The 67,494-nt window shown below is 41.0% G+C and overlaps 1 protein-coding gene and 1 pseudogene across 3 annotated transcripts; one reads left to right on the top strand and one right to left on the bottom strand.

Annotated features, from left to right (window-relative positions):
* Window positions 1–19,589: 19,589 nt before the first annotated feature.
* Window positions 19,590–25,242, bottom strand: LOC137259523 (uncharacterized; annotated as a pseudogene).
* A 9,810-nt stretch (window positions 25,243–35,052) lies between these two features.
* Window positions 35,053–65,835, top strand: LOC137259820 (dymeclin-like). Of its 3 annotated transcripts, XM_067797436.1 has the most exons (17): window positions 35,053–35,122; window positions 38,635–38,720; window positions 39,567–39,714; window positions 40,052–40,198; window positions 41,550–41,677; window positions 43,392–43,500; window positions 44,175–44,300; window positions 44,513–44,646; window positions 45,109–45,297; window positions 46,109–46,290; window positions 46,898–47,023; window positions 57,016–57,129; window positions 58,106–58,200; window positions 58,559–58,667; window positions 59,181–59,363; window positions 59,645–59,758; window positions 60,123–65,835. In XM_067797436.1, exons 3-17 carry the CDS (start codon window positions 39,575–39,577, stop codon window positions 60,276–60,278), a joined length of 2,052 nt encoding a protein of 683 aa, XP_067653537.1. In that variant the 5' UTR covers window positions 35,053–35,122; window positions 38,635–38,720; window positions 39,567–39,574; the 3' UTR covers window positions 60,279–65,835. The 3 variants fall into 3 exon arrangements, with proteins under 3 accessions (XP_067653537.1, XP_067653538.1, XP_067653539.1); XM_067797437.1 differs by lacking the exon at window positions 38,635–38,720 and having other exon boundaries at window positions 35,082–35,122; window positions 60,123–60,354; XM_067797438.1 differs by lacking the exons at window positions 35,053–35,122; window positions 38,635–38,720 and adding an exon at window positions 38,736–38,751 and having other exon boundaries at window positions 60,123–60,354.
* Window positions 65,836–67,494: the final 1,659 nt, after the last annotated feature.

Below are 67,494 nucleotides of genomic sequence, written 5' to 3'. Positions count from 1 at the left end.
TTCAAAACAATGCTTGTTCATTTAAGGCGTTTGACTGTATGATCCGTTCAGGTGCAGGGTCCTGTTGTGCGAGACGATTCTGTAAATGAGACGGATGTTTTGAATGAATAGGGCCAACTATAATTACTCATGGTACAGCAGGCATAAGTAGGTGGTCCATTTAGTATCGTCTTACTCCGAAAGATCGTGTTATGCAAACGGACCTTGGGCCATAAAATAATCTTTTTTCTTGGTTAAACGTTGTACATGTATATGGCAATACGATAATAGTTCTGGTTCTTTGTACAGATGCCAGACTGTTTCTTCCTCCTCTTTAATCGTATTTAAATACATGTAAGTGAAATTACTTACATTTCATTGGTTGATTTAAACATATTTTATTCACAAATGTGAACGGGATTGGGGACAAGTTATCCAACTTAAAATACCCGGTCCCTAATATTTACATACGTACAATTTTACTTGTATACATCTTAGAAAAGAATAGAGAGAAGAGATAGGAAAATGGAAGAGAGAAAGAACGCAATTTATGTAATCACACGAAACGGTTTGATTGCTGAATATAAGTTTGCACACATTTAAAACATATTCATTCTGTTAAGTGGTCATATCAGGACTTCCATATAACATTTCATTGGTTTTATTTGGTATCAAAGTATCCTATTTACAAACAGACTTGATGCAAAATCTCGTATTTTTCACCCAACCCTGACTGTTCTGATTTAAGATATTTAAAAGTTCTTGTTTCACTGCAAAAACGGATGCAGCATTACGGTGGGACACTCTTTGACAGCAATCGTCACAAACACAATTCCTGTTGTATATTGCAAGATGTGCTGGCCAACGTTTGTCACCCAAACTGATAACAATGCATTAAAGGTGCATGCAGAACATGTTCCCAATGCAATGTCGGAAACATGAGTAGAGAGTCATCGGCTATAAAAAGCCCATGTAAATTCATTTTATTTCTGAATTTACGATGTAAACAAAGATATAAATGCCAAACTGAATGCTAGTCACAGAAATAGACGTTTAGAAGCAAGGGAGTCCAGTCTGCCGTTGCAAGACACTTCAACGTCCACCACAGCACCATATCTCAATCATGACATGGATACACCCGCTTCAATTCAACCTAAGCTCCTCCAGGAGGACTGAAGGCCAAGGGTGACAACCACTGTTGCTCAGGACGGACTCATCCAGTTGTTTCACATCAAGTCACCGATTTGATACAATGGACACTCCATGACAGATGTCAGATCTGTTTTTAAATGATTTACGACTGAACCATCATACATCGTCCGAGGAAAGTAAGAATTCAAGCATATCGACGAAAAGTTGGACCTGTCCTGACACTACGCAGACTACCAAGTGGATGGGCACAATGTGTGAAGCTAACTTTCAGGGCGTAGCTACCATTATGAATAACTGTTCGTACGTACATATAGTTGTTGTTAAAACGTTTTGACAAGCCCTCAGTACTATCTAAATGTAAAGCTTTGCAATCTATGACTTGCAACAGATGTCTGGTTCACCCGTCGTGATATTGTTGAAATATTGCTAAAATCGGCGTAAACGTAGTCTCGCTCAATATGATCATAAATTAAAGTTCATAATAAAACAAAATGTGAGTAATTATCGGATCTCAGTGAAAAACGGTTATCTCTGTAGACGAAGAATGGACACTAAACGGAAAGAGGGCATTAAAACGGAATAGGATTTACAATGTCCCTGATTATTCCTGACACAGTTGGGCAATGACAGCCCATTACGTTTTGTCCAACACAGTATTACCTCGGATATTTTGTTGCTGCAAGACTTGCGTCATTTAGGTTTTAGCATTGCAGGGAGGGCTAGGTTGTACAGGGGAAATAATGCGGTTCAGGGACACATTGTACCCATGTGTTGAATCGGACCCGTGACGAGTGGGCGCTAAGAAAGTGCAGCATTTTAACATTTCAAATGTGACACTTCGACATATTTAACATTGAAATCTGCCGTGATGTGACATTATCACCCCTTTGCAAAATAAAAGATAATAATCTTTGAAGCAAAGCTGCAATGAGACAAATGGCCAAATTAGGGCGTAGTCACATGACCATACTTTTGCTTGTTTTTGAAGAGCGACAGCGCAGCAATATGCCTTCTAGGATTCTATACGATAGAGCGTTTAAAAGCAATAAATTTATTTTTTGCTGGAGATTACAACGCTGGTTTTATCGCAAACTTGGCGACTTGCGTGACCCTTTGTGAGACTAAACAACCATATGTGCTGACTGACGTTTTAATCGATAAGGAGTTCAGTGAGTGTGTACAAATATCAAGACTCTAGACTCAGTCCGATACAAATACACTGTAGGCATTAATGTTAGAACTTTGTGGTGGAAGGCTATTGAGAAATACACAACTATCTTGAAAACCGAAAACAAAAATATACTGATGGAGATGGAGGTCTTTAAAGTGAGTGAGTTTAATTTTACGCCGCACACAGGAATATTCCAGCTATATGGCGGCGATCGGTAAACGATCGAGTCTGGACCAGACAATCGAGTCATCAACAGCATGAGCATCGATCTACGTAAATGGGATTCAATGACGTCTAAACCAAGTCAGTTAGACCACCCGATGCCGTTAGTCGCCTCTGACGACAAGCATGGGTTGCTGAAGATAATGCTAACGAGTCGGAGTTCCTTAGATGGATATTATATTGAATTAGTTTGACCAGAAAGGTTCACCGATGGCAATTTACTCAAATCCAAATAAAAACACTGAACTGCATTTAAATGCTATTACAGCTTTGACACGCGATGGTCAGGTGTAGAATAGGCCTTCAGCAACCCATGCTTGCCATAAAAAGTGATTATGCTTGTCGTGCGGGCTCGAGCTCGCTGTCTTGGTTGACACATGTCATCGGTTCCAAACTGCGCAGATCGCAACGTCATCTGGGGACTCTCGATGGTCAACATCATCTGGGGACATTCAATGGTCAACGTCATCTGGGGACTCTCAATGGTCAACGTCATCTGAGGACTCTCAATGGTCAACGTCATTTGGGGACATTCAATGGTCAACGTCATCTGGGGACACTCAATGGTCAACGTCATCTGGGGACTCTCAATGGTCAACGTTACCTTGGGGACACTCAATGGTCAACGTTACCTGGGGACACTCAATGGTCAACGTCATCTGGGGACATTCAATGGTCAACGTCATCTGGAGGCACTCAGTGGTCAACATTATAAACAATAAGTACAGGATACTGCTGTCGTGCCACAGTTTCATAACTATTCCCTTGCAGAACCGGGTGGGCACAATCTTCGTTCGAAGGATTCTGAAGACATCTGTGTCTTATATATACATATAGGATATATATAGCTTTGTTCAATATTGCTCACTTAACCAGTTTACTCATTGTAACTTAAGATAAGTCTGTCAGAATGTATGCTGTATTGGTGATTAACCATGAAATAAACACATTTACAGTTCCAAGGGAATATAAAAAATGTGCCTTCCTCGTGGCCGTGTCACTGAGAAACCAAGTCAGTTTTATGACACTACTATCAAACAAGTTCCTGCTAGATGGACCAGATCTGCACCCTCATGACAGGACAAGATTAAAGACGTGTGATCCGTACGATAACGTGGATGAGAGAATGGTGCACTGTTTGTTTTCATTGCTTTCTATGTTATTCTTTATTTTGTTTATCATGACATTTTGAGTCATGTGGATTGATTGTCCTTTTTCTATTTAAATCCTTGTTCGTTAGGTATTGCACAATATGCCCTCAGTTTAAAGGGTTCGGTGTAATCTATGCCATTGTCCTGGTATTAATGGGTGTTAATCATATGTAAAGGATGTATCATTCTGGTACCGATCATCTGTCAGATGGGCTGCCCGCAATCTTTGCGTCATTAATTGAAGTGTGGATTTCAGGGTAGAGGTGAGGGCATGTGACTCAAAAGGTTGCTATATCAATACTTTGACGTACAAAACAATAATGTTAAGAAATATTGGGTGGGCAGCTGACCCTGCATATTCGGTCTACCTACGGCCCTGGTGCCTTTGAAGACGATGGTCTTCCCTGCAATGTACTGATCATTACAGTGTATATGCCAGTTTCTACCCGCCCACGTCAAAAGGATTCCCCGAGGTGGGGTAGCCTAGAGGTTAAGTGGTCGCCCGTCACACCGAAGACCAGGTTGCGATGTCAAAAATGGTACAATGTGTGAAGCCCATTTCTGTGGTCCGCGCCGTCATATCGCTGGTATATTGCTGAACGCGGCATAAACTAAACTCACACACTCACTAAAATATACCTATACCGACGTCACGATGAATGTCAATTGTCTTTACATAGTAGTGTAATCATCTCAGGCCTGACACACAATGCCTACTGAAGATCACTCATTGTACCTAACATGCCCGTGCCTCTATGGGCATATTTACGTCATTCCTGGGATTTGTGTAATGGAACAATGAAACCAAGGCTCCGTGATTCCGTGAACTGACCCGCTTTTATTATTATCAGCAGTGGTGGCTGAGTATCCTCATATATTAGCAATGAACTTTACTTTTTGCTACTGAATATTTTCATATATTAAGAAAAAATATTATTTTCCAAAATATGTCATTCTCTTTTTTCTTTTTTTTTTTAAAAAATAAAAATCTTCAAAACACCTTTTTGGTTCTGAAATACTTTTGGCTACCCTTCGTAATCAGCAACCGGGGGCATTGATTGCACGATCCAGGGTATGAACTTCCTTCTCAACCACCGTGGTTTGTGTCGGTGTACTTGAACAGGCCACAAACATTTAATGTACAACGTGTTAAATAGACCATGTAACAACAATACATCCTGGTATTTAACGACAACATGTAATATTAAACTACAACATGTTGGTATTAAATACGAAAACTCACCTCGCACGATTGGCTCCATCAAGATCTCTCTGTGAGAAGTGCAAGCAGGGCCAGGTTGACGAGTGATCATGGTCACGTGATAAAGCGGATCGAATCTGTCATTTTATTCACACACCAGAGATACAGATAAGGCGCGTATTTGCGTGTTTTACCCATAAAAATAATATTTACTCAGTTAATTACAACTCTTGAAATACGCAAACGCATAACAATCACTTAACACCCATTAGATCTATAACACCTTGCTTACTTTACTCAATTAACTAAACTGGTTAGGGTATGATTCGTGGCTCCTAAACTCTACAACAGCATTAGCGATGCCTATAGAATACATTTAGTATAGCCGTAGCCACTGCCCGGTGTTTACTGTAGTAGTCACATGACTTTTTTAAGTGTTTAAGGGTGAGAAAATACACTGAGAAGCATTTACATTTACATGTTTAAAAGTGATAATTACCCAATAACGATTAGAAGCTCTGTGCAAAACTCAATTCTGTAAACTAGTGGGAGTATACAAAATGTTAGTTACTCCGAGGCTTGTCGGTGTTTACATTTATCAACGACTGTTGGTAAAACATGTAGTAAAACACATCTTCTCTGTTGATGTACATTTGTTTGAAGTAAGCAATTGTAACTGTTTAAGAACATGAAGCACCGGAGCCGGCAAAGAGAGTGGGGTATACTTTATCATCGACCCCAACGTACCGTTTTCACAGTGTCAGTCACTTGATTGTCTGGTCCAGACTTGATTATTACAGACTGCAAGCAAACCAACCCATAGTGGTAGCAAGTGCTACTCTGCAACAGTGATAGTGTTGTCCTTGTCATCATAAAATTCTATTATATGGTCCCTGTTGTCATGAATGACACAGATTTACAGTGTGGATGTGTAGTCATGTAATTCCAGACAATATTATCAACATCAGCATGTCATAGCTGTGACAAACAGAAGGTGAGTGAGTTTACTTTTTCGCCGGTTTTAGCCATTTTTAGCAATATTACAGCGGGGTGCACCAGAAATGGACTCCACACGTTATGCCCATGTGGGGAATCAAACCCAGGTGTTCGGCGTGACGTGCGACAGCTTGAACCACCATGCTACTCTACCGCCCCTCTAACATATAGAGGTGCCGGACTGAGAGGCCTAGATTACATGGTGCATGAATTCATTACAACGGGAAGAGGTCTGATTGTAGTCAGTGTTGTCTAACAGAGAATTGTCACGCAACCAGGGCAAGTCATGTTTTGTTTAGATTACATTATACATGCATATAGGTTACGTCTGTAGAATAATGAACGGAAATGTGTGATATGTGATATGTATAGGGGGATGTCAGCCATAAAAATTGTGATGTCGCTAATCGTCGACAGAGTAAAACCCGGAGTGTCGACATAGTGAAAACCCGGAGTATCGACATAGTGAAAACCCGGAGGGTCGACATAGTGAAAACCGGGAATATCGACATAGTGAAAACCCGGAGTGTCGACATAGTGAAAACCCGGAGTGTCGACATAGCGTGGTCAACAAACCGTGACGGTGTTAAAGGGAAATAAACCGTATAGGAGAAAAGACGCCTCCGAGGTTTTGGTAGACAATGTAAAACCGGAGAGGGAGGGATTTCCCGACCCCGATGGTTTTACATTGTCTACCAAAACAGGGGAGAAGTGTTTTCTCTAACATATATACCGTCAATGATGGGTAATTACCATGTATAAGATCATTTAATGAAGCCACATAATAATAACTGCAGCGCCCGTAAAATCAATCTAATCACAGTAACTATAAGTAGATAATTTAACCTTACCACCTTCGTCGGCCCGATGGCCGTGCGCTAGAGCCTCTTCCAAAGAATCCGAGATTTACGATTCCAGTGCCGCTAGGGAAAACATTTGTATTGTGAGTTTAATGTTAATCGATATTTTTCATTTGATTTCAAAAACTTATGTATCATTTGAATGTTGATGTTCATATAAAGTTACAAAAAGAAAAAACTGGGAAGCGGTCCAAAATTGAAGGAATTGCATCTCAAATGTAAACAACGCAGTCCACTCGCGAAACAATTGCAGCGATATCGGTAGTTTAGAGGAAATAACATAAACACAACGTCCCTATCGGAAACAATGTCAGTAATACTTGAAACAAGATCGGCCATCTTCGGAGATTTCTCGGCCCAGTTCCGTGATTTGTCGGTCGCTTCCTGAAACTCTCACATCAAAACATGGCGTCACTGGAAGGAGCACCCGTCTCGGTGAGTTTTGTTTTCTAATTATCCACCTTTGACCACCCGTGTTGAATGCGTTGAGGTATGAGTTGTTGTAGGCGCTATAGACTATTTTTTAAGGAAAAGATCATCACTGCAGAAGAGCGTCATAAGCCATGCCCCTGGAGGCTTCCGATGTTCGTACGTAAACAACATCCAGGGACATGACTTATGAAAAGTAAAACCTGGGAAGAGGTCTTTCTGGCGAAAAAAAACACCTGTCCCTCCAAAACAAAAACCTCAAATGCGGTTATTCTGGGAAAACAAGAGATTACCTAGTATACAGTGAGAAACACACTTTAGGTTTATATATGGGTTCATTCAAATCAAGGGACCTGTGGTAAGATGCGATTTGGTGATTGAGGGCAGGCAATACGCTCGCACTCTGAAAAGAGTAAGTGAATTTAGCTTTATGCCTCACTCAGCAATATTCCAGCCATATGACAGCAGTCTGTAAATAATCGAGTCTGGACCACAAACAGGGAACGTCAGAACGGAACATCGTCACTGAGATAAAAGATCAAGGCGAGCTATATCTTAAACGTTTCAGAGACTGTCAAAACATTGAAACCATTAAAATATTTTTTGTTTATTTCTTTTCCTTTCATTCCCCAAGTACAGAAAATCGTTTACCTCAGTTCAAAATAACTACAATATTGATACGCCCACTTCATACCTTTTCAGATGCTTCAGATGTATATATTGTGTGACAGTGTGCATAGTTGCTCATGGAGTGATTGAGTGAGTATTTATCGTCACCTCGGCAAAATTGCGGCCACATTGTGACGAGAACAAGTAGTAATTACATTGTACATCAAGAAAATTAGAAACTAAAACCCTGTTGACGGAAAACAGTAAAACCACTAGTATATCACAGGTATTCATTTAAGACTAGTAACTGAATATAAAACACTTTAACTATAAAGGACAATACAATATAAAAATGGGCTATAGATTGCCAACAACTGAAGGTAGATCACCACACTGGGGACTATGGGGACTTATGTAACTTTTGCTTCCTGCATGGACCCTAACTGGATTTACAGCATCCCCTCAGCCATTGGCTTTTATAGCTGCTCATTGTCATGTGCGTATGCTCGGTGCGAAGACATGAACATGAAAAGATGGTAACAGTGCTTAGAAGCATGTACAAAGACCTATTCAGGCAACGTTGTTCATCGCTATCTTGACAATTCACTCGATATCTTGAAAATTCAACATCCCATCATGGCGATTCAAGAAAATTAGTGCTTAAATGAAATGTTCTTCGTTGATTATACGCCTTTCCAAACTCACTGTACACGAACTGTGGTCGATGACAAGGAACAAATGAGTGAGTGAGTGAGTTTAGTTTTACGTCGCACTTAGCAATATTCCAGCTATATGGCGACGGTCTGTAAATAATCGAGTCTGGACCAGACAATCCAGTGATCAACAACATGAGCATCGATCTGTGCAATTGGGAACCGATGACATGTGTCAACCAAGTCAGCTAGTCTGACCACCCGATCCCGTTAGTCGCCTCTCACGACAAGCATAGTCACCTTTTATGGCAAGCATGGGTTGCTGAAGGCCTATTCTACCCCGGGACCTTCACGGGTGACAAGGAACAAAGCAGAGACAACAACATCTGTAAGTATTTCTAGTTAGGATTACCCAACGTCGGGATTCGATGCCTTCTTGCACAGTATGAATGCATGATTGTATGTGTAAGGATACTGAGAAGGGTTTTGTCCAAATGCTAACTTCACAGGAGAAACGTAAGGAGCCATAACAGGGCCATCCGTTTCCTTAAAGAAATTCGTGAAATTTTAAGACACATATTAAGTTGGAATTTCAAGGAAAATTATCTTGATCGTACATGTTCGAAACTTCAAGATCGAACATGTTCTGTCACTTCATTACACCTGTGACGGTAGGTGGTAGTGGTGACAGAATGGATAAAGTCAAGCTCGTTTGCACATACTTCTCTCTTGGACTGACGAACAATAAAATACTGTTTCTTCGTCCATGCTTACACTAATTGTTATCAGCAAAAGAAACGGTGTCTACCTAAGTGTAAGTTGTTTCGGACATTCTGCAAGTTGTTTTGTATATTTTGTACGAGTGAGATTCTTCTGGTTGGCAACATGGCTACCGTTGAATGCACCACATGTGTCAGGAAAGGGACTATGTTGCAGATAAGTGAGTGAGTAAGTGAGTTTAGTTTTACGCCGCACTCAGCAATATTCCAGCTATATGGCGGCGGTCTGTAAATAATCGAGTCTGGATCAGACAATCCAGTGACCAACAACATGAGCATCGATCTGCACAATGGGGAACCGATGACATGTGTCAACCAAGTCAGCTAGTCTGACCACCCGATCCCGTTAGTCGCCTCTCACGACAAGCATGGTCGGATTTTATGGCAAGCATGGGTTGCTGAAGGCCTATTCTACCCCGGGACCTTCACGGGTCAAATGCTGAAGATGATGTTATTAATGTAGATGGTGAAGACAGTGGTGGTGGTGGCCATGGTGATGATGATACTAATAATTCAAATGACACGTTGAAATTACTTTCATTAAATGTATGTGGTCTTAGAAAACGCTTAGACTACACAGAATTTCAATAAATGGTATCAAACAATGACATTGTAGGATTTCAAGAAACCAAAACTGATACCTTAGATGAAATCGATATCCCAGGTTATAAGCTAGTTCTCCAAAGCAGAAAGACATCATCTAGGAAATCTGGTGGTATTGGGGTCGCTTTTAGACATAAATATGAAAAATATGTGACATTCGTTAGAGAAGAATTTTGTGAATCCATATTATGGATAAAAATATGTAAATCCCTATTTAATGTTCAAGAAGACGTTTATTTAGGCATTGTATATATACCTCCTGAAAATTCAAAATATTTTACAAATGTGACATTTAATGATATCTAATATTCTTTACTTTATTTTTGCTAAATATATTATATACTGATGGGAGATTTCAATGCCAGAACTAAGCAGCTCTGAGTCTATATTTTGTTTAATGAACAAATGTTGAAAGAAATGGACTTGGAAGTAAGTGATATTGACTCTAATCTTGAGCCTAATACATTACTAGAGGACCTCAATCTACCCCTGATCAGAGCAAGTGAAGATAAATCTGGATTAAATAACTCAGGGAATAAACTGATTGAAATATGTAGAAATCTTAGCTTATTAATATGTAATGGTAGAATTGGCCATGACAAAAATATTGGTAGAAGGACATGCATAGATGCTAGTGTTGTAGACTATGTAATATGTTCTGCCTCATGCTTACCTTTAATTAGTGATTTGAATATACTTGACTTCTCACCCTTGTATTCAGATGCTCCAGTAATATTCAGCATATCCAGTAATATCCCGCAGACTCCAACAACAGGTCTCCAAAGAATTCATTTAAAACTTAGACACCATATGGATAAATAACCTGAGCCACATGGCACATGTAGCCAGGCTTGAGGTGACCCAGTACTGGTGGATGACATCACGGACGAGGTCGCGCACGTGCTGATAGAGGCCGCACGAGCAACCTTCGGAGTTCGCAGTCAGAGTGAGTGAGTGAGTGAGTGAGTGTTTTAAGCCGCACTCAGCAATATTCCAGCTATATGGCGGCGGTCTGTAAATAAACGAGTCTGGACCAGGCAATCCAGTGATCAACAACATGAGCATCGATCTGCGTAATTGGGAACCGATGACATGTGTCAACCAAGTCAGCTAGCCTGACCTCCCGATCCCGTTAGTCGCCTCTTACGACAAGCTGAGTCGCCTTTAATGGCAAGCATGGGTTGCTGAAGGCCTATTCTACCCCGAGACTTTCACGGGTCCAGAGAGAAAGAAGGAAGAAAAATGTTAAGAAATCTAAACCGTGATTTAATGTAGAGTGTTACAATGCCAGGAAAAGATTCAACAAAGCCAAACGTCGATTTAAAAAATCAAACTCTGTTTATGACAAACGCGTCTACAGACTTGAACCTAAGAACTATAAAAATGCATGGATAAACATATCAAACTGTACAAAGATGAATTAGTTAAAATGTTGAGAGAAAAACAGAAACATGACCCGAAAGAGTTTTGGAAAAATTTAAATGGTAAGTCTAACCAAGAGGATGACAAGTCCTGTCTAGATGTCAACGTACTTTACGAGCACTTCAAACCACTAAACGAATCAGAAGAACAGGAACAAGGAGATAATGATAACACGGACAATGCTACACAGCTTACTTGTAATGTTTTACGTAGAGTTATCGCGAAAGAAGAAATTATTACTGCAATTAAACAACTTAAAAGATGTAAGGCATCGGGGATAGACTTGATAGAAAATGAATATTTTATAGGTAATGTTGACCTGATTGTCCCATTGTTAGTTGAACTATTTAATTTGATATTTGAAACAGGTGTTTTACCAGACCCATGGTTAACGGGAATAATTAAGCCGATTTATAAGAAAAAAAGCGATAAATCTGATCCTAACTCATATAGATATATACCTAGCTGTTTTGGAAAACTGTTCACCAAATATTAAACACTCGCCTTTCAAATTTCCTGAATACAAATAATATTTTAACACTGGGTTCAGAAAGTTATTCTCCACCGTTGGTAATGCATTATTATGATTTAATGCAAATTCTGAAAGATAGGAAACAAAAACTCTATTGTGCCTTTATAGACTTTACAAAAGCTTTTGATACTGTTTGGCGAGTAGAATTGTGGAAAAAAATGCAGACGATTGGTATGGATGGTAAATTCCTGAATCTTGTTAAATCAATGTATAACAATATCAAATCACTTATACAATGTAATAACGAGGTATCAAACTACTTCTCATGTAACAATGGCGTCAGACAAGGAGAAAATCTGTCACCGCTTTCATTCTCCATTTTCATAAATGATATTGAATCTCACTTACTTCATTCAGACTGTAATGGTGTAAATCTAAATTATATTGAAGACGAAAATTTTGTGATATTTGTAAAGTTGTTAGTTCGTTTATACGCAGATGATACTATAATATTTGACGAATCGCCCCAAGGGAACTTACTATCAACATCTAAAGCCGTTTCCTATTTTTGACGAATATCTCTTCCTCCCAAAACGTATTTCATTGCTACTGTTGAGATTTAGAACATGTAACCATAATTTACCTATCGAGACGGGCCGCTGGTGTAATATTCCACGAGACGATAGAACGGGCCAGCTATGTACTTCTAAACACATTGGGGACGAGTATCGTTATATCTTCCATTGTAAAGCATTAGATACTTTGAGGAAGCAATATCTACCCACCCATCTGATCATTATTCCTAATGAAATAAAGTTTACGAAAATACGTTCGGTCAAAACTTCGCAAGATGTTGTAAATCTATCAAAATATATATTGTAAAACTATCATCTCTTGTCCAAAAAATATGTTAATGTGTTTATATGTTGTTTTCCTGCCATCTTGGATCTGAGCTGATTTTGTATTTTTTTTAGTATATATGTCTAGATTATATGCTCTTGTACCACCAAGGTGGTTTTTGAGAATAAAGAAATTGAAATTGTTAACCTTGTAACTCTCGGTCTAACCGCCACTGACTGTCACACTGCACGCATGCAGCACGTTGCTCAACCTCTCAGTCACTTCTATTGTTCCACGGACAGGCCAAGCTGTTCTCAGCTTATCTTCAATGTGAACACTTCAAACTCACACACTGTCTTGTACTTCTGAACGAAGGACATAGTTTTTGCCATGACAATTTAAGGTAGGAAGATACCTACAGTTTGTCCCTTTGCCAATTGTGTGGGGAAAATCCACCCGTAATCCCCGCATTTTCCTTTACTTATTCTATACCTGACAATATAGGCCTATGTTGTTTTCAGAGAAAAAAACAAAACCAAAAAACAAGAAGTAAAACCAGCCCCAATTATATATATAATTATATGTGTGTGTGTGTGTGTGTGTTATGTGTGTATTTAAAAAGAGAAAGCATTTTCATGAAGTGAAGTAAATCAGAGCAAGTTTATTCTTGTAACAGCAATTGTTCCTATGTGCATATGTTTGTATCTTTCAAAATATTCAAACAGCCCAGTTGTGACATACTTTACACACGCCACACTCACATATGCACACGCATACATACACGCCAGTTACTGTTTAAACTTGATGGTTTGAACACCTCTCCATGTTTGACAGGATGACCGCCTCCTATTGCCATAACTATGTCTGCCGCTAGCATTTCTTCCAACCTCAGGGGTAATTCTGTAAGGAACCGAGAGTGGAAGCGAAAGTGTCAAACATTCTGTGAACAAACTGTCAATTTAATTCAAGTTTGAAAGTCGACACAGCACTGGGTCAGTGAGGTTAGTTCTGTAGGAGATGAGTATACATTGTGTATTCCAATTATTCTCAATCCAAACGCCATGAAAGCATCCATTCCATACTTTACCCTTTGCCACAGTCAGTTCAATAATCGAATCACCGTTAGCATTTATGTACCATTAGACACTATTCACAAACAGTGACAGTATTAAGGCGTCATGTATGAAATTTGACTAAGCCCCAATTGAAAAACAAACTCACTCACTCTTCTACCAGGTGGTATGGAAAGCCTGTCAAATCTGGCAGTACAGGGTCAAAAACTTGCCCTTGTAGGGATCAGGTACTGTTTTAGGCAAACAAAACGTAAGCATTTGCATATAACATATATATGATAAGAGACATAATGTCAAGAATATCATAGCTGTTATATACTTTTCAAACCGTTAACTGTCCCCAAAGAAATTCACTGCACAACAGTTCACATGCAGAAAGAAATTAGTATCCATTTAAAAGATTCCACAGCCTCACTAAATATCACCCAGAGTCTCCATTCTACGTCACTAAGTTCCCAGACTCCACCCCACGTTCCAAGTTCACAGGTGAAAAAGCAATAGGCAGTTGGTGCTTAGATGGTTACTTAGTTAGATGGTTAATTAGACAACTAGTTTGTTTTAACAGTAGCTACAATGGACTCTGTCATTTGTAAATCTTATGGGATTCATTAGCATCATCACTCTGCAATATTTATGTACATATACTTATAGCACTCACTGCTTTTTTCATTGGTTCGTTTGTGGGCTTATGGGTTTGTTGATTTGTATGTTTTGTTTCTTTGCTGGTGTGTCTGGTTGGTTGCTGGTGTGTCTGGTTGGTTGCTGGTGTGTCTGGTTGGTTGCTGGTGTGTCTGGTTGGTTGTTGGTTTGTTCATTTGAAATTACTGTGTTTTTTAGTTCGTTTCTTTATTTCGTCGCTCTCCAATTCACTGAAATTATCCCTCAGTTAGTTAGTTAGTTAGTTAGTTAGTTAGTTAGTTAGTTAGTTAGTTAGTTAGTTAGTTAGTTAGTTAGTTAGAGCGAGCATACACTAGATTTATGGTTTCCCCGTATAAATTGTGATAGTATTCACTAGAATTATCATTTTGCTATATGTAATTGTTATGGCACTGACGAGAATATTTATCTCTCTGCCATATGTAATTCTTATGGCATTCTCAAGAAATATCACTCTCTTATACATATAATTAGAGCATTCACTAGAATTATCTACATATCTTATCGGCCATATATGTGGTTTGTCTGGTTGATTGTTGTTTTGTTGGAGGTTTTTTTTACGTTTTTATTGTTTCTTCATTTGAAATTCTTCTTGGTTTGTTTTTGGAAAAAAGGTAAAGACCGGGGTAGGAGAGCTGGGGCTGTGGTGCTGGCACAGGGGTGACTAGTTTCGTCCAGGTTGGACTCATCAGACGAAGTAGCTAGGGGTGAGTGAGTGTATATATACTACTTTGACCCGGAGGTGGTGGCTGGTGGTTCGGGGTGGGACTAGTGGTGAAGCCGGTGGATACCGGTGGTTGCTTGTGGCTTCCGGTGGAGTTGTTCCGGTGGCTGCCGGCGGTATACCGGTGTGTAATGGGTATGTTGCTAATGATTTCAGGACCGCTGAAGGGCAGTGCTGTAACCATGGGGATGTGTGTCCAGTTGGCAACTTTTACATTAGACTGGTTGTAATGTATTACCGTCAAAACCGACGCCGCCCACCGACCCAACCCCGGCAGCAACCCCGTCGCCGACTCACCGACAGGGGACGTCGCAACAACAACCCCCAGAGGCAGAAATCCAACTCTGACTACCGTCAAGCTCTCGTCGTCCTGCAGAGGACCCTAGACCTGAACAACTCTTCAGGTCTTTCTATTAACATGTCTCGCATTAACATCAATAACAATGCCAATAAAAATTCGGAAAGTTACCAGAATTTTGTGGTAAATCTCTCTGATTACCAATTAAATCACTCACAAGTGAGCATTCTCAACAAGGGCTTAACATTTTGTCCTACACCAGCTAAGTGTAATAAAAGTCAGTCCTTTTATGACTTGGACGCATGAAAATTACGCATATTTTTCATGACACCCCGTCAGATGGTAGATCTCCTTTGACATTAAATTTGGAATCCACCCTACAGTAATGATCACAGTCTTGAAGCATTCTTCAAAGCTGTTACCGGTGATTTCTTAAAACTAGAAAGCACTAAATTCTACCGCTGCAATGTTACAAAGCCTGAATTACTTGCACTCAACAAGCTCAAAAGTAATAACGAAATAGTTATTTAAAAAGCTGATAAGGGCTCGGCTGTAGTTATTCAAAATACGACTGACTAAATTGCAGAAGTGTCCAGAACAAAGTGTCGAAAGAACTCACTAGTATCTTCCTCAAAGAAGAAATTAGTCCAAAATGTCTTACAGGCCTTCTACCTAAAGACTGTTCCGCACGTAAGATTCTATGGAAAATACACAAATACCTAACACCGGGCAAAGTACCGGGACGCCCTGTTATTAGTGGCAACAACACAGGTACTGAAAAAATCATCAGTTTCGTAGACGAACACATCCCCAAATACCCTAGCTACATTAGAGATACCAATCACTTCATTCACAAGTTGTAGTCCAACAACGCCGATAATGACAAGGACATCATATTAGTCACAATGGATGTCACCTTGTTCTATACCAACATCCCCAATAGAGAAGGCATGAGACCAGTCGCTAAGGCGATTAGGAGACACAAACCTAATTGGCTAATACAACCAACTAGTCTCCTCAATCTTCTTAAACTTGTTTTACTTAAAAACAACTTCGTGTTTAACGGCAATCACTATCTACAAGTGGGCGGCACTGCTATGGGGACAAAACTTGCCCCATCATATGCAAACATATGGGTGAGTTAGAAGAACTACCTCTGTCCAACTACCCAGTTAAACCAGACCTGTACGTCTGATTTATTGCCGACATTTTTCTTATCTGGACGCTCGGCATAGACAGACTCGAGAAATTCCTCGAATATCTCAACTGACACCTGCTTAGCGGTTGCGAAATCGGCAACCACAAATATCCGACCCGTGAAATACAATTACCAATGTCGCATTGTAGTACACCTGCTCACTTGCAGCTCCTTCAACAAACAATATGTAGGTGAAACAAAAAGGGCCTTCAGAATCGGACTTTCTGAACACTTTGCAGACATTACCCACAAGAGGGACAAACCCGTCGCTCACCATTTCAATCTCCCCAAACATCAAAAGTGTGATCTACGATACACCATTATCACTCAGCTCAAGGCAAACCCTGACCGGAAGACTACCACTAAATTCCGTCGCTCAACAGAGTTGAAGTGGATCTCTGAGCTCCACACGTTCAGCCCGAAAGGTCTCAATAACAAAATTGTTCGTTGAAATTCATCCCGTTTTTCCATACCTCTTCTGTTTGTTTGATCATTGTTTGGCTTTCGACGACAGCAAGGATTACTGCATTCATTGAAAGGTTCACTCGTGCCGGTACTATCTGGTTGAACGATTCGATTCAAACTTACATGTGGGCTAACATCGAGGATGCCATCGCCAGCCCAGTGGACTTACCAACAGTACCAGGACAGCCATTCAACAGTACCAGGACATGTTGCAATACGCCCTCTCAAAAGTTGACTACATGTTCAGGGTTGGACTTTATATGGCCTTGAGCAACATGCGCCTTAGAGTCAATAAAGTGGTAGGCTATAATAATGAAATTGTCATCGCGACCTCTGATCAGATGTTGCTTTGATCACCTCAATAAAGTGCTCAATAACCAGGAGACAATACTGCCTGGCGGTGATACTGGAATTGGTGTACCACCACCTCCACCCGTAAATGATACCACCAGCATCGATATAATAAAACCCAAAGCCGTCAGAATACTGACAGTGGTAATGCCTTGCTCGCGGAACAAAATTCAGATCCTGTTAGCCACCGTGGTGTCCTGGTGTCTGACTGATCTGGGACCGAAGCTGTTCTCGGAAGGAGGACGCTGCTTCCATTTTCCCTCATCCAGGTCGCTCAATTGATTTTCGATGATGGTTCTCAGAGAGTTTTAATTTCTCGCTGGTGATGTGGTCATCGATAGCATCCGATTTAGCGTATTATCCACGAAAGATATGGTCTGCATGGCCTTGTCCAACCTTTTTAGTTCTCGAACGGTAAATTCAAACCCCCTTAACGATTTGTTCCAGTATGTGTCCAGCAGTTTTTCACAGTTCCACAAATGTTAACACCCATTTTTTCCAGATCTTGTGCGACCTTCGATGGAAGCTTAGGACGTGCGCCACCGTAATCTTGCATGTTCAGTTTAATGCAGATAAAGTCAGTACCATGACGACTGGCTAGCGTAGTCAGGGTCAGTGTTTTCTTTTGTGCGTGCGTTCATGAGATCCATCTCTGGGTGAGCCTTCAGTCATAGCGCAGTCGTTGTTATCAACTTTGAACTCGGAATAGTCTTGGTACATAGGCTCAACATAGTATCAATCGCATTTTGACCCATCGTAGTAATTGTCTATGATGTGCTTTAGGAACTTGTCACTCAAGGGACTGGCAAACGAAGTGTCATCATACTCAACGTCAGCTGACGCACCAGCACCAAAATCGTTCATTTCATACTCATATATAAGTGTAATAATTTTATATGGGCATTATATATATAACAATGTCATATGGGAGAAAACTAAACCCTTTCAGTAGACTAAGGGAGTCTCTAGGCGTCAGGGCCGTATGTCAGTGACTATCACCAACAACCCCTGCAAGATTGACCAGAACCAAGCACTGCTGGTTTGATTTCCAAACATTGAGGAGAATGACGTTATTGTCCCTGACTGGTGTTTAACATCGCATTGACCTCCAGCAACGACAAACAAGAGCTCATGTGAAATGTTGGCCGTGCCATAGTTAGGACAACCACCATCAAAATCAACGGGAATGAAATCTGAGCATCGACGACAGAGACATATACTACTGACACACCATTTTACCAGGCTGCCTTTGGTGATGGACTGGAAAATTAATTAACCTTCAACTGCTACAGCAAAGTCATGCGTACGCCTAACGGCGATGGGGCTAGTTACAAGATTGATAATATTTCAATAGAATTCAACATGGTCAATAGCCCGGAGCTACCCCAACAAATTCGAAACCAGTACTAGGGGAAACTGTCCTCTACGATATGGACATAGACCGATAGTACAGGACAAGAGCGACACCATGTGGAATATTAACCTGAACGTGCTGGCGTGATCTATGAATGGTATATTAATTATCCCCCTGGAGGACAACAAGACGTTCTGTAGGGGGAAAAAAGGTTTTTAACCCAGAGATCACCAAAGCGGAAAAGAGTATCGAGGGCATGCCCAACCAATTGTTCAGCCATGCCATATCAGCAGTGGGGCAAGATGACACAGCTACCAGCAATAAAACAACCACACCTTGTCAAAGACCTGAACCTGTCATCCATGGAGATCTGTGAATACCTGATTGGGCCCGGTTGGATATGCGGTCCATGGATGATGACATGTTGCACGGCAGCGGATGCTGTATCGACAACAGCAGTGAGGGAATAATCATCCAAATAACCAAGAAGGCTCAACCCGCGGGCAACTTAACATAACATTTGTACGTAATCATGGATGCGCAACTTAATATAGATAATGGTTGTTTCGTGCAGGCTATCTACTGAGTTACCATGAGACCCACACTGCGCCATAGTGTGCGGCCATACTGGTTGTGGGAAGACCGTTTTCATGCTGGACCTGCTGGAGGGCTAGGGTGCGACTGGATCTCTCAACACGAGCGCTGTTACGATGAGCCCTTGCCTCGCTGTGTCTGACCTTGATGTTTTGCTTGGCTAGCAACTGCGACATAGCACCCATAAATTCCCAGCCTGGGTCAACTTGCAATACGGCAGGCCAAGTAATCTGCCTGCACATTCGTCCTTCATCTTGCCGAGGACCTTTTTATTAACTTGGCTGTGCATGGGGTAATGCTTAGTGAAGTCACACAATTGATAGTGTACATTTTGTGTCATATCCTTGTACACGCCATTGTTCCAGTCAGCAGGGAATCCGTGTCGGTGTACAGCACCTCACATCTATTGTTGTACTGCTTTTTCTCCATGGTCTTATTTTGAGAGTTATTCATGAGTTTGCACAGCTTTTTCTCGAAATCGCTGTTGGCGTTTTTCCGTAGGTCTGTGTTCATTCGGATGTAGGTCTCCATCAAGTGGCTTTGGTCAAATTTGAGCACCCGGTGTATTTTAGTCAGTTTCATACCCAGTGACAGGTACAGTTGCAGGTTCCGATAGTGAACGATGTATTTTTTCTTATTTATCGAGTTGGGTACGAGTTTTTCAATGTTGGTTAGTTTATTTTCCCCAAGCAACGTTTGTTGATATTCAGACATCCAGGTGTGGTCCACCATCAAATGTTCAGGGGCGAGCGGGTAGCTGTTGTGTGAGCTCTTGCTATCGGTCCTCAACAGCGCAATAGTGTGTGGTATGGGCTTGATGTGCAGTTGCGCAGCTGTGTGTTGAGTTCGAATCCTGCCGTTATCTCTGTAGATCCCTTGAAACTTTCATGCAGCGAGGGACTTCAGGCCCTCACACCTTTCGTGGAGCAAGTGATCAAGATCATATCGGTTGGGTCTCTGTAAAGGGCCTAGCTGAGCGGGGCACTCTCATGAGAAAGGTACGGACGCTGTCGCCCCTGGGAGAAATGTGCAACTACCATCTTTCTAATTCACCCTCGGGGGACTGTGGCTACAAATGGACCCTTTTATTTATTTATTTTATAATCTTTCTGTTCTTTCTTTTCTGTGTAAACAATGGGTGCGTGTAATGCGAACTAGTCGTTGACCCTACTATAAGACCGAAGACCCGAAAATATGGGGCTGAAGGAACTTAGCTTTTGCTTAACATGGGGTTTGGGTGGCCTCATGACATCGTTTCCTGTACCACTTAAAGGGGCACTGATGCAGAGCTAATAATGTTTCTCACCAACGGTCTAATTACGAAACCAAGCAGCAAATTGGTCAGCACCCGATCCCTTGACCGTGACGAACAAAGGGACTGGGCTCCTGTTCTGGGACAAGTCTGAATATTCCCAGTGACTGTTGTCTGACCTTATTGTTCATTCTCCTGTGCCAGCCTAAACAGACAAAATACATACTTTTATTATTATAAAGAATAATAAAAATAGCGGTAACTTTGCTCTTTATTTGTATTATAGTAATTTGTATATAGTATTATATACTATATGTATTTTGAAATGAAATGTATACCTTCAACAAAGTTGAAGTGTTTGTCCTGACTGCGATGTTGAAGACTGACCAGGTGCGTGGGGTGAACACAGGGTGGTTGATCCACTGACTTTGGTAGTAGTCTGTGAGCTGTCGCAACTTGCCATAAGCTGGAACCCGATCAGATATCCTCTGAAATAATCTTGACACATCAGCCGCTGGAAGAAATGGGAGCGCCATTAGCTTCCTCACAGACTTGTGGATGTTGTCGTCCTCCATGTAAGTTACCTGAAATAGTACATACACATATGAATATGGTTATATAAAAAATATCAATATGAAACACATAAAGATTATCAAATGTTGTATGTATTAATATATTGAAGACTGAACGTATCTGTAGACCCAGTTCTTCACATTTTCGCCAAACTGCTTGAGTCATGGGGAATAAACACCCACGGATACGGATGTCGGACAGAGTCTTCCTCACAGCTTTTAACTATTGGTTTCTGCGGGAGAACCTCTAGGATGTGCTTGAAAACCTTGACATAATCATGTCCTTCGCCTTGACATTATAACAAAGACAAGAGGCACCAGCTTAAAGTCCTTGCCAGCCCGCACAAAGGCATGAATAGTAAGTAGCTGATTGAACAGCCTTTTGACAATCTTAAAAGTACCGTCCATGAACCACTGCCTACTCGTACTCAAGTGCTGTAATTGCCGGTCAGTGCCAAACACTAAATGCCTCTCGCCTTTGTTGCTTACGTCACCACGTAAGGCGTATTCCGCTAAAAAGTTCTCGTCCAACTAAAAGTAGAAGGAAACTAACATTACACAAGAGTTTAAATTATTTAAGAAATATTTATGTTTATGTAAATGATAACTACAGTTTTACACAACCATATAAAAACCATGTACCTGAAATCCCAAAGACCTACGAGGGGATGTCAATACGTTTTGAGCCTTGCAGAGAAAAACACAAAATATTGGTATGAACCACATTTATTTTTCAACATAGTCCCCTTGTAAGTCAAGACACTTGTTCTATCTTTTCTGCCAGTCGCTGATGCCATCTCTGTAGAAGGCGCCATTTTGGTCCTCAAACCAAGCCTCAGTAGCAGCAATAAGCTCATTATCATCCTGAAATCTACGACCACGCAAGTGTTTCATGAGATTTGGGAACAGATGGTAATCACTTGGTGCCAGGTCTGGAGAGTAGGGGGGATGCGGCAAGATTTCGTACCCACATTCCTGGACAGTCTTGATGTAGAAGAATACAATGTCTGATCTTGCCCCGGCGCTTCTTCTTGATTGACGGTCGCACTTGCCTCAACAAGTTAGCATAATATTCCCCATTCGTTGTTCTTCCTTTTGGTAAGTAATCTATGTGGATGACGCCTTTGCTATCCCAGAAGACTGTCGCCATTACCTTCTGCACTGATCTGGAGGCTTTGAACTTTTTGGTCTTGGGAGAAGTCACATGTTTCCATTCCATGGATTCTTGTTTGCTCTCAGGATCATAGTGGTGGATCCAGGTTTCATCACAGGTTACTAGCCTAAAGTGAAAATCTTGTGGGTTCTTGTTGTATCTGGTTAGCATGGAGTTGCTTATGGTGACCCTTGTTTGCTTCATTTCATCTGTAAGCATTCTTGGCACCCATCTTGCGCACACCTTAGACATGACGAGATGTTAATGAAGAATTGTTTCGATGGATCCGTGTGAAATGCATGTGGTCTCCTCTAACTCGTGGAGTGTGATTTTCCGATTTTCCAGCACAAGTCTATGCACTCTGTCAATGTTTTCCTGACTAGTGCTTGTTGTTGGGCGACCTGGACGGGGGTCATCTTCAAGACTCTCTCTACCATGCTTAAATTCATTGGCCTATCGTTTGATGGTAGCAGATGAAGGGGAAGACTTCCCATAAACTGCTGAAAGCCTTTCTTCAATGTTCTTCGCCGAGTTTCCTTCAAGAACTAAAAACTTAATTACTGCTCTACACTCAATTTTATTCATTTTCACTGCAGTGAGGGGGGTCTCTTTCTGTCAATGTGAGCTGTTCAATAACTTCTGAGAGTAGGATACCAAAACTTATATATCACATCAGCTACACCCCAAGGTTCAATGTCGTTCCATAGGCTGTGACACCTGGGTATGAAAAATGCTCAAGGCTCAAAACTTATTGACATCCCCTCGCATGTTCTTTTGGACGAAGAAGCTCCCTCGTTCAGTTGGCAATCCTTACTAACGTGGCTTGGTTCTGTCGACCACCAGGCTTGTCAGGATTGATATGGTTCTGCTGAGCTTCCTCGACAAAGCTGTCTCGAGACTTGTAAAGGTTGCTCACTGCCTTTTCCTTCACCTGCAGAATATAACAATTACACAATTACACAACGGTTAATACACTAATCTCAATTTCACAGGCCGTTTAATTAGGTAACAATCTACTAAAATACGCTGACTCGGGACAATTATTAAACAAACACGATAGTTACCTCCACTCGCACTCGCTGTCAACTGGCCAGGTTGGGGTGGATGCAAGCCGCTTGGATATGGGAAGCACTTTCCAATGCTTGCAGTATAACAATAATAATGGAGAGTGTACTGTTACTTTGTCGGCGACATGGCTTAGTTGAATGTTGATGGGCATACATACCTAATATATTTTTTTTATTTACATTTCAGCAAAACACTAAAGTCTACTTACCTAATATATATGTTTTAATTTCACAAAGTCCACTTAATAAACACTAAAGTCATCATATCAAATGTTGAAAATGTTCATCCTTTTCAAATTCTAAATGGTGACGTTTTCGCCATAACATTTGTAGCCGTTTTCGCCAAGGGGGGGTTCCGTTGTGTCCAAATGGTGCCGTTTTCGCCAGGTGCCGTTTTGCTTTGGTGACCTTTTAGCCTGCACCCTGTAAATTTGGGTAGCTGTGGTGGCTACCCTGGTTTATTATCTATAGAAAAGACACAGTTGGTTTATTTGAATTCGTAAACTAAAGACAACGACTTTGCCATTGGTAGAGAAATCTGAAACTTTTCTTATGTAAAAAAACCTGATGACACCATTTACCCAAGTACACAGCAAATGCTTGTATGTATTTCTTATGTAACAACGAAGTTCCGTTGGTATCCTCAAAACAGTTTCGGCCCAAAAGTGTTTTCAGGCTGCATGCGACACAGAGATTACATCTTCCTTGCTGTAATCCGCATTTGATGGTATAAACCTACACGTTATTTGTCACCATTCACTTGATGTTCAGTCGTTGATGTTGATAACTGGTGTAAACGTTGGCGTTTAACTATAAATAAGAAGAAAACTAATGTCGTTCATTACCGATCCCACTGTTTCAGTAGGTCATAAGTTGTATTCCAGATTGGTGATGTTATTGACTATGCCAGTGCGTATAAATATATTGGTGTTTGGTTACAGGAAAATATTGATATGAACTTTACGGCTAAAGAAATTGCTAATTCTGCAAGCCGTGCTCTTAGTGTTATCATGTGTAAATTTAAATCTTGTGGTGGTTTGGCTTATAACGTCTTTAATGCGCTATAAAATAATCTTGTCCAGCCTATCTTATCCTATGGGTCAGCCATATGGGGTACAAAACAGTTCAGTTGTATAGATGCAGTACAAATGCCGCACTGAACGGTCAAGAATACCGAGTGCCATAAGTAGGTGGTCCAACATTTTTTCGAAATCCTGGAATAAAATTGTAGTTACTATTCTTAACAATTTAGACCTCCCTGTGGTAGACTTGTATAATACATCTAAAACGGAAGCTTATTAAGTCTCACAGTGGGTATGATCTTTAGACTGTCAGAATTGGAATAAGGAACTTTGGAACGACCGAGGGAAACCTAATGGGAACAAACTCCGTACTTACAGAAAGTTTAAGAAATATAAACAGCCGAACCATATGTCACTGAAATTTTGCCTAGATCTCACCGTAGTATCCTTAGTAAACTGCACTGTGGCACCCTACCTCTGGAAATAGAGGTGAGTAGGTTTACACGCCCCGAAACACTCCTAGTGGATAAAATTTGTAAATTTTCTTATAGAAGTACGCTTGAGGACGAGGTCCACTTTTTGAATAGCTGTCCTTCATATTTGGACTTACGATATGACTTGTGAGAAAATGTACTAAAAATTAATCCTCCTTTTTCTTTCTTGCCGCCTACCGACCAGGCCGTATTGAAACTCAGTAATGCTAAGCTAATTACACCTCTAGCTGCATTGGTTACTACAATGTTTGATAGACGTAGACGTAGTCTTGTAACTAAATATCTTTATTTACCTGTGAACATGGAACTGTCGATACGTTATTCACTATATTCACTTTTTTTTTTCAACTCATCACTGGTGCATATAGATTGATTATTCACTTCGTGCACCACTAGACGTTCTGTAGTGTCTTGTGTCTTGTAGGCCATAAGGCCGGGTGTTATATTTTAGCAGCATTTTAGACTATATATGTATATCTTAAATATGTATAACACGTGACACATAAATAAACATTTTCTCTGTACTAATTCACGCGTTTATTGTATCAGTTGGAATTTTACGATGAATGAATTATAGTAAGAAGTAAGAGCAAGAATTATGTGATTGAATGAAAGAAACAAAAATAAGAATCAAAGAAAGAAGTACATATGTGAATGAATGAAAGAATAAATGATACACTGCGGCCTTCCCTCCCAAAACATGTTAAAGAACGCAAAAGTATCGCGAGAACACGTGGTAACATCAGCTGTCCATTTACAAACTCTACTTGAGACATTTTTGTTTACATTAATAATTAATTCAGATATCTTATTGCATGTGGGGAATGGAATGGACATTAACGAAATGTTAATTGGCTCTGTCACACTGCCATTTGGCATTTCTCGTGCATGAAGTAAACACTCAACATTATTAATCAAGGTCTAATGTGGCAAATGTATTACATGTTATGTAATATATGCATGTAACGGCTTATCAGCTGAGTTACAAAAACAAACATCGATCATAGGATTAAGCGATAACACACTGATTGATTAATTACTTTTATCTTCTACAGCGGATTTGTCAAAAGGCAGTGTTTGTGGATGTACTAATCTATACTGACTACACCCTGTCGTAAACAACCTCCCTTCAAAGAATTAACCACCATTGCGTTGATTGATTGCTCATTATTGGTTAACTAAATTACTTAGAATGGCGGACATCATACAATTAGTTTCCAGGTGTGCTGTCTTGGGTGACCAATGAAAAGTTTATTAGGTTTTCACCAATTTGAAAGACCTGAAACGATGTGTCAGTTTTTCGCATATTAGACTGTTGAAAGACACAAGACATAGATCAGGATTATTTACCAGCTTGGAATATCAGTTGTTTCAAAGGCATTTAGAAGTTGGAGGAATCAAACTAAAAGTGCTTTATGGTTCAACTTCTTTATTATACAAGGTCACAACGTTTCGAGACAGATTCTAGTCTCTTCCTCAGGTGAGGTCACAACGTTTCGAGACAGATTCTAGTCTCTTCTTCAGGTCAGGTGAGGTGAGGTGACCCACAGGCAGACTGTAGCTCAAGTGGGGTTGCGCAGCGTAGAGAAAATGACCAGTCTTCGTATATGCGAGCGAAGCGAGCAAAGGTTGGCAACACACTTCCCTCGCTTCGGTTCAAAAAGTATTTTTCGTGTCAACATAAAATATCGCCACCATCAAAGGTACACTCCCATTTCCTCACTAGGTTGTGCTCTTCGATTTCCAACTCCATATTTAATAATTACTCACGTGAAATATGTTTTATTCAACATTTTAAACGCCACTCGTGGTATTCAGTTCGTTCTTCGCCTCCATTACCCCTGCCAGCTTCCGGCTCAATGTCGGAGTTCAAATGATTCTCTTAATTTCCCCCAGGGCTGAGGGAAAAAGTATATTCAGCAACTGTGCTGCGCTGCGCCCATAACGCATGCGCAGTGAATAGGTTCGTGGAGGTTGAAACAGTATGCATGCCCGGAGTATGCGGTCGTGAGCAGTAGTCTAATCTTGATTGTGTACACAAACAAGTAAATAATCTACTCGTTACATACAAAAACTTGTTGATTGTGGTAAGCAGCCTCTGTCACAGAGAAAGCTCAATGTCTGGTTTATTGACACCTGTATGTCTGTCTGCCTGTCTGCTAAAGACAATATGCAATACACAGCTTCAGGCATTGGCCACATATCAGGCTATACGCCATAAACAAAATAAATTGATTTATGACTCGTGCATCCGAGTCCTGTCTCTGCCACATTATGTAATTAGACAGGTGTGATATTTGTACACATGACATGTTTTTATGTTTGTGAATTTCAGACATCCATTTTTCTCAGATGACTGGATCTGACGGAAACTGGTGCCAACTCTTGTCAGTTTCAAGTCCTGCTTTGTACTTGGACGAATGACAGTTTCCAGCCACGCAGTAGTTCACCATCTCTACCGAGATAATTTTTGATTGGATACAACGAAAATTCAGAGAATATGTATTTATAAAACCCAACATCTCTATATACATTCTTCATGGACAACAACTTCTCCCAGTGTATATAATTTTGTTTGACAACGGTATATGAATCCATACTGAAACAACACATCAAGTACAATGACAGAAGTTGTTATCCATACAGAATCTTACTTTCTTGTGACTCGCTATAGTTCTAAAATGCCTATCAAACAGATCATCTTTCTGTACACAAAATGAGCCCTCAGCGTATCAGCAAATGAACCAGCCAATCGGAAGCCGTCGTTACACTTGAGTGCACATCTACCCGCTATGACTGGGTTCGGTCTCCCGAGGGCTTCGTTTCGAGGAAAGTAAGCCCAAACACAAAATATTGCACTTTTGAATCGCGATTGTACGTTTATAATTTTGTTTATTCGGTTTTTAACAAGCAGCAATGTATATTATATGTCATGAATAAGTGATAATTGTGTTTTAATTATGTTCGATTTTTTGGATGCATGTGGCCTTAAATGTAATGCCCTCTACTTCTAAGAACTCGTAAAGTAGTTAAATACGGGCGCGATGAACCACCATTAAGCAGTAACGCTACTTCCCATGCACGAGTGCCCCTAGCTGACAACTGGAGAGAGTCTACAAATACGGATTTTAAAATATGCTGAACAGCAAAAACAACTTTTTGTCAAGTTTCAAAGCTCTGCTGCCCACTATAAGAAATGCGCATTGGAAAATTCTAAAACTTTGTTTAAATATCTCTTTCAGGCTTATTTGAACACATCCACCACGTTTTGAATATATATGTACAATTCAGGGATTTGCAAAATGTATCATATATAATACAATGGGAATAAGGGTATTGTGTATTATATGTGATACAATATCATATAACAATCAAATCTAACATCACATTTGCTTAAACAACTGTTTTATTGACTGATTTTGCACACAGCAAATTGAAACAGCTTTGGGAAAATTGAGCTCAGCTGTACTTTGTGAGCAGAAACATTGTAAGTGTTTGACTGTCGGAAGGATATGGCAAATATGAACCTAAGGTGCCACGATTATGGAAAGTGAGCTACCATCTGTAATACTTCAACCATATCGTGACTAGAAAAAGTGTACTTTTAATACAGAGTGCTATCATTGAAGGACATAACTGTAGTAAGCTATCACAGGTGTTTACAGTCACTTTAGGCCATGGGCTACATGTCCACACTGTGAACCGATCTCTTTTTCTTAAGCCCATATGTACTGAAGGCGAAGTGGAATGTTAACATTAAAATATCTCCACCTGTTGTTATATTTGTGGAGTTGACAGATTTTGAAAGCAGCAAACAATCATTTTTCACCCAAGGAAATCGTTCAAATAATGACTTTAAATATCTCTAAATATCAAATGAAAGGAATATTGATGTCATTTCCAGCTGAATATCATGTAAAGTATATTGATTATGAAATGTTTAGTTAATGTTAATCAGCAGTCATTCGTGACCAACTCGTGTTATGCCGTGGCATGCCATATAGCGATTTGTCACCCACTAATGGTGTTTTCAGACAAGAACTACTTCAAATAAGAATAAGTAATAGCACTACACGTCCCAGAAGCAATCGCACATCACTGTTTTTAAAGAACTGAACCCATTTGACAATAAATGTTTCTGATAAGACAAACAAGGGAATTTTGTTGAAAGCATTATATTCAACAATTCTCTGCTGCTTTTAATCCTTCCAAATGTATATTTATATATTTATGGTTTAAAAGTCTATAAAGATTAAATCGTGTCTGATAGATGCAAATAAACCTCATCACATTTTCCTGAGATCTGAGAATGTTTCCTTGAATTGTCAGTTACACTAATACTCATTTTTATGACAGATGTAAAGAAAAATTCTTTTTAGACTATGTAATATATAATAAGCCTAGTTCACGTTCTTTCAACCGATGTTTGACCAGAAAATAATTGCCGTCTTAAACTTCATCGTTGAATAACAAAACTAGTATTTATAGCATACAAAATTAACATTTGAAAGACACCATAAGAAAAGAACATTAGAGTGATCTCCCCTTACATATTGACGTGTTTCCCGTTGTATCATATATGAGACACATCACTTATCACAACTAGAGTGGTTTGTGTGTAAATAATAGACTATACAGATGCATGGATAGCCATGAGTGTGGAAAATACCAAAAATAAAGCTTAATTTCACCTGTACTACCAACGCACAGGATTGCCTAAAAGTGGGGGCCAAGAAAATTCGGGTACGACTAAAATTGGATTGCAGAATATCAAAACGAAATCTGCGCATTTGCGTAGATAGAAAAACCCTGAGCCGTGTTGATGATGTGTATAACAGATTAAACAAGGTAATACATGTATATTATTCTTTATGATTAAATGGTTGTATTGTCTTTGAAGATTTGAATATTATTTACGGGTTACCTGTTTTGAATATAATACATGATTAAGATATTGAAAAAAAATCGAAAGTTTGGCCTCCGGACTGAAGAATGAATTGCGATTTCTCAGAAATTTTATGTAAGGGATAAGCATGTGGGGTATCTGAGTAATGTAATAGGCGGTGGTGTATCCGGGTAGAAAATTTGGACCCGTCCCAGTCCTACATCATACCCGTGTGTTACCATGGTCAGTGTGTTCCTGTCGAGGGGTTATCATGGAGATTATTATTAACCTCTTTACAGCAGTGTCAGTTATTAACGTCAGCAACACCGTTCTCTTCATCCATCAAGTGTCTCTTGATTTTCAGTTTCTTGGCTGTGTCAAATAAACTTTAATCTTCTTCTGTAATGCATGAAAATACAATTTAGGACAAAGGGGCGGGCACACATTCCTGCAAGCACGCGCACTCATCCATACATTTATGTGAGGGGGATTAATTGTACCTTCAACATGCTTCTCTACATAAATCATCATCGCATCCCTAACCTTAAACTGTGAACGGTCCCTAAACTAAAGAGCTCATTTTCACTTTTTTCATTTCTTATTAAATATATACTCTTTATTTGTATCGATCCGGTTTCAGGTGTTATGATAACAATGTGTTATGTATTCCCATCCTCACAACAGCCACTGTCAGTCAGGGTCCCACTGATTCCGTGAATTGTATACAGGGGCTTTGCTACATTTTCACAAAACAGAAAGAGTAGATATTTGTATTCTCTTAATTACAAACTGTCAGAGAGTACTTTGTAAATTCAGGCTTATGGTGCTAATTTTTTGAGAATTCGTCCACTGTTTTGGAATAAATAGTAAGAGTTGTAGATTATCCCTGGTTTAAGATAGAGAATATGTGGTTAAAGTAAGTTAAAATCAGCTTATCATCGAATTACTTTCGGTGCGAATAGAGTCTGTGACATCAGAGGCCCTATGATAGTATCATACTCGATTTCTCGTCATGACTTCACCCGAAGGTGGTCCTATAAAGCTGAATCCGTTCGCGATAGCGAAGGGCGTTGAAGGTTTGGCTGGCGAAGTAAAAGAAGTGAAAAAGCTACGATCTGGTTCTCTGTTGATCCATTGCAGGAAACAGATCCAATCTCAGGTTCTCCTTTCCACAAAATTGTTGGCCAATGTTCCTGTTGAGGTGTCGCCTCACAGGACATTGAATTGCAGTAAAGGCACCGTACGTGATATCGGACGTTGCCTTTCAGATATGACCGAAACTGACATTCTTAGGGAATTGCACACCAAAGGAGTTACTGATGTCAAACGTTTTACCGTTAGAAAGAATGATGCTGTTACCAAAACTAACACATATCTCGTCACATTCTGTCTTCCGACACACCCACAGTCACTGAAAGCGGGGTATTGCAACTTAAGGGTGGATGCATTTATCCCTAATCCCTTAAGATGTTACACCTGTCAAAAGTACGGTCATGGATCTAGATCGTGCCAAAATAAAGCTGCTTGTTGTCGTTGTGCTGGAACATGTGAAAACAGTAATCTTTGTGACAAACCCCCTAACTGTGTAAATTGTTCTGGTTGTCATCCTTCTTCCTCAAAAGATTGTCCTACTTGGAAATTACAAGCAAAAATATCTAACTTGAAGCATGAACGGAATATTTCCTTCCCAGAAGCGAAGAAGATCATTCTTGCACAAGAACTGTCGGGTCCATTGTACTCTACCACTGTTTCTACATCTATCCAGGCTCCAAAACCAAAACTTGCCTCCGTAAGTTGCCAGACAGAGTACACATGGGCAAGGACTTCCGCTCCCACGTTGCTGTCAACCGAAGTAACAGCGACGCCCCAACAAATGAGCTCCAGTTCACAAACTTTAACGGTATCACAAAGCGTTAGTCAGTCTAAGACATCTGAGATCGATCCGTCGGCATCACAGAAACATTCTTCAAACTCAGGGGCAATTTTAAAACCAACGTCTAAAAACAAACCTAACAGTGAAACACACAAAAAGAATCATAGGGACAGAGCCCCAAAAGGGACTAACAACCCGATCCAAATCTTCAATAAGTTTGGATCCCTTGACGACATGGATGTGTCCGAGCAAAGCCATGGTAGGACACATAGCTTGTCGCCTTCAAGGAAGGTGAGGGGTAGATCACCAGTCCATCCTCCAAAGACATAATGTCCTCAAAAATAATACAGTGGAACTGTAGAGGACTGAGGTCTAATTTAGCTGATTTACAGGTACTCGTCCAAGATTTTAAGCCGTCAGCTGTCTGCATACAAGAAACTCATCTGAAAGAGACAGATCATTTTGATCTCCGTCAGTTCAATGCATATCACTGTTTTTCTCCTCCAAGTGATAGAGCGTCTGGTGGATCACCAATCCTGGTGAGGAACAATGTTATTCATAGCTCAGTTCCACTTAAAACAAACCTCCAAGCCATTGCAGTTCGACTTACCTTACAAGTTGCTTTTACTTTATGCTCTTTGTACATTCCACCATCATCAGCTGTTCACTTACCCGATCTGCAAGCTCTTTATGATCAACTACCTAAACCCTGTTTAATCATGGGGGATTTAAATGGCCACAACAAATTATTAACTGATAAATCAGATATTGCAAATAAACTTGGTGAGACGATGGCCAAACATTCTTCCTCATCCAATTACTTTCCTGAATTCCAAAAATATCAAAAACAGCAAGAAAAGAAATCTATCAATTTCAATTCAGATAATGGGGAAGACTTCAATGAAACGTTTTCGATACATGAACTTCACACTGCTCATGACCAAGCTGATGATACTGCTTCTGGAGCTGATGGTATACATTATCAACTCCTGAAACACTTGCCAGGCTCGTGTTTAGAGACACTCATATATTTGTGACACCTCCACAAAATAAATAAATGGTGTCTCGAAAATGGATTTAAATTTTCTCAGTCAAAAACTAATTGTCTACACTTTAGTAGAAAATATCAGCCACAAAAGGACCCAGAACTCTTTTTAAATGGCACTCCCATCAAAGTGGTCGAGGAGGCCAAGTTCTTGGGTATTATTTTCGATTCCCATTTAACTTTTCTTCCGCACATTAAATATCTAAAAAAATAAATGCTTGAAGGCTCTGGATTTTCTAAAAGTTGTTTCCAATTCAAAATGGGGAGGTGATCAAGCTACCCTCCTTCACCTATATAGATCACTGGTCCGCTCCAAGCTTGATTATGGGTCCATCGTATATGGGGGAGCCTGTAAACGCAACTAAAGACTATTGGATTCTGTCCACCACCAAGGTCTTAGACTTTGTCTCGGATCCTTTAGAACTTCTCTTGTGGACAGTCTTTACGTCGAGGCAGATGAACCATCTCTTTCACAACGCCGTATAAAATTATCCGTCCAATATATTACAAAACATTTTTCTAATAAGTCTAACCATGCTTAACTGTGTCTTTAATCCCCGCTATGAGGATTTATATGCTAAGAAATCTTCTCTTGTTCCACCTCTTGGGCATAGGGTTAAACCATTCCTTTCTGGTGCTGGCATTGACCTGGAGACTATCTCTCCTTCGCGTTTGCTTTCTTCTCCTCCTTGGCAACTAGCGCGGCCACATGTTGATTTAACTCTTACACCGTTTAAGAAGTCAGAAACTAATGAATTACAATATAAACAAGAATATGATCACTTAAAACATAAATATAGCAATTACAAACCCATATTTACAGATGGGTCCAAGGACGGTGGCGCGATAGCTTGTGCCACTGTCATTGGATCCAGAACAATATCTTCTAGATTACCAGATTGCAGCTCTATTTTCACAGCTGAAGCAAACGCCATATTAACGGCTCTTAAATATGTTCAAAGACACCCCAAACATAAACAGTATATAATCTATTCCGACTCTCTTTCTTGCCTTCAGGCTATTAAAAACATTTCTTGCAAACATCCACTTTTAATTGAAATTATTGAATTGCATAATGATCTTGCTACGGACCAATACGACATCGTCTTTTGCTGATTAACCAGCCACGTAGGCATTTCTATTAACACAATGGCTGATATTGCTGATCTTGCTGCTAAGGCAGCACTCAACAAATCTGTGACACCACTCCTTATTCCATACACCGATTATAAAGCTACTATTAAATCTTATATCCGTGAACTGATGCAGAAGAAGTGGGATACCCGAATGGGTATTAATAAATTACTTGCAATAAAACCGTATATTGGTTACAACTACTTGGGATGTCAGTCCAGATTTGAAGAGGTCATCATGCGGCGATGTCGTATTGGCCATACGAGATATACTCATAAATACTTATTGAAAGGTGAGGATCCTCCATTCTGCATACCTTGTGATGAAATAATCACGGTCAAGCATGTCTTGCTTGACTGTGTCGAATATTCCATCACAAGGGATAAATATTTCAAATCACCAACTATGAAGGATCTTTTTAGTAACCGAAAACTTCTCGTTTAATTCTTGCACTTTTAAAAGAATTAGAATCGATATCAGACTTGTAAATAGATAAATATTTTGTGTTTGGAGGTTTAAATTGATAACTAAGATTGTTAGTGGCTGTATCCTCGAGGGGGGTTAAGGTACTGTAAAATTATTGTCCTCCTGAGAGGGTACGTAAGTCCACAAACATTCAAAGTAAATTCAAACTCTCTGCTATTTTAATCGTAGTATATTTGTTATTTTAAATGTATGACTAGATCTGTCTAAATTGCTAGCGACTGAGGGGATGGTGTAAATCCAGCTAGGGTCCATGCAGGTAGCAAAAGTAATGTAAGTCCCCATGGTCCTTAGCATGGTGATCTACCTTCAGTTGTTGGCAATCTATAGCCCATTTTTATATTGTATAGTCATCTATAGTTAAACTGTTTTAGATTTAATTACTAATCTTAAATGGATGTCTGTGATATTTACTAGTCGTTTTACTGTTCTTCGTCAACAGGGTTTTAATTTCTTACATTCATTCATTTTACAGTGTCATTATTACTTATTCTCGTCACGATATGGCTGCAATATTGCCGATGTGACGATAAATATGAACTCACTCACTCACTCATACATGGTCTCTCGTGACATGTTACGGAAACGAAGTGTGACGTTTCCTTCGTTTTACATCTGTCAGTCTACAACGTGTTGATTAAAATAATACCACCAGCTGAACTATCACATTTACTTTATCTGTGTTTGCGACCAAATATTAACAGTATGAGAACATTATATACAACTGTCTGTGGGTTACCTTATATTAGCCCGATTACCTTTTACCACTTCTTGTCCGACTTTTACATTAAACCGGAAATGGCTTTAACAGGAAGTAGGGTTTCACGCTTGCGTACGACGTGGAAAGGAAAACGAACTTACCTTGGGAAGGGATGTTTTGATTGTTTTGGTAAGGATCTAGATTGGTTGCTTTGCAACTTTAGATCAGAAGTGTGTCAACAGTCCCTTCGTTTTCAGTGCACGCGAAGTTTTCATGACCCTGTCTTTCTGTCATTTATGTTTCATCTTAAGCTCTTATCAACACCTCATCTCCCTGTCTTTCACGAATGTGTCAAACACTGTCAGAATTTACAAGTCAGTCCTGTTGACGTTTAGACAAGTGGTTGAACACTATCTTGTACATATTTTATGTGTATCTAAGTGTGTTTTGCAATGCTAAGATTTCTGTGAAGCATATAAAAATATTACTTTGTAAAGCCACCGTTTAACCCCTGTCATCAGGAAACAACGTGGATGATGGATTTTCATAGCCACAGCAATTTTCGTCTTTATGGTTGGCGAATATTTCCTTATTCCAATTGCGACCAATGTTTGTACAGTTGGATCAAAGCAAGGTTAATTAAAGTATCTACAGAACCGACAGTTGTGGGATCACTTAGGCTGAAGGGGAACAGGTACTGCAGATATGTACCCCAGGTACCTCTGTATGCCATAAACAAGATCAAAATAGAAAAACATACTCGGCACATTACATGTATGATGAGTCCACATTTTGCACCTCAAGACAAAAAAATTGTGTTGTTGTTCCTGTTCAACTGATTACAAGTGGTGTTTTGCTCCACAAAATATTTGTTACCATGCAGTGATGCATGGTCGTTTCTTATAGAACGCAATCAAATGCATCTACTACAACTGTTTGGCAGTTCCAATCTCAAGAAAACAACACACTGCGGAATGGAATTTTACAAGGATACGTTTTTGACTTGGGTACTTATCTGCATACAGAAACATACCTGGCAACATATCTGTAGTACTCCGGCCAACAACCATTAATTTGGGGCAGGTATTTGGGTATTTTTACTCACTGGAAATGTGAAATACAAGATATCCCATTAACATTTTAACTTGGGGAGAAATTCCCATTAGTTATGCATGCTTATAACATGTAATAATATGGAAATATGCAATAACTTCCTCTGAAAATCCCACTGTTAAGAGTAAGGAAGAGATTCACCAGTTTCGACCATTTGCTCCAGTGTGATCCCTAACAATTTTCCAGATGACCTTTGGGTTTATTTCACATACTTGTTCCACTAGAGGCTGACATACACGGCAGAGCTCGTAAATACACTTGTCTGCTCCTTAAGTAAAATTTGTTTCAGGCAAGTCATTTGCTCATCCTAGTGGATCAGTATGTTTTCTGACCTAACTATTTTTCAAAATTTTTGTCTCATCATCATTCTCGATAGCAGTACTTCCAAATTCCCCGAAAGCTAACCACAAAGTGAAGTCTTGATGAGTGTTTGGTATCCATGTTGAACAAATATTATGCACCATGGTTTTTGTAACCTAAAGTCTACGGATATGGAGATTGGCTTTAAAAAAATCTGACCAAAGAGAAAAATCATCACAACATGAATGTTCCTGCCCGCCGAATCAGAGTAAGCTTTACCATTGGGAATTCCCTCATTGTCAAGCTTTTGTCTTCGTTGATCTGCATGTTACATAAGTAACATGCAGATGAAACTTAGTATTTTAACACTTATGTAAACTGAAAATTAGATTAAACCAACGAGGTGGAAACTTCAATATAATCTTATGATTTAACGGTTCTGACATTTAGTAAACATACTTACCAGGGGTAATTAATATTTTCACGATAAGTTCACTAATCCATACTTTGTTGGGTTTACCACTTCCATTATGGTGATTTGTAATCCACTATTTTTCTCAAATATTTCAAATCTTAAATGTGTATCGTCTTGCCAAACCCAGAGAAGTAACCGGGACTAGTTTTGATGTTGTAAGCAACCTGTTCCTATTCACACTGAACTGTCACTGTCACTGTGTCGGATGTTAGGAAGTTTTCTTGGCGGGGCTGATGTAGAGAGGAAAAGGGAGAGTATGTTTGCTAAACAAGTTGAGAAAAGGAAACTTACCAGTACTCCAAAGAAATATGGTACTGGAAAACGAAAGCGTTCTGGCTGACAGAATTTGACTGGGAAGAGTTCAGTGAAGATGATGATGGATGTGAGCTTTTCTGCACTGTGTCACAAATATCCAAAGTTATGGGATCCAAAATCAAATCTTGTCATGGGATGGAAAGACAATTTCAGGAAAGAGAAAGATTACGATTTCACAATGAAGGAGAAATAGCATACACAGAGTAAACAGACAACAGGACGTATAACAACTGTTGTTAAGTTAGTTTTTTGGCAAATAACTGGAGAATAACTGCACAAAGCGAAATTTATAAAATCCAGTATAAACAAAGTAGTTTAGTGGAGGAACAGCATTAAATAGTTATTTTCCTATGACATTTTTTTCATGACTTTTCTTCCTATGACTTTTTTCTGATCACCTTGCTGGTAGCTGTGGAAACACTAGTTACATTACTTACATTGTTTCCATATCCCTAGCTCACTACTATTAGGGCTGCAACAAATACACAATGTGGCAAATATGATATATATCATAAACATTGGGTACTGGGTAGTTAAGTGATCTAGTGGGACTAGTGTGTTAATCATGTTGATTTGTCGTAGTAATAACTAGTGATCTGACACAACAATCAAATTTGATGTGTAGTACACCAATAGTTGTAGTCCACAGTATCATGCACAGCCATTGTAAACTAACACAACATGCGCTATTGTAATAGATGTTCCATTCTTGCATATCTCACTTTCATAAGGGCTAAAGTAAAACATGATTTGTTAAAGAAATTGTAAATATTCATTCATAATCGGTTCTGGTCACCACGAATAACGAATTCTATTCATGAAGGTATCGTAACAGCCCTGCTGACTACTAGTGCTGCTAAACATTAGAGTCAGCTGACCATGCTTGTCCCTGAGAATAGCAGAGTTTGTTTAAATAGAACAGGGATCTTGAGGATTATCTTATCTTTCATCATTAGTATCAGTAGCTAACTCAGCCAGTGTTTTCCCTAGACATAACAATTTAGCAGATATTACGACTCCCTGGTGTCATAAGAGGGAGCCATGGGCATGTTTTTTAAGTCAAATTTGCAAGTTTTCCGTGTCATGGGAAATACTGATCAACTAATTCCAGCATGTCTAAGGTCCTAATGCTTAAGTCATTTGCATACTTTTTAGGTAGTTGTGTGAATTATCAGCAAGAACAAATGACTGGTAATACATCAAAATGTGGTCTTGCCTCAGAAGCCCATTCAGCAGCAAAGTGTCCAGTGGTGTCTAATATTGATATTTTGAGAGAAAATCAATGTTTATAAGATTAAATTATTGCTACAGGTGTTAACTAAGAATAAGAATGGGAAGATTATTCATTCTGAAGTGGATGGGTTGTGGTCATGTTGTTTCCAAACACTGTTCCAACAACACGTTTAGAGGTGATTCATGTCTTCCTTATACTTTAGTTATAGACATGTTCCACTAATTAAAGTGTACTTATTTGTTTGTGTGTTTGGGACTGTTTCAGATTTTCTGTGAAAAGATGTACACCTAGATCTTGTATACACATCAACAAGTGATCTCTGCATTTCAATACAAGCTCCCACAACACTGGTAGGTGTTAGCAGGCCTAGTGTACAGAAAGGTAGGTGTCATCAGGACTAGTGTGTGGACAGGAAGGTGTCAGTGGGACTAGTGTGTAGACATGAAGGTGTCAGCAGGGCTAGTTTGTAGACAGGTAGGTGTCAGTGGGATTAGTGTGTAGACAGTTAGGCGTCAGCAGGGCTAGTGTGTAGACAGGAAGATGTCAGCAGGGCTAGTGTGTAGACAGGTAGGTGGTCAACAGGGCTAGTGTGTAGACAGGAAGGTGTCAAGAGGGCTAGTGTGTAGACAGGTAGGTGTCAGCTGGGCTAGTGGGTAGACAGGGAGGTATCAGCAGGGTTAGTGTGTAGACAGGAAGGTGTCAGCAGGGTTAGTGTGTAGACAGGAAGGTGTCAGCAGGGCTAGTGTGTAGACAGGTAGGTGTCAGCAGGGCTAGTGTGTAGACAAGAAGGTGTCAACAGGGCTAGCGTGTAGACAGGTAGGTAGCAGCAGGACTAGTGTGTAGACAGGTAGGTGTCAGCAGGGTTAGTGTGTAGACAGGAAGGTGTCAGCAGGGCTAGTGTGTAGACAGGTAGGTGTCAGCAGGGCTAGTGTGTAGACAAGAAGGTGTCAGCAGGGCTAGTGTGGAGACAGGTAGGTGGTCAACAGGGCTAATGTGTAGACAGGAAGGTGTCAGTTGGGCTTGATAAGTAGATTTTTTTAGCTAATGGTTTTCCAATGTTTAACATTAAAGGAGCTGCTTAACATTTGCTGGACGGGGGATTTAGGTCAGTTACACTTTTCTTGTTCCATGTGTTATAAGAAACATGTTAAATCTGCTGCATTTGGTTATAAATTCTCTGGATGTTTTTCCTACAGTTGACAGCATGGGTGCTACAACCAGCAGTCTGGCCGACCTGGCCCAAAACGAGTACTTGATGAGGCTCTCGGGTCGAGACCCCATAGACACCATGGACCCCTTCTGGAACCAGCTACTCTCCTTTTCCTTTCTCATCCCTGTCAACAGGTACAACTTACTTTTATGTGAGCCTTTACATACATTATGCATGAAGTGGTCATACAGTTTAGACTTTTACATGCATTGTGCATGCACTAGTGATACAATTGACTTTACAAACATTATGCATGCAGTGGCCATACAATTTAGACTGTACTTTGATTATGCATGCAGTTGTCATACATATGAGTCTACATACATTGTGCATGCAGTGTTCATACAATCAAGCCTTTTCATGCATTGTGCATGCACTGGTCATACAAATGAGACTGCATACATTGTGCATGCAGTAAACTTTGAGAGTAACTTTACAAGGTAAATACTCAAGTGTCATTATCTGTTACAGTGCAGATTCCAAGCTCTTGGAGGATTCAACTGAGAGGATCTGCAGCAACTTTGCCATCAACAACACACACACAGGCAATTTCGGTGCCCTTGTCCAAAATTTCTTGGTGCGAGCTGCGGAGCTGAAGGCATCGGCCCAGTGTGAGGAGTAAGTAGCAGGGGGAGACAACTGGTATGTACAAGGATGTGTTAATGTTAATACATGTCTAACCGTGAATGAGCTGAGTGTTCAGGTGTTTAACATGACAGAACCTGGACATTCCCCTCAGAGCAGGTACGCTGATCCTTGTGAAGTCATCATGCTCTATGACCTCCATCAATCAACCACTTTTCACTCTCACCGTAATATAGAATGGCTGTAACGATGCAGCACACTATAGATGCATTGCAATTATTGAGTCTCCAATAGCTATTAATCAGTAGTAGAAATGAAAAACTATTGACGCATTGATATTATGTGTGACTATTGACAGTTTGTAATTGACTTACAATGTTAAATATAGGAAGTACCAGATTTGTTCACTTTGATTTAGAGATATCCACCCGGGTTACCAAGTTTCTTGTCAGTTATTAAGAGAGACTGAAACAACTTCACCTTGTTTTCATTTCATATAAACTATACAATCGTTTGGGAAACAACTTCAAAAGAGACAATTACTGCAATAGTATGTCAACAGTTGGTCGCAGTAGGCTATTGCAATACTGTGTTGAAATATACTATCACTAGTTAGGCATAGTTATACTGGCTTCAGTAGTCACCCGTAAGTTGTTCATTCAAGTGTTGTCCTCCTTACTATTGATTCAACTTAGAAGTGCCTCTCAAACAAATCAGCTGTAATTTTAATGATTGATTTTGCTAATGATAGACATATAGACAATTATTTTTTGGTGTGTAAAACGGTGGATTCAGATCTGACGACAGTGAACTGCTGAACGTCTCATCAAAACTATAGGGTAGTTTTTGTGGTAGTATGTGCAGGAGATGTTGTGCTTCATGATCTACCAGACAAGGGTTATCTCAAACTCTCTGTTGGAAGTAGTCAGGGAATGTGTCATTGACAGAAGTGGGGGTAGGGTAGCCTTGTGGTTAAAGTGTTAACTGGTCACTCCAAAGACCTGGGTTCTAGTCCTCACATGGATACAATGTGTGAAACTCACGCCTGGTGTCCTCTATGGTGATATTGCTTTAATATTGCTTCAGTCTGTGTAAAACTAGATTCATTCACTCATTCATTGACTAGCTGTCTGTATTGAAGGAATTACAGGCCAAAGTAAGCAACTATCTGATACAGATAGAGGAAAAAGAGGCATGTTTAGGGTCCTGTGTTATAGGATAGAAGTCTGGAAAGACATTGCAGTGTATTCACTAATACAATTACCAATGTGATTATTGAAATCCATGTAGTTTTGTCTTTTGTAATCAATGGGAGTAGTTGGGAAAACTACTGATATTGTTTGATTCTTTGAAGATGGTCTGATTTGTTTATTTGTGTCTCCAGCAACATCTTCATCTGGCAGACCTACAACGCCCTCTTCATCATCCGCAGTTTCTGTAAATACTTTGTGGAGCATTTGAGTGAAGAGTTAGTGTTACAACAGTTCGACTGCAAGCCTCCAGGAGAGAATGGTGAGTTCGCAGCAGACCTTGACACATATCCCTCATTCCTTTACAATGTTTACAGTTGATTGTCTTCACTTCAGAAGTGAAAAATACTGTAAATCATGAACTCTATACACAACCAAATAAATGTGAGTGTTCGGAGTAAAATGCTTCTTTGAATTAATGGGAGTAGACCTTTGTTTGAACTGAAATTAATGAAAACAATAGTGAACATTAATGCCAAGATTGTGGCTGGTTTGTTGTTTATCGTCACTCTCAGCAGTATGCCAGCTTTCCAGTATTTCGCAACAGTCTGTAAAGAATCAACACTGGACCAGACAGTCCACTAATCAACAGCATGAGCATCAATCTGCACAAGTGAGATATGATGGCATGTGCCCAAGATTGTGGACATGAAATGTCATTGGGTGGTATGTTTTCAGACCACATTGTTCACTTTGGCTAACATGAAGTGTGTTGCATCACACACACATTGTAAATACCCAGATGATGGCTCATGTTTAAGATAAATTTGTCTTCAGTAAACTAGTAACATGTTTTACAATACAGTTGTTCTCCATCATCTGAAAACCATTTGCAATAGGATAGTATGTGGGAGTAGTTTAATATTTGATTTAAATGCTGTGTTCACAAATTATGGTTTTATTTGCTTGACAGGTGATCTAACTTTCATGAAATCCGAAAGAGGTTCCACATAATCTGTATTCAACTGGGATAGGTTGAATCATGTACAAACATAGCACACGTTCCAAGTCTTACATCCATTCAGCACTTTGATGTCATGTGAAGTTGGGTATAATGTCGTACTTAAAATATTTCGCTTATATGACAAAGTGTATGCATGTGTATGTGTGGCTGCTTGTACTAGCCAGACTTAAGCTGGTTTTATAGTGCTAGCTCACTGAGACACCACGCCACAGTTAAGCGTGAATACTCCACTCAGACACATTATACTGTTTTCAAGTCATCCAGTCCTTGTTGTACCCATTAATGCCGAGTGCCAGGCAGGGACCAACAAGTAGCATATTTTTTAAGTCTTTTGATGTGACGTGGTCAGGGATGCTACCTTCCACTCTCTGGGTGGACGCTCTAGCCACTACACACAGAGTCTTCAGTTCAGTAGATCTCCTAAACTGTACATGCTCGCTTCATAACACTTGGTACACTTGTCAAGAATTGTCCCTAGATGTGCCTTTTGGGGTTACACTGTTGTGTGAAATTATTTTTGTTGTTTCCATAACAAGTTGAAATTGGTGGTTGTCCCCTTTTCCAGAGCAGAACTTTAAAACTTTTCGCAATTTCTTCACCAAACGTGGCACATAGATAGTTCTGGTGGTATAGAAGTGCCTTTTGGTAGGTTTAGCTATCTGAATGAAGTATTGTTTTTGTTTCCATGGCAACAAGTTCATCCTCCACTGAATTTGGTGGTATTGTTCTTTTCAGGAGCAGAATATTAAAACTTTGAAATACTCTCCTTCCACTCTGCCATCTGCACACCAAAGCGTTGACATTCTGTATTAATCATAGTTAGTACACATATTCATGAAGAGTATTTTGCTGTTGTGGGGAATATTGATGACTTTGTCCTCTTGTTGCTTATGTCCTTGGTTCTACCAGTGTGTAGTGAATGTGATACGACAACAGTTGTTACTTTATACATCTGGTTTGTTTGTCAGTATGCTCTGCTAAATTCTCAAAATAACTCTTGTCCACCCTGTAGTTGACAGCAACCTTGAAGGGGACATCAACGAAGTAGATCCAACAATAGGGGAGCTGGCGGAGAAGCTCATGTCATCCCTGGTGGAACTATTGGTGGATGTCCCAGTGTTGTAAGTATGCTGCTGTTGGTGGATGTCCACAGATGTCATATGTCACAAGTATCCAGCACATCCTCAGTAGGCTTATACTCGGTATTATTCATTACAAAATTACATCAGCTAACCTTCAAACGACATATGAACACCTAATCAAGCATGAGATGGCCAAATGGATTTAACCATTCAGACAGTGGCCACTGTTTAGGGTTTTGTCAGGATTTACAAAACAGACTGTTTCCTTATCCTGACTCATGAGATGAAGTAAATAAGCGTGAGTTAGGATTAGGATAAAATATCAATTTTATCATAAAAATGATAACATAACAAATAGTACAGACCCTCTGTTTAGTTAGGCTGGCATGCTGCGTAGCACAACCTATGTTTTAGATCATTGCAGTATGTAGACAAGTCAAACCAAGACCAGTGAAGATCCATGGCAGAATACGTCTTCAGCAAACCATGCTATGTGAAGATAACGGGATGGGGTTGTCAGACACGCTGACTTTTTTCACATGTGTCATAGGTTTTGGATTGTGCACATCGATTTCCATGCTGTTGATCACTGGGTTGTCTGACTCAGTTATTTAAAAGCCACCACCATATAGCTGGAACATTCCTGGGTGTGGCGTAAACAGACTTAACAAGAATATTTAGTTTTTTTATATAGTTTCCATTTTTTGTTTCAGGAACTTCACATATGCATTGCACCTTGAAACACTGAACACATTGCTGACGCTGCTGTCAATACAGATGTTCCATGCACAGCCTGCCAGCAAGTTCACCCTATATCGATTCATTATGGATGGAAGATGGTGAGTTACCTCCCTTAGCTGCCAACAGCATCTGAAAGTGAGTTTTCATCCTACATTCATGATGATTGATTCTGGTTCTTCACACTACAAGCATGCATATATATGATGTGTAATACCATACACAGGGGCCAGGGATAGTGTTCAGTGGTCATTCCGAAGACGCAGGGTTATTGCTATCTTAAAACTAATTGATTTGCATAATATGTTTTTAGTGCAATCCACGCCCCTGTGCTGATCAAGGCTCTCCTATGGAACTACATCAACCAGGAGAAGTGTCCTAGCGAACTCTACAAGAGTAGTGCTGATGGCACCAATACTTTCTACAACGTCACTGCAGCGGTTGCTTGTGAGTTATGGACAAGTTCTACCATTTAAATAATAATCTGTGACCTATTACTGTGTCCTAATTGAATTCTGCAAATCCATTTGTGAAGCATATGATGCAAAAATGTGAAATTCAACCAGAGATCGGTGCCACCTGCTGACATTCTCCATGACAGCTCCCTCTCTCACCAACCCACGAAGATCAGGGTTAGAAATGGTCTTCAGCAAACCATGCTTGTTGTAAGAGGTGGCTAACAGGATCAGGTGGTAAGACTCGCTGATTTTTTTGGCACATGACCCAATTGTTGAGATTGAAGTTCATGCTGTTGATCACTGGATTGTCTGGTCTAGACTCAGTTATTTACAAACACTGGCCTATATCTGAAATATTGCTCAACACTTCATTAAAGAACAACCCAACAACAACATCATCTGTTGAGTTTAAGTACGTAGTTGTCTCCTGACACCAGTGTTTGTTTTACAGCCAGTCTGTGGTCCGTGGTGACACTCGGTATGGGAAGCAGCCCAAAGAAAAAGGAGGAAGAGTTCTCGGAAACATTGTTAGCCAATCAGAGCCTTCTGTTCATACTGGTGCTAGCCAATCACTGCACCAGTGACTCAAGCTTGACCAATCCTTACAGAGAGGCTCTGTTTGCCTTCACAGACTCACAAGGTATGTGGTTTGATTGATATTGATCAGATCAAATAGGATGTAATTGCATCATTCTTGCTTTCTGATGACAGACAGGTTGTGTTGACACCAGTGCATACGTGATCTCACCATTTAATCTGACAACAGAAACTTACAAACCTTTGATTATCCTCGAAAGTCTCCAGTGTATATTTTCCAATAAGTCTCCACTATACCCTGGACATATCTATGGCTTGGCCCCATGATTTTATTCCCTCCCTGTGCTGGCTCCGCTTTCTCACAGCGATTTTATTACCTATCCAGGCTGGCTTTCAAACATTTGTCTATGCTAGAAAGTTTAGCATACCAATGAAAACTCACTTTCATTTCTTAAATTATCTAAATAATTAAACTTAGCAACACAATTGGTACAGGAGTTCTCTGAAAGAGGTAGAAGGAGTTCTTGCAAATATTTTTTTAAAGTTTCGGACCTGTCAGTTTGTCTGTATGACTTCCCCAAAGCTGCGAACAATGCTTTGTTGGTGCATCACTGGCAAGCTAGGTTGTAACGGCGCCTTAGTTGATTAGCAACCGTGAGAATGCGGAGTCAACAAAGGGAGGCCATAGATGCATCCAGGGTGTAGTGGATATTTTTTGGAACATCCACCCTGGAGATTTTCCAGGATGACCTTTGATGATCTGGTTTCATTTTAGGAGTAGTTATTGAGCAAATCGTGTTCTGAAAGTTTAACATTTGAAATCTGGAAGTAACTGTCCAGGCATCAAACAGTCTGTAGTGCCATGTGCCCTCATTTAGGGCTGGAGATATGCATTTAGTGCTGTCCATTTGCAGACACTTCGTCCATGAACCCTGTGATAGCCGGCCCTACGTTCAAGATGGACTTGGGTCGTCTGTATTCAACCCTGTGTTCCACACTGAGAGACGACCAGACTACGCTGTTGCTGTATCTTCTCATACACCAGAATATGTCCATGAAGGCCTTCATCCTGTCCCGGACCAACATAGACCAGCTGGTCAGTACATGATACTCCACATTCTCAACCTTCATGCTTACAATTCATTTACAAACATGGTTACACATGATGTTACAGTGTCATGTTACAAGTAATAACATTTGTCATGTTACAGATGATCATATTGTTGTCAGGTTACAGGTGATGAGACTGTTGTCATGTTACAGGTGATGACACATGTCTTGTTACAGATGATGCCACTTGTTAAGTTACAGGTGATGACACTTTTGACATTACAGGTGGTAAACCCTTCTCATGTTACAGATGATGACACATGTCATGTAATAGGTGATGGCACTTGTCACGTCACAGGTGATGACACTTCTCATGTTACAGGTTATAGCACTGTTTTCATGTTGTATATACTGTTGTCAAGTTACAGGGGATAAAAGTTGTCATGTTAACAGGTGTTACAGGTCGCAGCACTGTTGTCATGTCATATGTGCTGTTGTGATAACACCTGTCATGTTACAGGTGATGACACTTGTCATGTTACAGTTACATCACCATTGTCATGTTACAGGTTATGGAACTGTTGTGGTGGATTATATCACTGTTGCCCTGTTACAGGTGATGTCATGTTACTTGTGCTGTTGTCATGTTACAGGTGATGCCTCTACTTCACATCCTCTACCAAGCCCAGGAGCGCAATTCACACCACATCTACATGGCTCTCATTATATTGCTTGTACTTAGTGAAGACGAGGTGTTCAACAAAGCAGTCCATGAAATTGTGAGTACCTTACAGGGTTTACACCATACCAGTTTAGTTTCTACAGAATTTGCATGATAAATTCAGACAATGAATACATTTAAAAACAGTGCAGATTAAGGAATTTCATATAAGATAAGCTCTTGATGTGAAAGTATGGTTAAAATATTGATAGCTAAGTTGTTTCAAAACAAATTTTTCTTGACACACAGTGTCATGGAAAAGTGCCAAACTGAAAGTGGTGAGATAGCACAGCATTAAATTTTTAACTTACCTTACCATAGGTCTTATGCATATTACCTCAAGCTTCGCTAGAAGAGATCGGACAGTCGTTGATTCGCCATTCCCTAGATGGCTACCTCATGTAATCTACGAATGTAGTCACGGAAGTGACGTGATCTCCCCACTCGCGCAAGCGCGAACAATCCAAAAATCACTTTTACTTCTAGCGTTCGTCTGTTCGGACGTTTTTGGTTCGCTTAGTTTACCTACTTTGTGGTTCAATAAAGTTGTTTCCTCAGGGGTAGGTATGGTTTGTATCCCTTAGGTGTGCGTGTTAAGGTAAGTTATCTTTTAACTGCACTTACTTTGCTACCTCGTGTTACTTTTTTCTCTCACTTCGGGGTGGGTTCGCCCGCGTCGTGTGTGAGTGCGGCATGGCGTCCGTGGGGGTATTATATCTTGCTGGTTTTCTCCCTCCATGTGGTTTTCCATGTCGATTAGTATTTTTGCCAGGTTTCACTGCATTTATATGTTTTTTCGTGCCACGTTGCGATGTACGCAGGCAACCGTTTTGGTTGTTTGCCCTTCGCTGTCACGAGCTTACGGGCGTGCCTACTTTATAGTGGGGGTGCGTTGGTGCTGCATTTCTGGTATAGGGGTGTTTTTTCTACCTCCTAGCGTTGGTTTCAAGGCATTGTTATGTTTGTTTGTTGCACTTAACTGTGTATATCTCCCCAGTTTTGCACTATCTGCTTGGGGCAGGAATCGGCGAATATCCCCACCCTTGGTGCCCGGATTGTGCGTCTCTAGCCTGCTCTTTTGACGGACACTGCCAGTACTGCGAGGTGTTATTGGTGGCGGATTTCGAGAGTCGTCGTTGGGATCTCTGCCGGACGACCCTGACTTACAACCGCCTTCAACGCCTGTGCCGACGCCTGGGATGGGGCGTTCGTCTGTGACGCCTATACGCTTGTCCCCGGAACCACCTCGCTCGGATTCCATCGTGGATCTGTTTTCATCCAGATGCCTTGTCTCATCCGGAAGTCCAGAGGTTCCTGCGCTCTCTCCTGACGCCCGGTGCTGCTGCGATGCCAGCGTCTCGACATCTCGACACCAGCGCCTATGCCAACACCAGCGCCTTTGCTTACGCCAGCGTCTATGCCAGCGCCTGTGTTTGTGCCTATACCTATGTCTACGCCAGGGCCTATGTCTACGCCAGTGCCTATGCCTACGCCAGCACCTATGTCTACGCCAGCGCCAGAGGCTGTGCTTGCGCTAGTGACTACGCCAGCGCCTATGCCTACGCCAGCGCCTATGTCTACGCCAGCGCCAGCGCCTGTGCTTGCGCCAGTGCCTATGCCTATGCCTACGCCAGCGTCTGTCTACACCAGCGCCAGAGGCTGTGCTTGCGCTAGTGCCTATACCTACGCCAGCGCCTATGCCGACGCCGGACCCTATGCCAGCGCCAGCGCCAGCGCCTGCGCCTTACCGTATACCCAGGGTGTTGCATACGTTGTCCAGGGAAGAGGTTTTACAACGACAGTTGGATGAAGGGCGCGCTCGGCGCTTGGAGGCAGAGCGCTCTCGGCGCAGATCGCGCTCCAGGTTCCCTGGGAGTCGGTGATCCTGTACCCTCCACAGTAGTCTTTGTCGGCGCTCTCGGTCCCCGCTACGCCCTTTGAATGAGGACTCTCGCTTTACTACCAGGTGAAGACGGTGCTTGCGCTCCCAGTCCATATCACCTCGACGCTCCTCTAGAACTCGGCGTTTGCGGTCGCCGGAACCACCTTGGATCTCGTCCAAGGAATCTGCTGCTCATGCATCGACTTGGTCTCCTACGTCGCGGCGTGATTCGAATTCCGTTTCCTATGAGGACCTGGAAGAACAGGTTTTTGGCCCGGACTTCGACGAGGAGGCAGGAGGCGACGGCGATGGTGATGGCACTTAACTACCCTTATCAGTCGTCTTCGAGTGGATTGCTGACAGGTTACCGTACTGCCCTTCACCTTCGGCTAATTCCAACAACCCTGCAGCACTTCATTTATCGCCGGAGTTACTCATAGCGCCTGATCCTATGGTGGCGGACGCCGTGGCTGTATTAGATGCGGTCTTTGAAAAATTGTCATCTAATCCGAATTTCTAAGTGTGTAAATCCAAGAAGTCAGATTACAAGATACACAGCCTGGTTTTCGCGGACAGCGTGGCGGTCTTGGTTGAATCTATGTAGCGGTTATTGGGCTCCTCGCAGCTCTCTTACAGAGTGCAGGATTCTAAGCGGGTGACCATTGAGACTGAACTCAAGCGGATGCTTAAACCGTTGTCTGCTCTGGTGTCAGCTACCTCGGCGACGGCGATGGACTTGTCTGAAGACAACGCCTCGAGGATTGATCACCGTACCAGATATTCCTCTGCTGGTAGGCGTGAGACTGGGTGTCCTTTGGAGGGACTGGCTGCATCCTCGAAGATCCTTACTTTACAATTTGTCTACATATACTTCAAGCGGAGAAAGTTTTCTTTCACGTGCTTTACGCATTGTGTCACGAAGATTTTTCGAGACAACTACAAAGTGCCACGCCTAACTACACCTCTTATTATAGAGAGGGCAGCATTTATCTTCGGGGAAAATTCCAACACATGTACTTGGAAAGCAATTTGTCTACGTCCGTTTCAAGCGGCGGAAGGGTTTTCGCGCTTTACTCCTTTAGACACGTGCTCGCCATACAGCATGGTTACTGTTAAGCCTACAGGCTAGCAGGGTATCACCGTTTACAAGATTTATGGTGATTAGTTACCTGCTACACCGGTGACGTCACGTCTACATTTTGATTGGTCCCCGAGAGACAACGCCCTGCAAAGGATCCCAGGACGTTACATCTACGATCTGATTGGTCATCGAGGGACAACGCCCTGCGCAGAATGTGTTGTTATTATTCTAGTGTAAGGAAGTTGTCTGCAGTGACTTAGTCATTTACGATGGAAAGATGTCGTTACACTCTAGACTAGCAGTCTACAGCGGCATTGGATTTCTCTACTCGGCATAGAGATCCTCTAACAGTAGTCTCAACGCTGCCTATCAGGAAGGCGTGCAGCGATGTATGGCAGTTTCTGATCGGACAGACAGCCAGCTATAAATAGACTTCCTTGAAATGTCAACACATTCATAATGAACAGCGTGGTTATTCTGAAGTCGAAGAATGACGCATCTTTACGGCATACAAGATTATCTTGAGAGGGGTGGACTTCATTATCAGGCTATTAAGTCAGCTTGGATGACTAACTAACTCCGCGGGAGTTGATTCATCACATCGCCGTCCCAGGTTCGGGGGTCGAAGTTCAAGGCGATGTTAAAAGCAAGCTGTACTCTGTCCGTTATCACTATGTCCGTGATAATGTCTACTCGATTTGCTCACGTCACCTTAGGATATGATCAGACGTAGACGTCTACTATTACGTCTATGACAGCGTTTTCTTGATCATGATTTCAAGACAGGTTTACGACTTTGGACGTCTTGACTCCACACCAGTGGTAGACTCGCCGGTCAATGTTGGAACTTGCATATTAGAGCCGTCATTCAACAACCATCTTTAGGTTGACACGTCTCTACCAGGATTGAGTGCCTATCTAGTCAAGGAGGTTGCAGCAAGATTCTGGGGGAGTGGAGCTCTATCTCTTCACATCACCCAGTTGAAGATAAGCGGTGATGCATGTCTATTATTGGCTGACAGCACCGAGAGACAAGCTACTGATGATCCATTCGGTCAACTCAATAGTAGCTCTCTAGGTAAACAAGGGTCAAGGAGACCACGACCTCTACTACACTTGTCGTTTCTACCCTTCGACGTGGTCGAGTCTGATCCTCCATATAAAAGCATCTCACACACCAGGAGCCTGCATCTTCATGGCAGACGCCTTATCTCGCCCCCTATGTCTATCTCCAACAGAGAATATGTTGTGTCGAGAGACGTTTCAAATATCGGCTTCCAGAGTGGGACCAATTGTTGTACCATCCTCACAATTGGACACTGCACCTGGATCCGTCACGGTTTCATCTTTGCGCCTGGACCATCTGTGATAGTCTTGAGGGCCAAGGGGTACTCATCTCAAGTGGCGAAATTAATCACCCTGGAGCACAGGGTTTCCACTCAGTCACTTTATGGACCTGCAGGCGTGGGCGATCGACACGATCCTGCGACTGCTTTTGGTCGCACCTTGGTGGCCAGCCAGGCCATGGTTCCCCGACCTGCGTCATCTCGCCAGCGGAGAGTCGTACCAGCTCCCAGATTAGTTACGTCTGCTTCGACATCCGCACAGTTGGCAGCTGCATCCGGACCCACTGAGATTTCATCTTCACAGTTGGGTCATCTGCAGAAGGCAATAAGAGTTAAGGGCTACTCCTCGTGCGCGGCAAGCGTCCTAGCTTGTACGCATCGAATGTCCACTAGGTCCTTATATGACGACAAGTGGCGCTCATTTGAGAGTTTTTGCGCTCAAAGATCGCAAGACCCTATGACAGCTTCTCCACAGTATTTAACGAACTTCCTCCTGTTCCTGCATAACTGCAAGCATCTTAGAGGCAGTACCTTGGGGACTTATCTGTCGGCTTTGAACTCTATTCGATTAAAGCAGATAAACAGATTTCCAAGGTACCAGATTTTATTGCGCTACTCAAGGCCTGCAAATTGGAGGACCGGAAAGTTAAGCTTCGTCCTCTAGTTTGGGACCTCAACATCGTCCTACAACATCTTAGAGGACCTCCGTATAAGCCTTTAGAGGAAGCCTCCTTCGTGTATTTGTCTCAAAAAAAAAAGGACGGTCTTCATTCTAGTGTTAGCGCTACTGCTGATAGAGCTAGTGGAATTCATGCCCTGGACGTCACGCAGGTTCGCTTGGATCAGTCGAGGCATGGACCAGCCCACTTGGGTCTCCTGTGAGATTTTGTGGCCAAGAATCAGCTCCCTGGACAGCCAGACAGACTGTTCTCCATTCCTCTGTCATCTGCAGTCTTGGGACAACATGACTTGGAAGAGGAGCTGCTGTGTCTCGTTAGAGCCCTCAGATGTTACATCCGGAAGTTGGCTTCTAAGAGACGTTCCCCTAAAAGACTGTTCATCCCGCTTTCGACTACCTGCAAAGGGGAGGTGAACAGGAACACAGTCGCCTGATGGCTTCGATCTACGATCCTAGCGGCTTTTGATGCCAAGCGTCTACCTCATCCAGTGGCAAACATCCCACACGAGATCAGAGCGTTGGCATCTACCATGGCCCTCCATAGAAATTGCACAGTGCCACAAACTATGGAAGGCTGCTTTTGGGAGTCGTCGTCTACTGCCTTCGCTTCCAACTACCTGAGGGACTTGGCAGTTGAGGACATGGAGGGGGAGCTGCTGTGTCTCGTTTGAGCCCTCAGATGTTACATCCGGAAGTTGGCTTCTAAGAGACGTTCCCCTAAAAGACTGTTCATCCCGCTTTCGACTATCTGCAAGGGGAGGTGAACAGGAACACAGTCGCCTGATGGCTTCGATCTACGATCCTGGCGGCTTTTGATGCCAAGCGTCTACCTCATCCGGTGGCAGACAGCCCACACGAGATTAGAGCGTTGGCATCTACCATGGCCCTCCATAGAAATTGCACAATGCCACAAACTATGGAAGGCTGCTTTTGGAAGTTGTCGTCTACTGCCTTCGCTTCCCACTACCTGAGGGACTTGGCAGTTGAGGACATGGAGGGACTACAGTCTTTCAGTCCGTTGGTGGTTGCCCAGCAACTTACCCGGACGTCCGCCCATTAGGTAATAACACTGTTACTTACCGTTGGTCTTAAGATTAACCTCACCCTCAGGGTGCGTCGGTTTTTCTTTGGAGTTCCCTTGGGTTACTCTTTGTCCTGCTTCCAGGTTTGTCCTGTGACTGTTGGCATTGGTCTCCCAGGTTCTCCTAATGCATGTGCACTGGTTGCTGAGGGATGGTCCTCCGGAGTCCACACCACCATCCATCTGTCGAAGCCATATGCATAAGACCTATGGTAAGGTAAGTTAAAAATTTATTAAAATCTAAATATTTTAGATATTTAAATACTTACCTTACCATAGGGCGGTGACTCCCTCCCAACGCTGGATGCTCCTCCCCACTCTGGACTCTTCGGACCTTCCTGTTGCCAGTAAAAGTGATTTTTGGATTGTTCGCGCTTGCGCGAGTGGGGAGATCACGTCACTTCCGTGACTACATTCGTAGATTACATGAGGTAGCCATCTAGGGAATGGCGAATCAACGACTGTCTGATCTCTTCTAGCGAAGCTTGAGGTAATATGCATAAGACCTATGGTAAGGTAAGTATTTAAATATCTAAAATATTTAGATTTTAATAATTTGGGCATAAATCTTGTCATGCATCACAGTCGTTTGATGTGAATATTTAAAATATCACTTATTACCTGTGGATATATATTATTATTTTTCCTTATCGTCACTTACGCTTATTATGCTCATCTCCTCCCCCTATACGAAGATAGTGGAACACTTGAAATCCCTTGATACACTCACCCATTGGGAGCCTTCCTTTCCCGCCATTACGGTCACATGACCTGTGCTTGTCACTCTCTCCTTCATCACCCGAAGAGGATAGTTGGAGGCACACTTGGGTCCCAATACAGTGATAAGTTTTGCCTTTATTTCGGTCCTATAATCTAAATTATGTTTTATTCAGTTTTTAGATTGTAGATCTTCTTTATGTAAAGTTCACAAAATTTCTTGTGTTTTGGACACGTTTTTTCGTCAGCGTGGTTGATGAAAGGTGCTCTCCATGTAAATTACATCTGTCAGTGGTTGATCTGCATATAGTATCTAATTCATGCAAACCTATTCGTTTTCAACTGTTAGCTGTGGACTTTGCAAGAATTTATCTGATTCAGAATTTGCGTTATATTTATATTCTGTTCAAAGGTGTGCAGTAGACAAACAACGTAGGCTCTCACAAGTCATGTCTAAAAGGGTTGATTCTGCATCTTGTAACCGCATGTTAACAGTTGACATTCATCATTTTAGTGATCAGCCAGGCATACCCTGGAGGTATGGTCGAGATACCAGTGAATTGTTGTCTAGATCTCAGAAGAGAACACCGTCAGAATCGGGATGTCTCAAGCTAAGAAGTTAAAGTTTTCAACTGCTAGACCTCCGCTGAAACAACACTCCACGACTACTTCTAAGTCTTTCAGTGATGAAATTGTCCCTCCCAATAAATATCACATATATGACGAACATCCACTACTACTTCCCGAGGTACAGATTGTCAGTACGCAGGATCAACAAGCAGTCTCTGCTAGACCTTCAGTAACTACGTCATCTACTACTATCTATGCAGACATTTACAATGTCTACACTCAACAGTCACTGGACACCAGCCTCTTCGTGCAACAATTCACCACTCATATGATTAACTTGATGGATCGCTGTTTGGAAGAGGAACGGAAACATCATTCAGCAGCTACAGCTACAGTCACCCGGCTTGATGGATCCACTGGATGAAGAAGAAGCATCGTAAGCATGTTTCCATTCACAGAAGTCATCGCCATTAGCTGTATCCTCATGTCGCAGTATGGATGATGTTCTTTCCATCAACTCGCCGCGTGCTTGCACTCGTAGATCGCACAAGCATTCAGTGTCTATGTCCCCAGTTCGTTGTCTTTATCAGATATGGACTGAAGTAGGAAAGAGCAAAGGTACTCACGAAATGGTAGTCATTCCAGGGATACTTACAGATAGGAGGACCATGATGACACTCTCTGCATGGACATTGTTTCCCACTCACGCGTCCACTTGCTGAAGGATGAAGATGGATATCACTGATCTCCATCACTGGAGGAAGCCCTCTTCTCGTACTCCGAGATTACATCTTGGATCACGAATGGATTACTCTCGCCATAGAAGGATTCCAATGAAGCTCATACCTATATGATGAGTAATGAGGACATCAATACTTTGACATTTCCGCAGATTGCGCCGATATCCACCATCCCATAGTCTTTGTCAAAAGCCTATCAGACAGCGAATAAGTATCAGCAACAACACATCCAGGCCTTCAACATTCGTTGATTCCCACTTCATCAGATGGAGCCTTTTATGAAAGCGTCTGAAGTAGACAGAGGGTGTCACTGGCATTCACCAATTTGGATCACTTGTTGTTGCATAACAACTAAAGGTTCAACACAAGGGTGCTGAGTTTCACTCACCCTTTTATCACATGACCTGTTGAGACCAAGATGTTCTATGGAGTATAATGGTGGAGAGTCCATGCACATGTCCTCAACAGGGTAGTATGAGTGATTATGACCCTGTACGACTACTCATAATGAAGATACTCGTGCATGAAAAAGGGTCTCGAATGGTCTTGATAGATATCTTGACATGCAGTTGCACTAGACACTAACAGGACGCCAGCTGTTCTGTATATCATCACGTTCCAGTCAACGAAAGCTTCAAGGGAAGACAAGTTCAACTGGACAGGATCCCACCTATTTCACAGATGAATATTGGAAGAACAGGACTGAACTACCGCCGTTATAGTTCCCGAAGGGAGGAAGTACTAGACGTACTGATAGGGCAGTCAACACAATGACCTGTTATATAGCCTGACCCACCTCCATTTCTGTAAGCATAATAAGCATGAGTCAGGATAAGGAAAATATGTAATTTTCTGAATAAAATTGATATTTAATACTTATCCTGACTCAAAGCGTCGAGCCCTCCCAACACCCCCTCTCAAACACACTAAATTCACAGTAATTCTCCTGTCGTGCTTATGGGAGGGAGGCTTCCTGTGAGTGAGTGTATTGTACGTCCACTTCAAAAGAAGAGAATTTCAAGTGTTCCACCATCTTTGCATAGGAGGAGGAGATAAGCATAATATGCATGAGTCAGGATCAGTATAAAATATTAGTTTTATTCAGAAAATTACATTTTTCCATTCTACTTTTGTACCATAATCCACCTGCAGCCCTTAGTTCTAATCCACACAATGAACTATTTCTCTAAGCTGAGCGAGAACACTATCTTCAGTTTCACTGTCAACACAGTAATCAATTCAGTAATAAGACAACTGAGAAAAGCCCTGTCATGTGGTAATTAGGAGACAAACATGATGTGTTGACCAATTTCCTGATGTCATTGAATATTTGAAGCACATTTGGAACCAATGATGTTCAACTGAAATATTTCTTGCTTCAAATACTTGATACCAATGATAGCACCAAGTTACTGACCAACCCAATGTTTATTTACATTGTAAACACAAAAGGAAACTAAAAGGTCCACAAGCACTTTTCTGTCTGCACTCATTGACTTCTAGTACAGGTATAGCAGTGAAGTGTCATCAGCCATCTGTTTTCGGCTGGTTTCCATGGGAACAGATGGAATCTGCTCATTTGTAACATCATTCTGACACAATATGATTTGAATGATGTATGCCTTTGAGTTAATAACCAATCCAAGGCTTCTGTTCATACTGGTGAAAGCCAATTACTGCTGGTAGATAAGGCTGGAGTCATTAGTGACAAGAAGTGTCGTTGTTATTTAAATTGTACTGTAATGGTCATCTATATCTCTTTGTTGATGAACATGTTTGAGTGATCATGAGCTGCTGGTGCTTCCGTATTGGTGCAGCCACCATCACCCATCATGTAGGTTTTTTGAACCTCTTCTCACTGTCATTCTTGATGGAACAGAGAGAACACCATAATACTATTCTCAGTCACAGTATGGTACCACAGGATTAAAACCAACATGTGGATATATTTCAGAATCTGAAGAATATCCTGTGGTTCAAGGAGCGACCACTGACGGAGATCTCACTGGGAGGACTTCTCATACTTGTTGTGATACGGACAGTCCAGTTCAACATGACTCGCATGAGGGTGAGTATGTTAGAACCTCTAACCCATCAGCAGGTAATTGCCCTTGCCAGACCGGACTGAAGATTCCTATGTATCTTTCAAATTGGACTTAGTGGAGAAACAGTTGGAACAGGGGAGGTAATCAGGTCCTTCAAATTGGAATTACCTCCCTTTGATTGCTAACCAAAGCTTTGTCATGTTTTCAATAGACTGCATTTAAATACTATACAGTGCTAAACATGTGCTCTACATGAAAAATTAACAAGCGCTGAGTTTGTGTTTTTTCCTAGTTCAGGAGTTATACAGTTGTAGATTTTGTATTTCAAAGATAGTGATAGGTTCAACTTTGCAAAGTGTAATTCTGTATATATCGAGATAAGCTTCAAAATGCCATATATTATACCAGGCTGTTAATATCCTGGTGGAACAAATTTCCCCTGAGTTTCTGCTTGTTTGACTCAGTAGTTAAGTTGATCAGGTTGGTTATGTGACATCACTGTACTTACCTTGGTGCTTTTTCTATAAATGTATCCGCCAACAATGGAGCAAATCTATCATTTATAACATCTTTATTTATATTGCATGCATAATTAATTTGAAAATACAGCTATATCCATTGAAACTTCCGAAATTCAAAATGAGGCCTTCTAAGCTCTGCAGTTTGCTAGTATGTCCGTGTGCGTGTGAAACTCTTAAAATACTAATATGAATCACTGTATTGGAGCTTCACGGAGTTACACTTGATGTATGGAGTTTAGCATCAAATCCGTTTGGCTGTTAATATGTCAAAGAGAAGGGTTATGGACTTTTTCACTTCTGGATATTGGCCCACACTTCCTAAAGTTAGAGGCCAACTGGCCCATTCATGAAATTCCTGGCTGCAGCACTGCAAACCTCAGGAGACCTAAAAGGATGACGGTGAATTTTTTTCATGAGTGCAGTCTGGAGAAACACCTCTGATGTAGAACATGCTACATGCATGCAGTTGTATTTCCAGGACAAGTACCTTCACACCAACTGTCTGGCGGCCTTGGCCAACATGTCCTCCCAGTTTGCCAACCTACACCAGTTTGTGGCACAGAAGATAGTCAGGTAGGTTCTCTACACATGCTCCCGTGGGCATTCTTGGAGTTCACACATTCCCAGCAGTCTAGATGTTTTTAAGGCTGGATGGGTCATGCGGTCAGTTACTTCAGCATACATGGACTGAATGTAACGATGCTCACAGCAGTGTCTCAGTCAGAAAGCAGGCTAATGTGTTGTGGCATAACTTCAACGTTCCACTTTCCATAGGCATACATGAGGACGATCTTTTGATATACTGAAATAAACAGTAGTCTGGGGTTCCGTCAATTGACATGTATGTTATGCTGTTGCTTGGTGCATCGTGAACTGATGTGTGTGTTGTTTCTCAGACTAGTGTCATTATGTGATGTGTTTTGTGTTGCAGCCTGTTCGCCCAGCTGTGTAAGAAACACAGTCGCCTGGTGGAGCAGATTCGACAAGTTGGAGCAGGGGAGGTGGAGCAGGGTGAAGATGAAGACTCAGAGCAGATCTTTGTGAGTACTTCAGCTTTCAGCACATATTCTTCATATTGGGCAGGGTATTACTATCAAATATTACCTCTGATAACATAGTTTTACTGTAGTGTTCACTCAGCCTATCTCATTATACTTATCCTCTGCAAGGTGTTAGGATTACAGCATTTCTAAATAATGCAGCTTGAACCATGTTTTGTTTGAGTGAGACTGACCATGATGGCTGGCATGATTGTGATTGACCAACAGCATGATTGATAGACCAGATATATTCTGCCAGCGTAATGACTGTGTCCCAGTCTACTCTGGTGATCTTTACTCATACTATCCTGCTGACCTTGACCCGTACCTCACTAGTGACTTTGACTCATACTATCCTGCTGACCTTAACCGATACGTCACTGGTGAACTTGACTCATACTAACCTGTGGACCCAGACCGAGCCTAAACTGGTGATCTTGAGACCAACTACCTGTTGACCTTGGCCCAGACTAACCTGCTGACCTTACCAGCTTAGAGACTTCTATGTTGCAGATGCAAGACATGACAGCCCTGCAGGAAGTGATCCGGATGGTATTGGAGATCCTCAACTCATGCCTCACAACTTCACTCCACCATAACCCAAACCTCATCTACACCCTCCTGTACAACCGCAACCTGTTTGAGCAGTTCCACACACACCCTATCTTCCAGGACATAATTCAGAACATTGACACGGTCAGTTGAGTGTAATGATTTGTAAACATCATTCATAACTCTGTCTCCCTGTTTTAGTTGAATGGTTGTCAATTTGTAGGCTGTGTAAACAGATAAGGGATAATTATAACCATCATGACTCCCTACTGTATCGAGACTGTCATCTAGCTGTAAGCTGCCTACTGTATAGGGACTATGATCTGGGTGTAGGCTACCTGCTGTATACAGACTCATCTAGCTTTTGGCTGACCTACTGTATATAGACATTCTGGCCTAGCTGTAATGGCTGTCATGTGTTGCAGGTGCTGTCTTTCTTCTCATCAAGGCTGGAGCAGAATGGGAAGAACCTGTCCCCAGCCGATGTACTTGAGTCCATCAAGGAAGGGGCGCTGCAGTTCCGCCGGGACAGACTGAAGGTAGCAGTAGTCAAAACGTCCCCTGGTTCATGCTGTTACATCTCAGTGACATGGACCACTGTTCCTGTCGTTAACCACACTATGCCAGATCAAACTCACAGGCCAGTGTAGCTGGATCATTGCAGATTGTTGTACCAAGCACACGCTTACTTTAGAATGGAGTCTTATCCTGCTTATCTACATTGTAACTCTGAGATGGATCAAATAATATATCTTATCGTTATATCTTATAAGTCTCTGTTGAAAATTAAATAACTAATTTTCTATACCTGTACTAAATAAGAGTCATTGAGGAAAAATGAACTGCCGCCTTTACTCTTACAATGCTTGATAAAATACATCTATCTTCGTCTTGTGTCTGCAGAAGTTCCCAGAGCTGAAGTTCAAGTATGTGGAGGAGGACTCCCCCGAGGAGTTCTTCATCCCCTACATCTGGTCCCTTGTCTACCACTCCTCCAACATGTATTTCAACGCCACACGCATCGTTCTCTTCTCCCTCTCTGCTAACGCCGAGTCCTGAGTCCTACGCCAGGGAACGCCCTCCTCCCCAGTGTCGTCGTAGTCACATCCCCTGTGAGAAGTCATATTTTATATGTTTCGCTCACAGACATTAAGAGTTACATTTTGAAATCTCAGTGTTATTGTGTATTTAGAATATTTAGTGGGATGTAAAATTTACTCAAGGGAAAACAAATGTAAGGTTGCTTGGAAAAGATGTTGATGATAGTTGGTTCTTGAAGATGTTCAGGTTATTGTTGTGTTTTACTATGGTGTCATCGGAAGGAAGGTGTTAGTCTTTGAAAGATTGTCACACTCAGCAGCACAGCTTACTGGAATTTCCACATTGGATCCTGTAGGAGTGAATAAGGTTTTTACACAGCTTTTAGCAATATTCCAGCAATATCATGGCCCAGGACACCAGAAATGGGCTTCACACATTGTACCCATGTGAATCAAACTCAAGAGTTATGTGTAATAAGTTAGTGCTTTAGCCACCAGGTTCCGCCACTGCCCCAGATCCTGTAGGACTGCAACAATCCAATGGGCACATTGAAGAAACATGACACTTACATGACACATGTTAAAAAAAGCTTCTTGTGTAATTTGTTTTTTTTTATTACATTCAGTGTTTGTGCCTGTTGTTTCCTATACCTTTCCTGGGGTATAATTTTCACAGGAGAGACAAATAGGCATATTTCTGCAAAATGTGTAATTATGCCAACTGGTGCCAACTTTTCCATGATCACAGAATAGCATTTCATCAAGAGCTGCTACCCTCATTAGCTGTGGAGGATTCTGTGTATGCTGTGCCTTTCTTCTGATCTCTAGACATTAACGTTATTAAAACTGGTAGTGAGAGTCCAGGAACACAAGAGTTGTGAAATCCTGCCATTGTTACAGCTGATTTGGTGCTTACAGTTGGGAAGGGGGAGGTGGGGAGGGGCAGCCCATAAAGATCAGGGTTAGAATTGATCTTCACAAAACCAATACTTGTCGTAAGAGGCGACTAACAGAATCGGGTGGTCATGCCCACTGACTTGGTTTACGCTTGTCATCGTATCCTAATTGTGATAATTGATGCTCATGCTCTTGATCACAGGATTGTCTGGTCCATATTTATTTACAGACCACTTCCATATGCCTGAAATATTGGTGAGTGTGCATAAAACTTAAGTCCCTCACTCACGCACTATAGTTTGGGTATCCTTACTTTAATGGGACAGAACTTAGTAATGGGTTTAATGATGGTTGATGTGGAGTCATATTTGTGTGTGTTTAAGTGGTTTTACCTGTCCAAGTGGGTAACCAAGCTTGACTGTGTTTCACTTTTGTTTTTGACTGAGGTTTTAAGCTGAGCTGTTGACATTGTTTTTTAAGTTTTGAATGATGGGGAGAGGAGCATGGTCGCAAGTCTGACTATTACCACGAACTCATGATTGTGTTCGCAGAGATTCCTTCTCTAGTCAGCTTCATACCAATACTCTGGGTTCCACCAATGTCTACTACACCTACAACCGGCATCACTTGAAGCTTTTCTTCAATATTAAGCTGACATCAGGGGCAGATCAGAATATGTTGTCTCAGAGGAGCATTTCCCTTGGATTTTATGATTTAACCACCACCAGCACCCCACCCCCTCTTCTCCAGAAACCAGGATCCACCCCTGTATGTGATATGTTTGGAGGCAGCATTCAACCCAGTACTCATAAAATACTATGTTAATCCAAAATAGTTTGCAGTGCAACAGCCTTTTAATGTAGTGAATTAGAAATTCAAATGTGGCTTGATTTTCACTTAAGATATGGACGTAAGGTTTAATGTTTATGTTGCAATCTCATGTTGTATTCTGTTGCTACAATCTATCCAGAAAACATTCTCAAGATGTCTCAGACAATTGAGTCAAGTACAAATCTGAGGTATTTATTTGAAGATCAAGACACCATGTTTATTGGATGTTAGTGCATGCGCACTTACCAGGTGCACAGTTCAGGGATAAGGGCTGTCTTTATAACATTTGTCACAATTGTCAACACGCCTTTGTTGTAATCATTGTCGTCATCATTGTTATCATCTATTTTTGACTTGTTATCTGAACCCTCACACAATGTTTGAGGGGGTAACATAAAAGAAAATTCATGAGTTCAAATTCAAGTCTAGACCTTCGTTTTTATTAATATTCTAGTAATATATTTAGTTTCTTCTTGAAGTTGAGTCAAAGTTTGATAGTCTTCTCTGTTTATGGGTGGAATTCTGCAAACATAATATATTAATTACCATATATTACCTTAGATAAGCCAATCTCATTGATATGCCAAGGTCCTATCTTGACCATTAAAATCAGTATCAAAATATTATGTTTCATATATAAGTCAACCACCCAAGCTTTGCTCATCTTTTCGTTATGATCAACCATCGGCTATAGTGTGAAAAGATCCATATTGAATTGCACATTTATCCTCCGATATTTATAGCTTCAGTCAGCTTTATTCACAGCAATCACTATCATATTGCATCTACTCATGTCTCAAAATGAAGTGTAGTTGACAGAAAATGGATATGTGTACATATTTTGTTTCACTAATAGTCAGACTGATTCAGTGTAAGAGACCTTTCAATATGTCCCTCTAAACCACAGGACCAGTGACTGGACAGTAATTAGTAGTCCTGTCTCTACTTCACTGGTCCACTAGACTGATTGTCAATGTAAAGCTGTTTCCTGTTTTCCATGCGCTTCAGCTTTATTTGAATCCTCACAAAAATATCTGATCTCACTTTCTAATTTAAAGACAATTTTACTTATTTATTTACTTATTTAGATGGCAAATATTTCACAAATTTTGCGCACTATGGCTTTGTTTGCTCCTCAGAATTGGCTTATCTATGGTAATGTGCAGTGAGCATTTGTTTGAGAATGTTTTGCTGGGGCCAGATCAGTTCACATGTCGTTTCCTACCTGAACAGTGTTAACTGTTCAATGATCAATATTACAATAGACGTGCATGATGGGATTCAAACATGGCGTGGATGTTCAGATGATAAGGTCGTTGGTCTATTTATAGCAATGAATGTGATACATAGCCAAGCAGTTATATTTTGTACTGTACATAATGACTCTGACAGCTTACAGAACAACACTGCAGACTTGTAAATATTTGTAACATCCCTAGATGTTCAGACTTCAGCCTTACACAGGCTGTGTCACTTGTGCCATGGGTTACTCTCACTCATGTGTTTGTGGTAATATACTGAAAGAAACAAATAAAGGATCAGAGGAAAATGCCAGTTTTCCTTTGATATTTCAGTTTTTCACCACCAGCTTCGAATGGCGCTGTAGGAGGAAATCTGCGAATACATAAAGGAACAGCGCCATGAAGTGGTGTTCCCTTATATGTTTCCTTCAGTATATGTACCAGAAATCATTGGTTTTACTTGTTTTGTTTTGTACATATTGGTTGGATATTAATTTTATATGAGAATGAACCCCGGATCCTGGGCCCCATTTCACAAATCTGTTATAGCGTTATGACTGTCGGAAGTCTATGTTAAAGTAAAGAGAAACAGTCATAGGGCTATGCTAGCTTTGTGAAACAGCCCTTGGCAATTGGCTAACAACTGTTTACTAATCGTCCAATAGTTCTGACACCAGACTGTCATGTAGAGTGCTGGGTGATTGACAGGGATGTGTGATTGTACATAGCAACTGGTGGTGTTACCATGGTTACATACATATCTATTGTACATAATGTTGCTGTATATATTCCTTAAGGAGATGCTTATTCTTCACCATGGGCTGTTCTCGCAGCCTTATATAAAGGGACATAACTCCATTTCTACATTATTCTGTATTTTGTTGCATGGTATTTATGAAGAGGGAGTTAGATTAATCAAGGAACATATGTTCATATCTTTGAGACATTTGTTTCAGTAAAGATTGTATGCTGTATGGTTCTTTTTGCACAATGGCAATTTTCTAGTTTTGTGGTATGTTATTTCAATATGATCAAGAGTTTATTATATTCTGAACATTGCAGGCTGTAGCTTTGTCTGGGGAAGAACTGAGGTGTTCAGTCAAAGTTCTTTGTTGATGACAAACTGAGATGAGACACAGACATGCTGTTAGGTTGTGCTGTTACCAGTTGTTGTTGTTACAGTGCCATGTTGAGGTGTGTTTCTGTCCAGCTTAGGGTACATGTTTACACAAGGGTGATTTCTCCTTTAGCTCACCTGATCATATCTCAAAATGCACATCTGATCATCATTACCCTGGTTAAGCTGAGGTGCCTGTTAGGCGTAAGAAGGTTAATAGGCTCATGAGTTATTCCACCAGGTATCTTTTTTCTGCTGTGTAAGCAGAGGCAATTTTTAACAAACTCACTTAAGTTGAGACCATATGTATCACATGTGCATCATTGTGGGGCAGGACTGAAGTCCTAGAAACTCACAGGAGTCAAGCTGTCACACAAGGTCAGTCACCTCCATGGACTGTTTGCTCCCAGCCTTCCTAACTTCAACTGATTTGTGACCTGAGTGAGTGAGTTGATGTTATCTACAACATGGCACCTGTTCAGTGGCAGTGGTGCCTGTAAACATTAGTTCCCTCACTGGAACAGCGAGGCTGAGGCGTACTGATGGCACTATAATCTGTCACAGAGATTTGTGGAATTCAACTTTCAGTGTGGCTGCCACTGATGTTTGCTGACATTTTAGAAATGTTTGTGAAACTACTCAAAGGAAACAACATTTAACTAGTTGACGAGTTTGTGTAGTTACTCATAACATGATAGATTTCTTTTTGAATCCTGTCTTGGGTTTGATGTGTCCATTCTTAGCGTCACAAGTATGTACAGCTGCCACACTCCTATGTCTGCTGGAAACTTCACACCTTCAGTAAGAACTACAAGATACTATTTTATTACGAATCAGGCATTCAACACAAAGTGATTCTTCACCAGAGTAGATCTTTGGACAAATGCAGCTTATTAAAAAAGGGGTGCACAATTCATTTTGACATGTGTTCACAAGAGTTTCAATGGGCAAAACAGTCTCTATTTAGATTTACCATTCCAACACAGAGTTCTGTGAGAGCATGGCATGTGAGGTTTACTGGAAGTGTTTCTTTAAATTATTAACCCAGTTTCCAGGCCTTCAGACTAGCACTATGGGCACCTGTGGGAATTTGTTATTGAGAATTTTTTATGTGTTGGTTGTTCCCCTATATTGTCACAATGGGTCCCATTTCTTTTTACTGAGTCTGTCTGAAACCTGGGACTGTCTAAGCATTGAGATCACTCCGTGGAACACGTTCCTGGTACAGTGCCTGCATAGATGACGCGTGGCCTTGCCTTGCATGAGTTTGGAGGTTACCATAGCAATTTTTGAGTGGGATAAATTGAGGGTCTTGTGAATATACTTTAGACATTGCTTATGTGTAATTTCTTTCTGTGACTGAAACAAGAATATTTTATTAGAATATTGCATTTTATGAAGTTTATCTCCTAATTATTGGTGAATGACTTGTGCATCATGAAAGATTGTATTTAAATGGTATTTCGTACATAAAATAATGTATATTTAAATTGTTTTGTTTGTTGAAGACTTCAATGTGGGACAGTCTGTTGACATGTCATGGTTGGTGTCTATTGCTAGATGTTCAATATCTTCAATACTGAGTCACCAATGAAGATCCAGGTTAGAAGTGATCTTCTGTTACCAATGGAACTAACAGGATCGGGTGGTCAGACTCACTAACATTGTTGACACATGTCATTGTATCCCAGTTGCCTGGATCGATGCTGATGCTGTTGATCATTTGTTTGTCTGGTCTGGACTTGATTATATACAGACTGCAGCCATATAGCTGGAATATTGCTGAGTGCTGCAATGAAACGACTCACTCATTACTGAATCACCTGTAAAGATTTGTGTTAGAACTGACCTTCAGTAACTCATGCTTACTAGCAGCACTGGATGGTCAGGCTTGCTGACTTGGTTTGACATGTCAGTGTATCCCAGTTGTGTAGATCATTGATCATGCTGTTGATCACTGGTATGGCTGCGATATTACATGATTGTCAACATACTGTATTATGTTCAACATTTCAAGTAAACAAGTATATTTCATTTTAATTTTAAATGGAAATAAATATTTTTTTGTTATTAGATGTCTGAGCGTGAATAAAAAGGTTGTACAGCTGACTGATAGTCATTAGTCAGTAAGTAGGGGATAATCATCAAATAAACGTTTGAAATTTTATTTAAAAGACCAGTCTATGTCAATCGTAAGTCAGGTTGGGGCGAAAAGCTATACTGACTCACGAACGAAATATCGCACGGATAGTGGTTTCTTGAAGCACGTTAATTCACTCTCAGTAACAATAAAAACTGAGGATTGAGTTCAAACTTGACAATTATGGCAAACGCATTTGCAGAAACCACCCCTAAGAGTTGACACAAACAAAATCACCAAAAATGGTATCTAAAACATCAGAAGAAGTTTCTTCCGCGGAAAGATAGACGCACTGTCTCGACACTGATGGGTCTGCTGTTGTCATGTTAGTGAATGTCGCAAACAGCGTGGACGGTCATGGGTGTTGTTTCTGACCTGATACCACTCTTACAGTCGCTAGCATGTCTTGGCATGAACACTGAAATGATTGGCAGTTTAGCCAACTTACAATTGTCGGAAGACTTTGTTTCTCTCGCAATTCGTGTTATGGCGATTGTGTCAAAACAAACATAAGTCCGGGCGAGTTTGGGACCTGCTTTCATTGGTAGGGTTGTCACGATATGCACATGCATTTTCATTTTCGCGAATGTTATACAGAACCTTTTACCACGTCTGCCTGTTTGGGTGCGTTTACTTGATTCGCGTTTTCGTCAGAAAACACACTGAAACTGGTAATAAATGTCAGTTTGGGTTGAAAACCATGGTAACTAAACGATACAATCGTAATAAAACACCATTTGCAAAAACAAAATGTTGCATTTGGCTTTTAAATGTGACTTTCCCTTTGTGGTTCATGTATAGTTGTTTCAGTAATTACTGGAAGTTTATGTTCTATTTATTTGTTTGGCTGTCATTGGATTGCCACTTCGGAATTCATCGTTTACTGAAGGATACTCCAAGAAGGATTTTCATGGGTTTCTCACTGTCATGACACAGTGATCAGTATGAAGTGTACATGTGTGTTTTGCTCATTTGGTTTTTGATGCCGCAATAATCCAGCTATCTGACG

This window comes from Haliotis asinina, chromosome 13 (assembly GCF_037392515.1).
Source record: "Haliotis asinina isolate JCU_RB_2024 chromosome 13, JCU_Hal_asi_v2, whole genome shotgun sequence".
NCBI classification, from domain to species: domain Eukaryota; kingdom Metazoa; phylum Mollusca; class Gastropoda; order Lepetellida; family Haliotidae; genus Haliotis; species Haliotis asinina.
Note: the sequence above shows the minus strand (reverse complement) of the source record. Positions and strands in the feature narration are given on the sequence as shown.

What these genes read in the sequence shown, in the direction of transcription:
- LOC137259820 (XM_067797436.1), top strand. Translation starts at nt 39,575, where the DNA reads ATGGGTGCTACAACCAGCAGTCTGGCCGACCTGGCCCAAAACGAGTAC. An exon ending in TGCCTTCACAGACTCACAAG is followed by an intron (nt 45,298 to 46,108) that starts GTATGTGGTTTG and finishes GTCCATTTGCAG; the next exon opens with ACACTTCGTCCATGAACCCT. An exon ending in ACAAAGCAGTCCATGAAATT is followed by an intron (nt 47,024 to 57,015) that starts GTGAGTACCTTA and finishes GATATATTTCAG; the next exon opens with AATCTGAAGAATATCCTGTG.